The sequence below is a fragment of the Populus trichocarpa genome, chromosome 15 (genome assembly GCF_000002775.5).
Source record: "Populus trichocarpa isolate Nisqually-1 chromosome 15, P.trichocarpa_v4.1, whole genome shotgun sequence".
In the NCBI taxonomy this organism is placed as follows: Eukaryota; Viridiplantae; Streptophyta; class Magnoliopsida; order Malpighiales; family Salicaceae; genus Populus; species Populus trichocarpa.
Window position 1 is genome coordinate 2,128,198 of NC_037299.2, and position 70,033 is coordinate 2,198,230.

General features: G+C 32.5%; 9 protein-coding genes and 1 non-coding gene across 12 annotated transcripts in view; 8 read left to right on the forward strand and 2 right to left on the reverse strand.

Annotated features, from left to right (window-relative positions):
* The window catches only part of LOC18105631 (cytochrome P450 726A27), a 2,751-nt gene extending 699 nt beyond the window's left edge, over positions 1-2,052 (forward strand). The window contains exons 1-2 of the mRNA XM_006374218.3: positions 1-320; positions 1,233-2,052. The exon at positions 1-320 is cut by the window's left edge and continues 699 nt beyond it. Coding sequence (XP_006374280.2) covers positions 1-320; positions 1,233-1,856 — 944 coding nt within the window. The 3' untranslated portion in view covers positions 1,857-2,052. The remainder of the gene's footprint in view (positions 321-1,232) is intronic.
* A 4,518-nt stretch (positions 2,053-6,570) lies between these two features.
* On the forward strand, positions 6,571-13,713 carry LOC18105630 (plastid division protein CDP1, chloroplastic-like). Of its 2 annotated transcripts, XM_052447362.1 has the most exons (12): positions 6,571-7,092; positions 7,930-8,043; positions 8,152-8,289; positions 8,567-8,671; positions 8,763-8,885; positions 9,208-9,576; positions 9,663-9,758; positions 9,938-10,057; positions 11,280-11,345; positions 11,431-12,216; positions 12,817-13,007; positions 13,235-13,713. In XM_052447362.1, exons 1-12 carry the CDS (start codon positions 6,811-6,813, stop codon positions 13,317-13,319), a joined length of 2,475 nt encoding a protein of 824 aa, XP_052303322.1. In that variant the 5' UTR covers positions 6,571-6,810; the 3' UTR covers positions 13,320-13,713. The 2 variants fall into 2 exon arrangements, with proteins under 2 accessions (XP_052303322.1, XP_052303323.1); XM_052447363.1 differs by lacking the exon at positions 6,571-7,092 and having other exon boundaries at positions 7,927-8,066.
* Positions 13,714-17,697: 3,984 nt separating this feature from the next.
* Positions 17,698-22,319, forward strand: LOC7454042 (succinate--CoA ligase [ADP-forming] subunit alpha-2, mitochondrial). The gene is made up of 7 exons (XM_024586179.2): positions 17,698-18,006; positions 18,113-18,322; positions 18,622-18,792; positions 19,122-19,245; positions 19,965-20,026; positions 20,931-21,012; positions 21,950-22,319. Exons 1-7 carry the CDS (start codon positions 17,767-17,769, stop codon positions 22,087-22,089), a joined length of 1,029 nt encoding a protein of 342 aa, XP_024441947.1. The 5' UTR covers positions 17,698-17,766; the 3' UTR covers positions 22,090-22,319.
* Positions 20,412-20,543, forward strand: LOC112324401 (small nucleolar RNA snoR111). The gene has a single exon (XR_002978258.1). It is a non-coding gene; the product is annotated as a small nucleolar RNA snoR111 (small nucleolar RNA).
* Positions 22,320-25,963: 3,644 nt separating the features above from the next.
* On the forward strand, positions 25,964-31,686 carry LOC18105627 (dolichyl-diphosphooligosaccharide--protein glycosyltransferase subunit STT3B). The gene is made up of 6 exons (XM_024586566.2): positions 25,964-27,184; positions 27,701-28,237; positions 28,998-29,452; positions 29,890-30,012; positions 30,972-31,031; positions 31,229-31,686. Exons 1-6 carry the CDS (start codon positions 26,273-26,275, stop codon positions 31,356-31,358), a joined length of 2,217 nt encoding a protein of 738 aa, XP_024442334.1. The 5' UTR covers positions 25,964-26,272; the 3' UTR covers positions 31,359-31,686.
* A 138-nt stretch (positions 31,687-31,824) lies between these two features.
* LOC112324369 (spore wall protein 2-like) lies at positions 31,825-33,488 on the forward strand. The gene is made up of 2 exons (XM_024586795.1): positions 31,825-31,884; positions 33,093-33,488. The coding sequence occupies exons 1-2, from the start codon at positions 31,825-31,827 to the stop codon at positions 33,486-33,488; spliced, it is 456 nt and encodes a 151-aa protein (XP_024442563.1).
* A 12,615-nt stretch (positions 33,489-46,103) lies between these two features.
* Positions 46,104-47,478, reverse strand: LOC18105626 (E3 ubiquitin-protein ligase RING1). Its single transcript, XM_006374213.3, has one exon. The coding sequence runs from the start codon at positions 47,355-47,357 to the stop codon at positions 46,320-46,322; it is 1,038 nt and encodes a 345-aa protein (XP_006374275.1). The 5' UTR covers positions 47,358-47,478; the 3' UTR covers positions 46,104-46,319.
* Positions 47,479-48,156: 678 nt separating this feature from the next.
* LOC18105625 (putative F-box protein At3g16210) lies at positions 48,157-51,507 on the reverse strand. 2 transcript variants are annotated; one of them, XM_024586533.2, is made up of 2 exons: positions 51,386-51,507; positions 48,157-49,503 (listed from the first exon to the last, which is right to left on the reverse strand). In XM_024586533.2, the coding sequence occupies exon 2, from the start codon at positions 49,498-49,500 to the stop codon at positions 48,346-48,348; it is 1,155 nt and encodes a 384-aa protein (XP_024442301.1). In that variant the 5' UTR covers positions 49,501-49,503; positions 51,386-51,507; the 3' UTR covers positions 48,157-48,345. The 2 variants fall into 2 exon arrangements, with proteins under 2 accessions (XP_024442301.1, XP_006374273.1); XM_006374211.3 differs by having other exon boundaries at positions 51,308-51,507.
* A 2,854-nt stretch (positions 51,508-54,361) lies between these two features.
* LOC112324371 (receptor-like protein EIX2) lies at positions 54,362-56,636 on the forward strand. Its single transcript, XM_024586798.2, has 3 exons — positions 54,362-54,419; positions 54,711-56,486; positions 56,608-56,636. Exons 1-3 carry the CDS (start codon positions 54,362-54,364, stop codon positions 56,634-56,636), a joined length of 1,863 nt encoding a protein of 620 aa, XP_024442566.2.
* Positions 56,637-56,776: 140 nt separating this feature from the next.
* On the forward strand, positions 56,777-57,884 carry LOC18105624 (receptor-like protein EIX2). The gene has a single exon (XM_024586018.2). The coding sequence runs from the start codon at positions 56,931-56,933 to the stop codon at positions 57,678-57,680; it is 750 nt and encodes a 249-aa protein (XP_024441786.2). The 5' UTR covers positions 56,777-56,930; the 3' UTR covers positions 57,681-57,884.
* The last annotated feature ends 12,149 nt before the right edge of the window (positions 57,885-70,033 follow it).

Here is a 70,033-nt window from a genome sequence, read left to right on the forward strand (position 1 = left end):
AATTCGCAACCATCGTCAAAGATTTCTCAACAATTTCCAAAGAATTGTCCCTAGCAGCAGGAGGTGCCAATGTGGTTGATCTGTACCCATCCCAAAAGCTCCTTCACATGTTTAGTTGGAGGAAGTTTAGGCTCGGGAGGGAGCATAAAAAAGCAAATAAAATTCTTGAAAGGCTGATAAAGGAGCGCAAAGCCAGCAAGAGAGACAAAGAGATTGCTGAAAATGAAGTGGAGGATCTTCTTGATGTTCTCTTAAATCTCCAACTCACTGTAGGCTTGGACTCCCCCTTAACTGATGAATGCGTCAAAGCACTCCTCCTGGTTAGTACGCTGACATTTCTAAGCACAAATCCTTGCATGTCTTTTTTGCCCCCCGGATATGAACACACACATGAAGTTTCTCAAATCAATATCTAGTACTGCAAAATTCGAATTTTGTTTTTTACTAGAAGAGCCAACACATAATGTCTAAGCTAAGAGGATAAATTTAGGCACTATCCAAGAAGAAAAAAATAACAATGAAAATATTTAAATATAATCAAATCATGAACCGACTACATTCATCCTATGGTCATGTCTGCGTGCAGCTATTTATTTGTTCATAAAGAAAAACTCATATTTATGTATAAAGTAAATTTCTTATTGTATTTAAAAACAAAAGCTGAGATATAAAAGTTTTGTAATTAGTGTAGACAGTAAATCTTTAATTATATTTAAGTATTTTTTTCATTTTGAATAACACTAGGACAAACCATGTTAATTTTACTTCCCAAGTTGGTTATATTATTATGTTAAACATTAAATTGAAAAAAAAAATCTAAATAGAGACTAAATCTTGATTTTTTTTTTAATTTGACTACTAAAAATAGTTTTATATTAATTTACGCATTAACCAAGATTAACTTATTAATTTTTTATATTTTTTCTTTTTTAATTTGAAGGGCCACTCAATAGGAGATAAGATAATTATGAATATTTAAAATGGATTTAAAAGTTATATATATACTATACTTTAATTGGTAAGTTAAAACATCAAGACTTTTTCATAGCCATCTATCACTAAATTTGAGATACGTTTTTGAACATAAAACGGCATGCATCCCTTCCCGAGAGAAATAATTTTCCGTGTATGCATTCAAGGTCTCAATATCTTACTAACACTTTTACGTGTCTCAAACTACTATGAAAATCAAACAAAATAAGCATTGCATGTTATTGTGCGTGTGTTTTCAGGATATGTTCGCTGGTGGAGGTGATACAACGTTAACAGTTCTAGAATGGGCAATGTCAGAACTCATGAAAAATCCAAGAGTCAGGGAAAAAGCACAAAAAGAAGTGAGAGCACTTTTCAATGATGTCGGGTACATTGATGAATCAAACGTTCATGAATTACAGTTCTTGAACTTAACGCTCAAGGAAACTCTAAGATTACACCCACCCTTGTGCGTATATCCAAGAGAATGTAAGGTGAACTGCAAGGTTGCTGGATATGACTTAGAAGCTAAAACTAGAGTTCTCATCAATGCCTGGATGATAGGGAGGGATCCCAAGTACTGGACTGAACCTGAGAAATTCTACCCAGAGAGATTCTTAGATTGTTCAACTGATTACAAAGGTGCTAATTTCGAGTTTCTCCCATTTGGTTCTGGAAAAAGGATTTGCCCAGGAATGGCGTTTGGTATTGCTACTGTCGAGTTGCCGCTAGCAAGATTGTTATTACATTTTGACTGGAAAATTCCTAATGGAATCAAGCCTGAAGATTTTGACATGAGCGAGATTGTTAGTGCGTCAGTCACAAGAAAAAACGATATTGTCTTAATTCCAGTTACATGCTATGATCCTCCCGTCAAGGGTTAAAAGGGTTAATTTTAGCCTTCATTCTATCATGAATAAAGAAAGTGTGGCAAGGATTCATCTGCTGAACACTTGTTCTTGAATTAATTTATTCTCCGTACCATTAGGAATGGGGAATATATCCAGAATTGAGAATTTCATGGAAAAATGTTTTACATAAATTTTACATTTGTTATAAATGAAACTCTTCTCCTTGTTTTATTCGTGTGTAATATTCTTATGATTATGCAAATGTTTTTTTTTTTTTTTACTGGTTGTTTAGCTACATATATGGTATGAACATACGGGTCTCAAAAGTCAAAACAACGACATCGTATTATATAGCTAATTTCTCATTATTACAATGAGATTTTGTATAAAAAAGAAGAAGAAGAATCATCATTGATGGAAAACTCTAAAAGAATAATTATATCCAATGAATATTTATTTATTCATTGAAGTTGAACTATTCATTTCGTCTAAAAATTATATAAATAAGATTGATACAAAAAGAACATGCATAGTGATGAGCCTACAAAAATCATAAAAAATATTCTGGAATGAATTATTTTTAAAAACCCTTGTAAATTATTTACAGTGTGTTTTATGATTTTTATTTTCAGACAGTATCAGCCTTTTTCTTAATGGATGTCTTCAGAGGTTGTAAATCTTTTTTTGAACGAATACCTGCACAAAGTCTTTTAGAGATCCCTTGAAGGTGTTGTTGGGGGACCATCCGAAGATCAAGTCAGTACGATGTATTTTATATAATAAAAAAACATTAAAGAGTTGATTTTGGAGAAATCAAATGATTTTTTTGGAGGTTATCTAGGCGAGATATGTGGTATTTAATATGTTAAGGATCTTCTTTTTCGGGTTAAGTTTTGTATTAATCTTTTGATTTTGATTTAGTTATATAATTGTTTCGTGCTATGTCGTTGGTTAGATTAATTTTTTTAACATAAAAAATAAATATACATACCTTACTAAAGTGTTTTCCAACATAACTTTTTTTAATTATTAACTCAAAATCTTAAAAAAAATTCTTAATGCTAACTAAAAATAAAATCATGAAGTTAAGAAATAGATGCAAATAAAAATAATACAATTAGTGTGTCCAAGAAGCCTTTTAATTTCTTTATCTTAATTATTTGGCTATAATATTTTTTATAAAAAGACTAATAATTTAAATTTTATTGAAATAAAATAATTTGCTAGTAGAGGTCTTTTTTTTCCTTGTCAAAATCTTTAATTGAAAAAATATAATATTTTCTATGTCGTTTATTTAATGAAAACCAAAAACATTAAGAAGACATACCAGAAAAAGCCACAACAATTAAAAATAAGGATAAAAAATATTCATTTCTAACAAAAACCTCTGTCTCTTTAACATGCTCCTTTTCTTGTTCCAAAAACTATCACCATATCATTTGTTTCTTGTACAATATTTTATTATTATTCCAAAAGCAAGTTTAATCTCTAAGAAAAAATAACACCCTAGTAATTAATTTTAATGGGATTGTATTAAAAATATAACAATGATAAAATGCTTGTGCGTTGTTTTGGGAATCTCTTTGAAAATATCATTAAACCCTTATCGATTGGTCATTTTTGAAACCTTCCAACCAGAATCTTTGTCTTGTCTATATTTCAAATTAAACCTTGAAGTGATCAATTTGACGGGTCTAAAAACAACCCAAAAATTTGATAAATAAATTGATAAAAATAAGGTTTGATTTTAAAAAAAAATTAAACATGATATTTTTTTAATATTGAGGTGAAAAACATATCAAATCAATTTAGGTCAACCTATGACTAGGGTCATGGAACCGACTAAGTTTAATAAATTCTTTTTTCTGAAACTATTTTTTATTTAATTATGTAATACAAAAAAATAAAAGATTGTAGTAAAAGAATTTAATAAATAAAACTTTTTTTTTATTATGATGGGTTGTACAAAAAAAAATGTTTGCTCAAGAAATAAGGGTGAATGGTAAATACTTCAAGTGTCAAAAATAAAAAATAATAATTTTTTTCAAAAAAAGTTTAAGAAAAAAAAAGACAGTAAAAAAAAAATATAAGAACAAGAAAAATGATGATAAATATAGCAAGTGTAAAGTCATAAATGTTACTAAATGTAGAGAAAAAATAAAATAATATTTTTTTAAAATAAAAAATATAAATTTACCATCGTTACAGTACCGATATAGTAAAAAAAAATTATAATTTTATGGTTGCTATGATAAAAAATTAAAAAGATTATTTTTTTATAGTATTCTATCAACTCTTTTTAATATATTATATAATTTATTTGTTTATATATTAATTATTAACAATACTCTAAAAGGCGTGGGGAAAGCACTGTAGCTTCCCCACGCCTTTTATTTTCATTCACTTATTATTATAATAATAATATAATAATAATAATTATTATCATATAATAATTATTATATTATATTATAATTATAAACTGCTCTTTTTTTTGTTTTTATTTATTTTTCGTTCTTTTTCCTTTTTTTATGCCATTTGGCTTTTTTTTTCTTTTTTCTTTGTGTTTTTTTATTTTAATGAATTTTTTTTGTTTAATTTAGTTTATTAATTTTAAATTTTATTTTATTTAGTTATTTATGATACGAATCTCGAGTTTAACGGGTTAACCTGGATTGACAAGTTAACCCGAAATTTTTTTTTTCTCTTTTTAATTAATTTTTTTGTTTAGTTTAGTTTGTTAATGTTAAATTTTTTTCTATTTAATTATTAGACTTTCATGACACGTCTCCCGGACTTGACAAGTTAACTCAGTTAATTCTGGGTTAACCCGTAAATTTTTTTTTCTATTTAGTCATCAAACTTTCATGACGCGAATCTCAGGTTTGACAAGTTAACCTGGTTTGAAGGGTTAACCCAGTTAATTCAGATTTTTTCTTTTTCTTCATTAGTTTTTTCTTCATGTTGGTTTTTTTCTTTGTTATTTTCTTTTTAATTAATCTATTTAATTATCACACTTTTATGACACGACCTTGCAGTCAAACCCACATCCAAGGCTCTTGAGTCCGCTGTTGCAACTAGACTCAATTAAACTTGAGTCATGTAAGTTTAATATTATTATTAATATTATAAATATTACTCTTGGGTCAAACGTTGCAGCTAGACCAAAGACTCTTGGGTATATCTTTGCTGAAAGACCTAACACTCTTAGATCTTAGCATTTTTGATGTTTTTTATGCAAGGAAAAAAAATAACCCGTGGCTTATGTCTTTGTTTTTTTTTCCTTTTCTTTTTTAAGCCTTTTACTGTGGAGTCCACAGCGAAAAAGCTGATGCCTTTAGTTTTTTTTGTCCTTTTGAATTATTTTTTTAATTTAGTTTATTAATATTAAATTTTTTCTGTTTAATTATCAGACTTTCATGACATGAATCTCAGGTTTGACGGGTTAACCCAGTTGATTCAGATTTTTTTTCTTTTTCTTCATTAGTTTTTTTTTCCCCGTAGGTTTTTTTTCTCTTTGCTTTGTCCTTTTTAATTAATCTTTTTTTTACTTATATATAATAATAATAATAATAATAATAATAATAATTACAGTGAAATGCTGAGCTGTTTTTTTTTTTGTTTTTTCTTGTCAATACTCTAAAAGTCGTGGAAAAGTACTACAACTTTCCCACAACTTTCCACGTCTTTTAACTTTCCCCATTATTATATTATATTATATTATTATTGTTATTATTATATTATAACATATCCTAAAAAGTATTGTAGTTGTCTTTTGTTTTTGTTTTTTTTGTTATTTTTTTTCTAATGAATTTTTTTTTAATTTAGTTTGTTAATGTTAAATTTTTTTTATTTAGTTATCAAACTTTCATGATACGGATCCCGGGTTTGATGGGTTAACCTGATTTGACGAGTTAACCCAAAATTGTTTTTCTTTTTAATTAATTTTTTTCATTTAGTTTAGTTTGTTAATGTTAAATTTCTTTCTATTTAATTATCAGATTTTTATGACACGTATCTCGGGTTTGACGGGTTAACCCAGTTAATTATGGGTAAACCCGTCAAATTTTTTTTCTATTTAGTTATCAAACTTTCATGACGCGGATCTCAGGTTTGACGGGTTAACCTGGTTTGAAGGGTTAACCCAGTTAATTCAGATTTTTTTCTTTTTCTTCATTAGTTTTTTTCTTCCTATTGGTTTTTTTTCTTTGGTTTTTTTTTAATTAATCTATTTAATTATCACACTTTTATGGCACAACCTTATAGCCAGACCCATATCCAATGCTCTTGGGTCCGATGTTGCAGCCAGACTCACTTAAACTTAAGTCATGTAAGTTTAATATTATTATTGATATTATAAATATTACTCTTGGGTTAAGCGTTGCAGCTAAACCCAAAATTTTTGGGTATGACTTTGCAGAAAGATCTAAAACTTTTAAATCTTAATTTTTTTTTAATTTTTTATGTTAAAAAAATTAACCCGTGACATCGCGTGTTATGTAACTAGGATATATATATATATAATGTGCTCGTTAAAAATGAGAGAGAGAGAGATTTGTTTTTCTTTCTTTAATGGGTGATCTAGAAAACCGTTGCTTTTGTTAAAGTTTTTGAGGCTTTTTGTGCAATTTTGTCCTCTTTCTATAAATCTAGTGTACCCAGATATAAAGTAGAGAAGCAAAATACTAGCAAGGACTTGTATGAATTAAGATTAATAGAAAGAGGACAAAATTGCACAAGCCTCAAAAACTTTAACAAAATCAACGGTTCTCTAGATCACCCCCTTAAAGAAAGAAAAACAAATCTCTCTCTAATTTTTATCGAGCAAATTATTTTTCATTTTTGAAATTGACAAAAATCTAAGTCCATAATCTCTCCACCCCTTCAATAAATAAGTAAATAACTAAAAAAACCCTCACAATTCAAGCATTTTTATCATCATCTCCAATGTAGAAGCCTTTTTTCATGATTTAACAAAAAAAAAAGAAAAATGGCAGTGTCGAATTTGAATCTGACGCCGACCATTCTTTCATCTTCTTCGTGTCGTTGCTGTTATTGTCATTTTAACCAGAAAAGTGATTGCTCTCTTCTTTGTTTAGGTTTTGTTAGAAAAACAATTTCTGTTTCTAGGGTTTTGAGGAAGCCTGATTTTGAATCTAGCAACAAGTTGATTTTCAATGCCACTACTGATACTCGCATCGTTCACAATGTCGCCGCTACGACGAAGGCCACATCCACCGCCACTGTTGAAATCCCCGTCACTTGTTATCAGGTTACATAAACACACTAACACTCTCTCTTTATATATAGCAGAGATTTCATACACTAGATATTGAAAATAGCTGAGAAATCATGGTCTTAATAACAATCCAATATTAAATTAGCAGAAGTTATATTAATCAATTTATTGACTTGTTAATCCGAGAACGACACGGTATTAAATTTTGGGTTTAGTGAGCTCTTAGATCTTGAAAATAACAGAAATGAGAAAGAAGACGGCGTATTAAGTTAGTTGATTTCAGTCTTTCTCTGTAGCGGTTGTTTTGGTGTGTATATATCAAGCAGGAAAGTTTGCACTGTCTGCTTAGTGGTGTAAATAATGTTTGTCTTTGAAGTATTTCTGCCTTCTTTTTCTTAGTAGAAAAGGTGTATAGCAATGCTTGTGAACATGGGTACAAGAGATGTTTTAGAATTAAGTTTTCGAGTAAATTATAAAGCTGACATTTTAGATGTTTATTTGTGTGTTTTGGAGTGGAGGTTCTTGCTCTTTGCTAGATGGATATTTAGTCAAGATACTTGTATACTTGTTGTGCTGATAAGTACAGAGAATAACATATGTTCGCTACTACCCATATTGATTGAATGCGGTGTAATTACCGACTTGATAAATTTTCCTGCTTTTCCCACCATTTTTCTAACTTTTATTCAAGAATTTTACATTTGCATATCAATAATAGATTTTTTTAGCCCCATTTCTAGGGTCTAGAGTGTGTTTCCCTCTTCTCCTTGGGCATTTTCTTCAATGCCCTGTTTCAGCTTTTACCTAGTTGATTTGGTTCCTAGTTTCTTTTTTTAGTTATTCACGTTCTGCAGTTGAATAATTTTGCAGCTTGTTGGTGTTCCTGATAAAGCAGAGAAAGATGAGATTGTTAGGTCAGTGATGCAATTGAAAAATGCTGAAGTAGAAGAGGGTTATACCATGGATGCTGTTATGTCTCGGCAGGTGGAGACTCAAGATTGAAACTTGTAGTTTTTCTGACTTGCAAAAAAATGTTATGACATGGAAAGACAATTTTGGATTTTGTATTATCTTATGCTGTTTTGATCCCAGGATCTTCTAATGGATGTAAGGGATAAGCTTCTTTTTGAACCAGAATATGCTGGGAATGTGAGGGACAAGATCCCTCCTAAATCCTCTCTACGTATTCCATTGGCTTGGTTGCCTGGTGCTCTTTGCTTACTTCAAGAGGTATGAGTCAGTAATGTCTTACTTAAATCCTTTCTAGTAATTATTCCAGATTCCATGAGCTTGTAGTTCTTATTGCCATTTTTCATACACTTTCCATTCACTAATAGTTGCACTTGTTTCTCTTCATCATTTTCTGCTGCATGTTATCATCCTTTGAACAATCTTGTTATTGAACGATTGGTGTCTTTTTGTTGGCAGTGGTTGAATGTGGAAGATTTTCTAGCAGAAGGATTTGGTCTTAAGCTAACATTGTGGGATCTTCATTTCTCTGATACAGGTTGGAGAAGAGAAGTTGGTGCTGGATATTGGCCAAGCAGCGCTCCAGCATCCAGATGCCAAGCCATATGTTCACGATGTGCTTCTATCCATGGCATTGGCCGAGGTAAGGAAATCAATGAGGGGGTCAAATTAGAGTAATTTTGTAGTAGCAGGCTTGTTATGCCCCCTTTTCTTATCATGCACTTTTCTTGAAGTGTGCAATTGCAAAGATTGGTTTTGAGAGGAACAAAGTGTCATTTGGATTTGAAGCTCTTGCTCGTGCTCAGTGTCTTCTGAGGAGTAAAATCTCACTTGGCAAGATGGCATTACTATCTCAGGTAATTGTGATTCAGTTGCTCTTGCCCCCCCCTGCCATTTAAGGATCTATATGATGATTTTTTTATCATTTCTGCTTAATATGGTACCTCCTATTGCTTGTGCTTGCAATTAAGTCAATCTGAATTTTCTCATTCTTCATGAAGCAGAGCAAATAAATATTTACACGTGAATAGAAGTTTTAGAAGGACACGTTATCAACACATGATGGTGCTTGAAATTTTACAAAGTGCATCAGACACAATTTTTATTTCCCACATTTCTCATGTTCTGTATGTTTCCATATACACTGTCTGATGTAAACTTGTTGCATTTTGTTTTTAGATAGAAGAATCCCTGGAGGAGCTTGCACCTGCTTGCACATTGGAATTATTAGGCACGCCTCACTCTCCTGAAAATGCAGAACGGAGACGAGGAGCAATTGCAGCCTTGCGTGAATTGCTCAGGCAGGGCCTTGATTTGGAAACATCATGCAGAGTCCAAGACTGGCCATGTTTTCTGAGCCAAGCACTTAACAGACTCATGGCTACAGAAATAGTTGATCTTCTTCCTTGGGATGATTTAGTCCTCATTCGCAAGAATAAGAAATCACTTGAGTCACAGAATCAAAGGGTTGTGATCGATTTCAATTGTTTTTACGTGGTGCTTTTAGCTCATATTGCTCTTGGTTTTTCTAGCAAGCAAACAGAATTGGTATAAATACTAAATTGCACCATTTATTGTGGTCAAACAGCTGTGGGTTCTGTCTTGCTTATCTCGATTTTTCTGCTGTTTGCTAGATCAACAAAGCAAAAACTATATGTGAGTGTTTGATAGCATCGGAGAGTATTGATCTAAAATTTGAAGAAGCTTTCTGCTTGTTTCTGCTTGGACAGGTGTATTTTTGAGCTCCCATTTTTCTCAGATACAGTTCCATTAGCATGTTTGGATTGCATATCTTGGTTTTTACTGGTCAATTTATATCCATACTCCTTTTTTGATCCCCAGTCCAATGCCTTTCTCTCTGGCACTTCTTTTTTTAACTCTTTGGGAACTTTTCATCTTTGATTTTCAGGGCAATCAAGACCAGGCAGTTGAAAAGCTTCAGCAGCTACAATCAATTTCAAATCCTGCTGCACAGAATTTAGTCCCAGGAAAGGAGATAAAAGATGTCTCTGGTGTAAAACCATCATTGGTATGCCTTTTTATTCTGGCCTTGTGAGTTGAACATCACCACATGCATGCATCTGAAAAAACAAGTGGAGAGCACGGTTAGGAAGGCTCCAAGTGAAGTATAGACTTAGGCGTCGTCATATTTTTACTGCTATGGGCCTTACTTATTTCAAATCAATTTATTGGATGTTAAGATGGTATGGTATTTTTTACCATCTGTATTTGCTCATGCTCTGGTTGCTCAATGATAGAGCGGAGAAGAGGGCTTTTGAGTCCCTCATTCACAATGGCCTTCCTGTTCTATATGGGATATTGAGCACCTCCAACCTATTGCATATGCTTTAACACGGTATCACAGCTTGCCTATTATGTTCTGCTTTTTTTTTATTATTATTATTGTTGTTGCCCTACATGCTGCTCTTTTAAATAACCACCATCTTCTAATTTATTTTATTCATGTTGTTTACATTCAGGAAATTTCTCAATGACCTGATATTGGGCACGTATGAGATTTCTTGTATCCTCATGTAGTGCCCCTCTCCATGTAACAATGTTGAAGCTTTTAGGTTGGATGTTCTTATATGATATTAGACACACTTTGGTTGTGCTTCAGCCTCTACAATATATGCCTGTTGTCTTTTTGTTATTTTGGCTGCTTAGCGGCCAATTAAGTCTGTTCGTGTTGCACTTATGCATGGGAGGGGGTATTAGAGGACAAGTTACATGGGGTGAGGAAGGGACCTTAATGTTAGCTCCTGAGTTAATGAGCCTCTTCCAGTAGCCTATACTTTTATTTTGGATGCTGTACAATTTAGTTGCTAATGTTTCATCTTGAAGTTACTTGTTCTAGTAAAAGTTTCTTTCACTATGATTGAACTAGATACGTGCAAGCTCACTTTCAATATCCACACAATCTTGTTGAATAGATCCTGCTTGATTTTTCTTCCACTAACGGTCGTTTCCAAACTAGAATGAGTATTGATGAATAAATTCAGGGAGAGTACAGTGTCAAGCAAAGTTGATATATTAAAGTCCCTATTAGTGGGCCATGTTATCCTTTTTATGTTTATCTTCATTATAGAAAATCCCACTATTGAAGACATTTCTCTTGTATGTTCATTCCCTTTGTGGTCTTTCCCCTTCATGGTTTCAGGGCAAGTGACATGATTTATTAAGTTCATGCACTAGACGATTCTTAAGTGTTGATACTTTCTCATGTCAGAATGCCTGCTGAACTTTGCCAGGAAACATGGCTGAAGGATTCTGTGCTTCTTGTCTTTTCGGATACTAGAGACTGCTCTCCTTCTTTGGTGAGAATCATATCTATGAACCATAAAAAGAATGATAATCTCTAGCATTAGCAGGAACTTCTGTTACAAATGTACGTTTCTACAGGTGAATTTTTTTGGTGGTGAAAAGAGAGTTATTGGAAGCAAGAAAAGTAGAGTACCTGCACAAGCCACTCCTACTATGTCCCATCGACCACTGTCTGATATTGCTATGAAACGAATGGATTCTGGGGAATCACGTCGATATATGAACTCTTCCCAACATTTCAGGTCTGCTGTAAAGCAGTTGTCTCCAACTGATTTGCAAAGCTCATTGATCTTGACCGAGAATGGCAGTGGAAGCAACAGTAATGAGCCATCAGTTCAATTGAAGAGAGAGATTGGTGCTCACAATAGAAGAACTTGGGAAAGTTGGTTACAACATGCAGATGTAGTTAGAAAGATAAGTTTTGTTGCGGTATTGGGGTGCATTGTGTTTATTACTTTTAAAATGTCAGGCATGGGTTTAAGAAGGATAAGAGTTGCATCTAATCTGATGTCTGATAGAACTAGTATTGGCACAAGTTCCCTTGCCTGGAAAACAGATTCTTTTCTTGATCGCAATGTTCACCCTGTTTATATTAGAGGAAGCGGTATTACTGGAAGAATGAGAAAGCTGTTGTCCATGCTTAAAATGCAGTATGGAAACCAGCTCGATACTAAAAAATTGCAAAGTTCAAGGCTTGCTGCTAGTATATCACCTTCTATGGAAACTGTATCTAGGAAGCAAATGCCTGTGGAAGAAGCTGAAGCTCTTGTTAATCATTGGCAGGCAATTAAAGCTGAAGCTCTGGGTCCTTGGTACCAAGTTCACAGCCTCTCTGAAGTCCTTGACGAGTCCATGCTTGCCCAGGTAAAATATATTTTTTGTGATAAGATATTCAACCATTGAGCTGCCAATCTAATGATATTGTAAAGTTGAACAAGTGACTTTGAAGATGCAATGAATTTTTTGGGTCATCGGATTGCAGTAAGTTACCCAATCATAAATGACAATTTAAATCATGAAAATATAATTCACTTGTTCTATAGGAGTCTAATTAGTCCACTTATACACTATTGTGGTGGATTGTGATATGGATATTCTATTACATTCTTGTGGTCCAAATCACATATTTCAAATTTGGTTTGAACATTAATTCCAGTGCAGAATGAAAACTATTGAAATTTAGTCATTGTTCTTGGATATAATTTCTTTTTTTTTAGGATTCTGGGGATATCATTTGCAAAACAGTTTATTGATGAGTTTGAGAAAATTTAATTTGGATTTAATGAATTAGGCCACTAATAACTTTTCTTAGTTCAAATGACATTTTTACAGCCCCTGTATATTTTTAGGTGCGTGAATGGATGGAAATACATTTTAACAACAAATACAAATTATCAAATTCTGTTCCTTTCTAAAGATTTAAAGTGTTGTGATTGCTTGCTTTGTTGCATTTTTTATTTACAGTGGCAAGATTTAGCTGAAGCAGCGAAAGCACAGTCTTGTTATTGGAGATTTGTTTTGCTGCAACTGTCCATTCTGCGAGCTGACATTTTCTCAGATGGATATGGCTTGGAGATTGCTGAAATTGAAGTTCTCCTTGAGGAAGCAGCAGAGCTTGTTGATGAATCTCAGCAGAAAAACCCAAACTATTACAGGTCAGTATATCCAGATTTTTTCTTGTTACTATATTATTTGTTTCATCGAACCTTGTCCCACATCAGCTGTGAAGTACTTATGAATCACAACTTCGATGAATTGACTTTCTCATAAAAAAATAACAACAAAAAAAAAAAAAATAGTGAAGAGCATGTAAAAACCTGAATCCAGAAGCGTATTGTTCTGATAATTTCTGTTTTATACATGTGTCTCTGATGTATTGCAGCACCTATAAAACCCTTTATGTTCTAAAAAGGCAAGATGATGGTTCATGGAGGTTCTGCGAAAGTGATATTCAAACATCATCTTGATATCTAGTCAGGTTGTGGAAAGCGTGAGTTGACAATAATTTACCAGTGTCCTAACCTATTTTCTCCATCATCTACCTTTAACTCGTGGAGGATGTCTGCAAAATTGTAAATGAATAGGGTGGCAATAACATTTTCAATAGAGTGCGACATACAGCATTGGGAGTGGAATAGTTGTACCGCATGCTTTGATAGGAAATTAAATTAATTTTTTTACATAGTTCCATTTTTCCAACATAGTAGAGCTCCGGCGGTATCCATAACCTCCTTGAGAAATTACTTTCAAAATTTTACTGTCGCAGATTTGCAATGTTTGATCAGGAATTAGATTGTGATCTGATTATATGATGTAATGGGAGATGGTGATCTCAAGAAATGGCAGAAGTTTGGAATGGAATTTCTTGCAATATTTAGCTGCATTAATGCTGTAAGCATGCAGAAAATTAGGTGCATGTTTGAAGGTTCTTTTTTCAATGTGTTTTTTATTTGGAATGTATTAAATTTTTTTTTATTTTTTTTAAATTTATTTTTCACATCAATCTAAAAATAAAAAATTCAAAATTTAAAGTTAAAAAAAATCAAAAATTTTCAAAATCTTAGGCCATCCGCAATCAGAAACACCTTTAAAGTTGGTGTTTCTAAAAAAAAATTAATTATTTTTGTTTAAAATTATATTTTTTTTTGTATGTTTTTGAAGTGTTTTTAATGTGTTGATATTAAAAATATTTTTAAAAATAAAATATATTATCTTGTTATATTTATAAGAAAAAAAATATTTTAAAAAACAATTATTTTCACACAGTCAAATCCTCTCCAAAGCAGCCGGCTGGTTTCTATTTGTGTAGTCTAATTACTTTCTTTAGCACAATCTATGTTTTTTAATAGCTTTAATTTTGTAAATAATACTAGATATATAATTAACTGCTTATGCATGGAGCCTAGAAATCCCTGTACTGATTGATCAGGGCATAAAGACACAACTGTTAGTATAGAGAATAATGGCAATCTGATTGAAAAATTCCTTCTTTTTCTCCAAAATCAATAACGAGTTTCATCGGTGGGTTGCACTATTTCAATAGTATGATTTTAGGGATAATGCCTTTAGAAAAGATTTTTTAAATAAAAGGAAGCGTTTCACTAATTATATTTGGACTCAATTATTATTTTACCATTGTTTTTCTAATGAAATAATTAGTTAAACCGTTTATTTTAAAAAACCTAATATTAATACCCATGTTGTATATTTGATTATAACTTGTTGCTTGGTGTTGGTTTTCATTATAATTAAATTACTTGTCTAAAATGTGCTTCATTTGCAATTAAGATTTTTAATTTTACTTACTAGGTAGAAGATTTATATGCAAGATTAAACTGGCATTTGAAAAGGGTAATTTAGGGATTTTAAAGGGTTGAAAGCATTTTGACATGTTGAGAAAGTTGAGCTGGAAGAGCTCTTTAACTAAAAAGCTGCTACAACTAGTCATGTTCTAGATTTATTTTTTAGAAATCACCGGTTCGAGTTTTATAAATTTTAGGATCATTGAAGACTTATATAATTATTAATTTCAGGACTCATGAAAAAAAAAAACCAACAAAAAGATAAAATTGATAGTCATGGCGAAAGAAAGCTTCTTCTTCATGATAAAAGTGTAGTTATTCTATCTTCTTTTGTCAAGAGGATTTTGTAATATAAAATGCTAAAGCAAATTTGGTGTGAGAAAGTAGAAAAAGCGAGGGAAAAAAAAATTATCCATAGGTTGTATGGTCTATAAAACCAGCAACATAATTTGCATTTACATCTTAAATCTATGAAAACTTCAAGTTCTTAACTCTTATATAGTCAAATATTTCTTTCCAGTAATATTGTGAATTGTTTAATTATATAAAGCTGCAAACTAAGACTTCATTTGGGAACGCGGTGCAAACCGCGTTCCTAAAAAATTTAATTTGTTTTTACTAAAATTTAATTTATTTTTGTGTTTTGAATCGTTTCGTTACGCTGATCTAAAAAATAATTTTTTTAAAAAAATATATATATTATTTTGATGCATTTAAATACGAAAAACACTTTAAAAAACAACCACAACTACACTCTCAAACAGCTCTAAATCTTCAAGGTAGCATAGGTGGCAAATGGTTAGTAATTTTGCTTTCCCTATTAGAATCCAAGTAAAGTTTGCTAGAACATGTTTTCCTATTGATGGATATTACCTCACCTAACAAAGCTGAGACATTCAGTTTGTTTAAGTAAGCCAAAATTTAGGGTTCTACAAATAATTTGGAGACACGGTTCATTCAGAGATCATAAACAATAAAAAATTATGCATTTTTTCCTTAATTTTATAAACATGTTAACGTTAATAATGAATAAAATGTGATTTTTTGCCATAGTTTAGTTATTGGGCGTATCAACCATATTATACCAAAAAAAAAAAAAAACCTTGTCCTCATCATTACTATTCAAACCATGTAAGCTTGCAAGAATATAAAAATTCTTGCAAAATATCAAAATATTTTCATGTAAACACACAGAACAAGGAATTCTATCTCATGTTAGCTTGCAAGAAAAAAAAAGGGTTAAAATTAAACAATTAAAATCTCTCTAAAAACACCTCGTATTTGCATTAAATTAACCATGCACTAACTATTAAAATGGAATAAAATCCTAGACAATTATTTCTTGTGTGTGTGGTTTAACGATAAGGGTATTTTTGAAGTAGTTTGGATTTTACGTGTTTTATAAAAATACGAGATGACATGCCCGCGTGCTGCCGCGGGCTTATAAAACAAATGTATTTGATAGTGTTATAATTGTGAACCAGCGCTAGATAAGTAATAGAAATTAAAGGTATGATGGAGCAAATATTTCATGACGAAAAAAAAAGTTGTATTGGTGATCCAAAACTTAGAGACTGAACAAAATGATTTGTAGTAATTTACAGTGTTTTGTGAGGAAAGATACAGTGCTTTCACCACGTGATTTAGCTTTTCAGTTAATAAAAAAAATAAAATTATAAAGCTAAATTATCTACCAACTTAATATTAAAAAAAAACTAACGAAGATAATTTTGGAAGGAAAAAAACCCATGAGAAAAAACGTTGTAGCAATTGACAATGTTTTGTGAGGGAAACTATAACGTTTTTCCCAATAAAATAAAATAAAAAACCATTTAGAGAAATATTGTAGCAATCCACAGTGTTTTGTGAGAAAAACTACAACGCTTTCCTTATATGATTTAGTTTTATTGTAATTATAATTCTTAACCAACTCAATATTAAAAAAAAAAATCGACAAAGATAATTTTGGAAAAAATCATTAAAAAATCACACGGAAAAATACTGCAACAATTCACAGTGTTTTAAAGAAAAAAATTATAAAGCTAAATTCTTAATCAGCTCAATATTAAAAAAAAAATTCAACAAAGATAATTTTAGAAAAAAAAAAAAACACCAAAAAAAGGAAAAACAAATCATGTTGGAAACACTGTAGCAATTCACAGTGTTTTGTGATGAAAGCTACAGTGCTTCCCCACATGATTTAACCTTATTTGTAATGACTTGTAATTGTAATTCACAAACAACTTAGTATTAAAAAAATAAAATTAAAAAGGATAATTTGAAAAAAATTATAAAAAAAACCATGTGGGAAAAAACACTGTAGCAATGAACAATAATTTTCAAAAAACATTACAGTGCTTTCCTCACATATTGTAACTGTAATTTTTAACCAGCTCAATATTAAAAAATAAAATAAAAAAAAGATAATTTTGGAGAAAAAAAACCATGCGGAGAAACACTGTAGCAATCAACAATGTTTTAAAGAAAAAAAAATACAAAACCAAATTCTCAATCAGCTCAATATTAAAAAAAATCGACAAATATAATTTTGAAAAATAAAAAAATAAAATAGAAAAACTAAGTGAAAAACATCACAGTAATCCACGGTATTTTAAAGAAAAAAAATTAAAAAGCAAAAATTTTAACCAGGTCAATATTTAAAAGGTAAAATCAACAAAAATAATTTTGGAAAAAAATAAATAAATAAAAAATAAAATAAGAAAGTTGAAAAAAAAAAGAAAAAAAAACCCGAAAAAAAAGGGAAAGTAAAAAAAAAAAAAACATTAGAAGAATCACTTGGATTATTGTTGTAATCCACGGTGAAATGTGTGGGGGGACAGTGATTCCCCACACCATTTAGAGTATGTTTTAATTTTTTAATTTAAAATATATTAAAATAATATATTTTTTAAATATTAGCATATTAAAATTATAAATTTTTTTTTATATATATGAAATTAATTATTAATTACATGATTATTTTTTTAACAGAGAAATAAAATAATTCTAAAAACAATAAAATAAGAGAAGCGGAACCAACTTTTCTTATTTGCTTTCCAACTTTCTTTCTACAGCAAAACCAACTTTCTTTCTTCAAGGAAAAAGTAACTAGATGGCTCGTCAAGCCGTCGCAAAACTACTCGGCTCGATCGCATCACGCAAGCCTTCCTCCATCAATTCTCTCCTCAACCTCTCGCCGACCTCGGCGGCTCAGACTCGCCATTATGCAGCGGCTCCACCACCACCTCCGGCGGTTTTCGTCGACAAAAACACTCGAGTGATTTGCCAAGGCATCACTGGCAAAAACGGCACTTTCCACACCGAACAAGCTATCGAATACGGCACTAAAATGGTATAACAAATTTTATTTTTGTTAATTTTTATGTTTCCTAAAAAATTCAAAATTTGTTAGGGTGTGATTCTTAAAGTGCGGTTTGTTTGATTGTTCGCTGAAGTAGGTAGGAGGTGTGACGCCGAAGAAGGGAGGGACGGAGCACTTAGGGCTTCCAGTTTTCAACACAGTGGCGGAAGCAAAGGCTGAAACGAAGGCTAATGCTTCGGTTATCTATGTTCCCCCGCCATTTGCTGCCGCAGCGATTATGGAGGCAATGGAAGCTGAGTTGAATCTTGTTGTGTGCATTACTGAAGGAATCCCTCAACATGATATGGTAAAATTTATTATTCTTTTTTTTTAAATGTTGTCTATTTTTAAAATTGATTGAATTTGGAAGTGAAATTGCATTATGTTCAGTGGTATGATATTATTTGTCATTTGGAAATTTGATATTTTGGTATTGTTGGTTTATTAGTGGTTTCCTGATGAATTAAATTTTGGTAAATATACTGCCTTGTGGTTGGAGTTCCGATCGATATGTAGTTGATTACTGGCTGGCTCGGTTATTATGTTTGCTTTGTTTTTTCTTTGTTCTTCTGAAAGTGATTTTGAGATGATGTTTATTAATTTCAGGTACGTGTGAAGGCTGCTCTGAACAGGCAAACTAAAACTCGGTTGATTGGGCCAAACTGTCCTGGAATTATTAAACCGGGAGAATGTAAAATAGGTATAATGCCTGCCTACATCCATAAACCTGGTCGTATTGGAATAGTTTCTCGATCCGGAACTTTGACCTATGAAGCGGTAAGGCCTGATTTGATCTGCTGATAATGTGTTGATAAGATGCTATTGAATTGATTGTTTGAAGAGCAAGGCCTAATTTTACTGTTAAAAAAGGTCTCTCTCTCTGTGTTCCCCAGGTAAGCTTTGAAATACACAAATTGCTTCCTTGAATATGCAAGGAAAAGTAGAGTTTTATATGTCCATCTGCTTCATGCTTTAATTGATATCATTGAGTGTTTTGTGACTTTAGCAGGAGGGTTTTTTTTGTTTTTTTTGTTTTTTTTTTTTTACATCTTAATTTATTTGTTTTCAGCCCTATTGGTACAATATTTTTTTTATTTACTTTTCAGGTTTTCCAAACAACTGCTGTTGGCCTTGGACAATCCACTTGTGTTGGTATAGGAGGAGATCCATTCAATGGAACAAACTTTGTTGATTGCATAGAGAAGTTTCTTGTTGATCCTCAAACAGAAGGTAAATTGCTCTCAGAAATATTTGCCTGCTTGTTTTAATTATTTGTTAAAAAAGAATGTCGCAGAATTTGTTGCTAGGAATTTTCACACATAAAGAAACATACACAAACTCATGTATGTTCAATGTTCATATCAACTTTGTCATTGGGTATGCTTTACTATTGATGGTTTAGAATTAGTTCTTTCAGAGCTGAAGATACATACATTCATCTCAGTATGCATTTTCTCTATCTCCCCTGTTTCTGTGAAGCTTTTTCTCATTACCCATGTCTCTAGGAGCTGTTTGTGTGAAGAGAGACCTGAAGCACATGGTCTGGATGTGTAACAATTTAGTCGTTGGTTAACCTTGCTGATGCACTACATGGATACTTGGAATTGTCCATGTTGTCAGTCTGTTTGTGGCTTCAAATTCTTACATACAGTATTAGGATAAAATTATGTGGTAGCTGTATTTTGCCTTTCGTTTTCTTAGAAGATTGAGTTATCTCATCATTGATAAATGAGTTTCTCCAAAACCACCTTTCATTTTACTTAATCTGGACTTTTTTTTGGATGGGGGTGGTTAATAAATATTTTCTTCACTTCTTTTTATTTTCTTCATTGTATTGCTCTGTTTTTCCTTTATTTCTGTTGATATCAATAGATGTTTCAGGAAGAATTGCAGTAGATATTGGACAAACAGGATACACACGTGAACTATAATTGCATTATGCATTTCAGGTATCATTCTTATAGGGGAGATAGGTGGAACTGCAGAAGAGGATGCTGCTGCATTAATAAAGGTAATGGCTGCCCATCTGTCAGTGGATTCGGTTTGAACTCAAAATTTTGTATATATAGTCAATTTCATAATTGTTTTACAGTAAATCCCGGTAAATTATGGGTTGTATATTTTTTTTAAGTATTGGTGGGAATATGGGATCTAATGGGGGCATGAAATGCAATGAGTTCTTCTATGTGGCTGACTTAAATTTAATATATAAATAAGCTTTCAGATTTACTATTCTGATTATGTCTATTGTCATTTATGCACTTTTAGTGGATGCTCTAAACTCAGATTCTTATGGGTGCTTAGACTTGAGTCTTCTGGTCTGTAATTTAATGGCTGCCGTTCTTATTTAAAGAAATGTTTTCTTTTTTATTACTACAGCAAAACCTCAGTTCTGTTAAGGGGGAGGAGAGACAAATCTCTTAGTGTTGTTTCGTTTTGAAAGAACCGAGGTAGAACAAATCTAATGGCCGAGATATTGTTTCAGTCCTCATTCTTTGTTTGATGATTTGATTGTCGCTTGTTTCTTTTTAGTTTGATTTCATTTGTATTTTTTAATTCAATTGGGTTGTTGATAATTTGTTTTAGAGAATGCTAGTGATTTGTGTAAGTAATCTTTAAATCAAGGTTATAATAGTTAACAATTCAGTTTCTGTTCAAATGTGCTTGTGTTGAATCTTTGAAGTTTTTGGCAGCTCTAATTTCACAAAACCTCATGGGGGGTTTGCTTCATTATCCGAAAAAAAATCTATTGAGGATATTGGATAAGTCAGCGTTTGATTAAAAATTGTAGGGTATTAAGATGTTATTTCTTTGTCTCTTGTTTCTCATGAGATTCTTGCTGCATTATTGCTCTCATTGCTGGAGCATTTCTTTGTTGTCTGTTTATATGTGATCAAATGAATCCATTCTAACAGGAAAGTGGAACTGAGAAGCCTGTTGTGGCCTTCATTGCTGGACTTACTGCACCACCAGGCCGTCGTATGGGACATGCTGGAGGTATATTGTTTTGGGTTGTGCACTTTATATAATTTTATGCTTTTTTGTGTGTGCATGCATGTGGATATGCACATTCATATAGATTGAAGTAGGAGCAGGGCTGCCTAAAATATCCAAGATAAATGGCTCATCTTGCTGGGGATGGAAGGACCATGTAAATTTTAAATGAAAGAAATTTTGCTGGAGGGTGGATGAGTGCTGAGTGGAATGTTAAGTGTTTAATTGTGTGTGGAATCATATTAGAAATACAGATTATTTGCATGAACACTTACAAATTGAGTGTGGGGTGAATGAAAAGTGGCCCTGGCAACTATATATCGATAGAAGGAAATCAGGATTTTGGCTTTGGGGTGGAGGGTGCTTGCACAGATGACTTTCAAGTAACTCAGAAATACTCTGCATGTTAATTATCTTTATAGTATCAAGCCTTTGTTTCGGTGAAGGTGGTCTGAAATCAGCCTTGAATCTACTAGTCAAGCATGTTTTTGTCCCCATACCTTCTGGGAGAAAATGTATCCCCAATGTCATCCACATCAACCCTAGAACCCAAGGCGATTATTCGCTGTAAGTTTTCAAGTTTCTGGGACTGCCCTACATGACTTGTGAGCGCGAAGTCCAGCTCAAACACCTCTTGATTATTACTATTGTATTTTGAACGAGTTAAATTTCCAGTATGGTGCATGAGCTCAACATTGTGCTTCTGAAATCACTGCTTCCTGGCTGTATGCTGCTAAGGTTTAGTAGCTGGAGAATATTTCTAGATTGCTTTTCTACTTGTTTTGAACCTGTGTGTCCTTGTATTGATTACCCTCACTATATGTGGTCGTGTTGCTGTAGAATTTAACAGTCCTTGAGAGCGGTTGCAATTTGGTATAGGAATCCCTGAAACGTCTTTAAGGTGTTAAAACATCTTCATGTTTGGTCTCTTTTTGTGCAGCTATTGTCTCAGGTGGAAAAGGGACTGCCCAAGACAAAATCAAGACCCTAAGGGAAGCTGGAGTTACTGTTGTAGAGTCCCCTGCAAAAATTGGTGTTGCAATGCTTGATGTTTTTAAGCAGAGGGGTCTCGCAAATTAATTTGGACAAGTTAAGTTTGCTGTCTACTTTTAAAGAAGTAAATGCTCTAATTAAATTCTTGATAATCAGGTGCAACCAAAAAAAGAAAAATCTTGATAGTTTCCTTTCTCTCAGCCAAACCCACGCAGGTTTATAATGAATAAAGGAAGATTTTTGTTCCTCCCTTTAATAAATATAATTGTATGTTATTACTTCTATAATTGAAGTTGATGTGCTCTGTTTTTTATTCATTTCCCTCTCCCATAGAAATCTGCAAAAGTTTTGCCTATTATTGGTTGACCTGGCTATTTTTTATTTTTTTTTGTCTAAATTCCAGTATCTAGAAATTTATCGAATCTCGACTAATCCGGTCAAGATTGGTCGAGTTGGGTTGTCTAGAGGTGCTGCATCCTTTTGCTTGCAAAGGCTAGCATAGAGATTTAGACCCAGATTTAACCAACAATGTACCACCCTATCTGTTTTGATTTACATCATCAATATTTTTTTCTAATTTTAATTTAGGTTTTTGGATTAGGATTTTTTTTTTATTAAGATCATATTCTTACTGTTGCTAAAAATGTTATTATTCCAAGCTCATCTATACAAATCTTGTACCCAATTCTTGTTAGATTCGAAAATTTGCAATTTAAAAAATAAAATAAAAAATTGTGTTCTTGACTTGAGCTTTAAAATAACTTTTTATCTTGAAATATTGTTTGCAAGATAAAAATATTGTTTAGGTGTTTTTTTAGAATAATTTGGTAGGGTAGAAAGACGGAAGGAGTTGTAAATCATACAATCATTCTTTCATTCACATAAACCTTATCCTTCTTGTGTAAATTACTAGGAATCTTGTTTTCATATAAACTTGCTCATCTATCATTAGCTGTGGAGCCAAGCCTTCATGCACCCTATACCATCATTACTTTCTTTCTAGCTTTTTACATGTTATTTGCATAGTTATCATTTTTTGATTAGGTAAGTACTTACTGCAAATTTAACATATACTTACATTATAATGTACAAGGATGGTTGTGAAACCTATGCCTTTCCATTTCCTGCTACTACTTCCTTCTCCTCAGAACACATGCTATTTATACTAGAATTAATCCATCCACATAGTAATCAATCATAATTCTTGAGAGATTTTGGAGAGTTGAGGTTTCTCATACTATTTCTACTATTTAATAGGTCTTTTCAGTGTTACATTCTTGTTTTTTTTTTTTTTTATCTTTGTAAATAGCAAAAACTCTTTCAATTTCCTCCAAAATCTCAATTAGAATGATTGATTTAGAACTTATTAAGAAACTCATTTAATACTACCTTGACAAATAAAAATCATTGCTCTATTAATGTTTCCAATTACTAATGCATGAATTTGATGCGAAAGAAGCTCATGCGAAATTGACATGACGGATAGCAGACAACTAAGCTAGTTAATTCCCAAAAACCCTCGAAATAAAAATCACGATTATTGCCGTTGGGAAATATTTAATGCAGTGTAATATATTAAAAAAAATTGCTTATGATTTTTTACAAAGTTATGATGTTATCTTGTTACGAGTCTGATATTATCACTCGAGTTACGAGTCTGACATGTTAATTCAGTTGACTCAAGGTTTTTTTGTTTAATTTTTAATTGGTATTTTTTTTAATTTTATCCTTTAATATTGAATTGATTATTAATTAGGCTTCATGATTGACTTGTTTTATATGAGGTTATCATGATCTTATGACTCTGGTCACATGTTTTGTGGGTTAACTCAAGTAGACTTATGTTGTTTTATTGTGTTATGTTTTTAGATTTTGTTTTTCATTTTCAACATTTAACAATGATTTATTGAAATTTCGACCTCATAATTTGTTTTTATTTACTTTTTATAGAGTTATCACAATCTCATGACGTTGATTATGAGTTTGGCAGATTAATATGATTTGATTCAGGTCATTTTTTTTGTTTATTTTTAATGAGGTTATCCCAATCTTATAACTCTTGGTCACGAGTTTAACAGGTTAACTCGTGTTAATTTTTTTTGTTATTTTTCTATTAATTTTTTTTTTCAATTCCATTCTTCAATATTGGGTTGATAAAAAATTGAGTTTCATAATTTGTTTTGATTTGCTTTATATTGGGTTATCATGGTCTCATGATTAGGGTCGTAAACTTGATAAGTTAACTCAGATTGATCTAATATATTGTTGTTTCAATATTATTTTTTAAAAAAGATGTTTTGAATTTTTATATGTTCTTACCGGTTGTCTGGATTGTATTTGGACCTATCAAGTTGATTAGGTCATATCGGTTCAATTTCCATATAATTTTTACTAGAAAAATAATAGCAATACCTGAATATTTGTTTTGTATATTAAAAAAAATTTAATTCCTCTGTAACATAACATATAACATAACATGAATAATCAATTTAGTAAATCTTTATGTTCAGATAGGGTTTTTCTTTTCTTTTCTTGGTTGCTTTCACGTTCTCTCCGAGAGAATAATAAAAACCTTAAAATAGTACTTTCCAAGTTCATCGAGTACTTCAAAATCTAATCCGAGATCATCAATCCATTGTTTGTCGAATTCAGCTCACTGTCTGGTATCGATCATTTTATGTTCAGCTCTTCTTGTATTCATGCAACTAGAATCTATAACTAAATCCAGAATAAGTAATTTAGAAGAAAACAGGATATTTTTAAGAAAATCCAGACATGTTAAGATTCATGGCCCTAGCATGGATCATCACTTTTTAGATCAAATTATTCAAGATGTTTTTATGTCAAGAATCCAACAATGAAGACTGAGTTAATTTTCTTCAATCTCCAATTCCGAGCTTGTTGTACACTTCAGCCTTTTATCATGGTTTTATTTCCATAATGCCTTTGGGACAATCATCAATAAATCTAATGCCACCTTAATTTTAAGAAGATTGTCTCATTTACTTTTTTTTTTTTTTTACCGTAGATATCCGAGTTAGTTTATGCACATTTCGATTAATTTTTTAAAGCTTTAAAGTTATCGACCATGTAAATCTTTAATAACCCTGAGATTTGTAACATTTAAATTAATAAGTTTTAGAAAGCAAATTCAAAATCTGATCAATTAAATTATACTTTTCAGAACTGATTATTTCATTTATCCAGCTTGTCTTACCCAAAGAATTCTCTCAGTAATTAACCGGGCTGGTCCTGCTCCAACACTTGGTCATGAGCTCAGGAGTGTTTCTTCAAGCAAAAATGGTTGTTTTTCAAAGAACAAACGTTTAACTAAATTAATTTCTTTTGAAAATTTACAATGAAAAGGCTAATCTGAAAATTTATTAGTTCCTTGCATCAGTTTTACAAGCACACATATGATAAAATTTAAAAACTATGAATTTGCATATATTATAGGCTCCAGTCCTTTATTACATACTCATTGCAAAAACAAATTTTGAAATTAGGGTGATAATTTTCTTATTATATGATGATAGATTAAAGAATTATTTTATTATATAAGGACATATTAAGTTATTAATCCTATAAAAATACCAAGAATTACATGTAAAAATAAAATTTTATTTTTCAAATAAAAGTGTCTTATTATTTTGGGTTTCAATAACAATTGAAGGAAGGATATGTTTAATAAACTAAAATATGAGTTAAGGGATTACTATATAGTCTTCAAAACCAATAGGACTAGTTTGTTTGTTCTTCATAAATATAGGGACTAAGGTATAATTTTACATTTTCCTTTCCATCTCAACTAGGAAAAGCTAGTCATGGGCTTTTTCTATGCAAGGCCATCCACTCACTAACCCTTTAATAATTTATTTATTTTTCTTTTTTAATCCTAATCCAATTTCTAGCAAATAAGATGCCAATTGCCAAATTCCCAACTCAAGACTAGTCTTGAATCTTGATCTCTCTCCTCTTGTGATTGATCAAAGTATATCCTATCACAAACTGACATGTCATCCATACCATCTCTAATCCTCTTAAAACCATAATTAACCTCCGCTTTAATCACTCTCTCTAGGGATTAGGGCTTTAACCCAAAAAAAGAAAAAAACCCCTCCACGAGTCCATATCTGATATCACATCTCCTTGAAACCCCAAAGCTCAAGCTCCACTCTGTCTTCTTTCTCCATCAACATGAAACCTTAAAAATGCTAAAACCATAAAAGTCGCAAAAACACACTTCAATTTCTCTCAAAAAGACCAAACTATGGAAGTCACCAAAACAGAACCCATAACGAACAAATCATCGTCATCATCAGTGTCTGTGAAATCAGATCTGATGTCAACTCTTTCACTCAAATCATTCAAACTCAAAACCAAACAACAAGAGCTTCTGATCCGTGTCTCAATCCTCTGTTTGGTCTATATTTTAGCTTTCATTACTCGTTTGTTTAGTGTCTTACGTTATGAGTCAATGATCCATGAATTTGATCCATATTTTAATTATCGAACTACCCTCTTCTTAACTCAAAAAGGTTTTTATGAATTTTGGAATTGGTTCGATTCCGAGAGTTGGTACCCTCTTGGACGTATCATTGGAGGAACCCTTTATCCTGGATTAATGGTTACTGCAGCCATTATGTACTGGGGTCTCCGATTCTTACGTTTCGCTGTTCATATTCGTGAAGTTTGTGTGTTAACGGCACCATTTTTCGCGTCGAATACTACACTTGTTGCGTATTTTTTCGGTAAAGAGATATGGGATACTGGTGCTGGGTTGGTTGCTGCTGTATTGATTGCGATTTGTCCTGGTTATATATCGCGATCTGTTGCAGGGTCTTATGATAATGAGGGGGTTGCGATTTTCGCATTGTTGTTGACTTTTTATTTGTTTGTCAAGGCAGTGAATACGGGGTCTTTAGCGTGGGGAGTGGCGTCGGCTTTTGGGTATTTTTATATGGTTTCGGCTTGGGGAGGTTATGTTTTTATTATTAATTTGGTTCCACTTTATGTGTTGGTGTTGTTGATTACTGGGAGGTATTCGATGAGGTTGTATGTTGCCTATAATTCCATGTATGTGTTGGGAATGTTGCTTGCTATGCAGATTCGGTTTGTTGGGTTTCAACATGTGCAATCTGGGGAGCACATGGCAGCTATGGGTGTGTTCTTCTTGATGCAGGTTTGATGTTTAATCTCTTCTTTTACTTATTACTTGCTGTAATGGATTTGAAATTGAATTGTGTAGTTTGCTTGAATTGCTTGTCTTATGTTTGGTTTCTTATGGACAAGTTTGAGGCTAAGTAACAGAAGTTTTACTTAAATGCAGTATTACGAATTGACAGTCCTTTAATTGATACCGCTGCTGTCTTTCTTAAGTTAAAAAATGACGTTTTGCACGAGTGTTTAAACTTTTGAAATTTGAATATGTTGTTTGTTTTGAAATCATCACATTTTAAACATGTTATTTATGTTGCTTTAGTCTCTCTACCAGGTCCATTCACTTGATTTTGCCAAATACTCACAAAAACTGCTAAAGTTCGATACTTGTTGAGTCTTCATATATATTCTTACATGCCTATAACTGCGAATGATATTAAGATAGTTTATACTACCATTACAAGTTATAACTATTTTAGTCAGAGTAGAAAATGCTTATTTTCTTTGGATATGCACTGACCCTGAACTGTTTGTACAGGTGTTTTACTTCTTAGGTTGGGTTAAGCACCTGCTAGGTGACAAAAAGAAGTTTGAAGCCTTTTTGAGGATCACTGTGACATGTGCAGTAGGTGTAGGCGCTATTGCTCTCGGAGTTGGCACAGCATCTGGGTATATTTCACCGTGGACTGGCAGATTTTACTCTCTGTTGGATCCAACATATGCCAAGGATCACATTCCCATCATTGCATCTGTTTCTGAGCATCAGCCAACAGCTTGGTCATCTTTCATGTTTGATTTCCATATCCTGCTTTTCCTTTTCCCTGCTGGTCTGTATTTCTGCTTCAAGCGGCTGTCAGATGCCACAATATTCATAGTTATGTATGGTCTTACAAGCATGTATTTTGCTGGTGTCATGGTGCGGTTAATTCTTGTTGCTACGCCTGCGGTATGCCTCATTAGTGCCATTGCTGTTTCTGCCACAATAAAGAATTTGACTACACTGTTAAGGACTAAGAGCAAGGTTTCCCAAACTGGTTCTACTAAAGGAACAAGCGGTGGGAAGGGTTCTTCTAAGGTGAGTTCTTTACACTTGATTTGGACTGTGTCGTCTCTATTCTTTTGACTATTTATGAAGACAACTGGTAGTCTTGTGGCTGAAATGAATCTCTCTATTCTCTTGGTTTGTGTCAACTGTCCTTAAGATGGTGAACAAAATCAAGGTTCCAATAAGCTTGTTAAATATTTTAGAAAACCAGCTGATCTAAGTAACATTTCTATGCTGCTTCACTTGTGGGATAATGTTTAAATTTGGTTTTGGCACACCTTTCATTATTATTCAGCCATGCTAAACTCTGCTTTAAGAGTCTGAAAAGGATGTGTTTTACTCATGCCAAGACCTGCTACTGATCTTAAGACAACTCATCCATTTAGTATGAAAGATTTTTTTGTTAATGATGTTTTCTAAGGAAACTATTGGCTCACATTGCTGTTCTTATCTCTTTGTAGTTTTGATGATATTAATTACTGTATATTTAAGAGTTTGGAGTTGTATTTATTTAATAATTTCAATGTTCTTGTCTACTCCTTTACATAGAATAGGTAAGAAAGTAGTTTTTGTTGAGCTGCTTTACAACATTGAATAAATTATGAATCTCTAATTTCAGTAATGCTGCTATTATTTGGTGTCTGGTCATCGCTCCTTCCAGTACATCTGTACTATTACAACTTTTGAATAATACTCCTATCAAGTGCTATTGCATTGGAGCAAGTTTTCCCTTTGCTTTATTCTGGTTGTTGCCATAAAATAATGCAAGTTGTATTTGATGTGCAAGCAGGCTTTGCCTGATCAGTCTCAGCCTTTTCAAAGAAATGGTGCTATTGCATTGCTTTTCGGTGCATTTTACTTGCTCAGTAGGTATGCTATACATTGTACCTGGGTGACCTCAGAGGCCTACTCATCTCCCTCAATTGTCTTGGCTGCAAGGGGTGCCCATGGTAACAGGGTCATCTTTGATGATTACCGTGAGGCATACTATTGGCTTCGACAGAATACTCCTCCAGATGCTAAGGTGATGTCATGGTGGGATTATGGGTATCAGATCACTGCCATGGGGAACAGAACAGTTATTGTTGACAATAATACCTGGAACAATACTCACATTGCCACTGTTGGCCGTGCAATGTCATCTTATGAAGATGAGGCATATGAGATAATGAGATCACTTGATGTGGATTATGTACTAGTTGTCTTTGGTGGTGTTACAGGGTATTCTTCTGATGATATCAACAAGTAAGGCTCTAGTTTATGTTTTTAATTGAACGTGATCTGCATTTTATAAGATCCCAAATCAGTTAACAGTCTATAGTTTGCTTTCTTCTAAATAATTTGAATTTGAATAGTTTAGCATATGCCACTGACATTACCTGCCCAGTCAGGGAGTGCTGGAGTGGTTTAATGTAATCTTAAATTCAGATGTTGATGCCATTCAGTTGTTGAAGACTGGAGAAGTGGTTTTATGCCATCCTAAATTCATTTGTTTCCCCTTTGAAACCGTAGACTATATGTAACATTTCTTTTGTTGGACAATCGCAGAAGCTTTCAAATATGGTCCTCCTTAGCTTTTCTCATTCATGGCTTATGAGCTTCTCTTTGATAGCACCAATCTTCTTAATGTTTGTGGGTAATGTAATTTTCGTGTGTCTAATAAAGCTATTCATTTGCACTAGGTTTTTGTGGATGGTGAGAATTGGAGGTGGAGTATTCCCAGTAATTAAGGAACCTGACTATCTTGTCAATGGGGAATATCGTGTTGACAAAGGTGCAGCTCCCAAGATGTTGAACTGTCTCATGTAAGTTTACGCATCTTAGTCATTTTCATCTTAAAGAAAATTGCAAGATGAGAACGATGTGAACTCCACAATCGATCTTGTTTTATCTTTAGTATTTGTTATTTATTTATTTTTTATTTTTCATAATATAACCTGAAACATGGTTCTTTGGAAGTTCTGCCTAGAGAGACTGCAAAAATTGTCAGATATCTTGTAGAGTGAGGAGTTTGAGGGTTCCTTTCATCTGTTTGAGGGCATTGCATCCATCATTTAAGATAGGACAAAGAATCTGATTTGAGCGTCGCGTACCCACACCAAAATCTTAAAGATTTACAATCATATAAGTTTATCTAGATAACTTTCTCTTGCAAATGCTATAGTTACATATGGGCTGTCAGGCCAACAAATCTCAATAGTAGTGCCAAAACAGCCTTTCTTTTCTGTGTGAGAACATGCCTTCTAATAAAAGATGTGTGCGTGGTGTACTTTTTTTTCTCTTATTGCTTCCTATACTTATTTGTTCTGCACTTTTGCTTTCTCTGTTAGCTTGGATTCTGTAATATTTAATAAAAATTACTTGCCAATATTTTGGTTTTGAATCTTTCTTTTTTCAAAGTCACGTAAGTTTTCCTTTTCCTAAAAAATTGCATGCCTTAGTCATTTCCAATGTCTTTGGCTATTCCTATGCCTTTCTTGATTATTTTATTGCACTACTTTATCAAGGAAATTTCCCAGTTTTTTTACAGGCCTGATTCCCTTAAGCAAGGGTCTTTGTTATAGTTGATCTGATATTTTGACCTTTGACATTATTGTGAACTAAAGAACAATAATTTTCCTCGAGGAAATTTTTGGCATTCCAACATTGAGAAAGTATAACTTCAATGAATTGAAGATCATATATTAATCATGTGTTACCCAGTGTGGTGCAATTTTTGTAGTTAAGAGAAGTTATATATTGTTTATTGATTGTTGGTGAATAGGTACAAGCTATCCTACTATCGATTTGGAGAGCTGGTAACAGAATATGGGAAACCTCCAGGGTAAGTTAAAACATTTCTTGTCTTTTCTTTCGCAAGTTGTTTAGCATTTGCACTTGTTGGGTGGCAATGAGTATTTCTGGAAGGTACTACCTGGTGATTACTCCGCATGGACTCGCATCCTTTTGAAATTGACCATACTGGGGGCTTTAGCACGCTTCATTTTTGTTACCTTTTGTAATTGCTCTCTGTTGTGGTAGGTATGATCGAGCAAGGGGGGTTGAAATTGGAAATAAGGACATTAAACTTGAACACTTGGAAGAGGCATTCACGACATCTAATTGGATTGTTCGCATCTACAAGGTCAAGCCACCAAATAATAGGTGGTGAAATCTCTCATTCCATGTAGGCGAGAAGGAAATTGGTAGTTGGACTGCAATCGAGTCTTGAGAGGGAGGGAGAGAGAGAGAGTTGGCCATAGAGGTAGAGTACTAGTAAGAGGTTGAGCTTGTAGTATTCAAGGCTTTTTAAATTTTCTGAACCTGAATTTTGGTCTCTGGAACAGCCCTTCACGTCATCCATTTTGAACTATTTGTCATGTTATATTGCAGACAGATAAGCCATCTTAGATCCTCGACTAGTTAGTATCAAATGTAACTTGCTGACTTTTTTGAGCAATTTATAGATCTTAATTGGAAGAAAGATTTTATCACTTCAATTATTATGCACGGCAAGCCATGGGGCCAAAAACATAATCAGCAAGTGAAGTAGTTGTATGTTCTGAATTTTGTCAAAGGCATTGTGATTGTGGTAAAGCTTCCTTGCTTGTAGACAATGCTGATTTAGAGTTGTATCTATGGAGTTGATCTATTGCCTGGACCAGGGTTCAGATTCCAGAACTGTGCAATGGATTCAGGTTCTGGATTTTGTTTCCTTTACAATCTCAGGTTGTTTCTTTCTCGATGGATTTTGAAGGACACTGCGAATCTAACCTGGGCTGCTTTGACATGGCTGAAGAAATTTTTACCGTCTCTTAATTATTGTCTAATTTCATCACAATCTAAATTACCCTCCAGGTTTACATATTCCCTTTTTAATGCATAGTTTTGGTGTAATTTGCCTTTTATTTTTTCACGATAGTTAATATTGTTTGGTCATTAGAACACCAAAACTGGCATCAGAAAAAACCCAGACAATCGGGCACATAACAAGCAACGATTTCTGAGTAAATTCTCTATTAGTCCCTAGTTTTTTAATGCATTTACAAGTTAGTCTCTAAATGTTGAAAACCAGTAACTTTGTCCCTTGACTCTCCTTGACAGTTGTTTTCTTAAACCATATGTTGTTTTTTTTCCTAATCTCAGACGTGCCATTTGACAGTCTTTCGGAGAAAAACTAAGATATCTTGATAGGAAAACTATCAGTAAAGGGACTAACATTTAACTCTTTAAAAAAGTACTAAATTTTCATATGATTTAAAAAATAGGGACTGAAGAATAATTTACTCAAGGGTATTTTTATCCTGTTTCCATCGTACGTGAACAAAGTGCAGGCATGCAGTTGTAAAGGGCTCCTGGTTACTGCTTGATGCGCCCATCTTATAGTAGCTAACAGGAGATGGAAGCTCCCACCCAACTCCACCTCTTTCACACCCAAACACGTGTCTTCAACATCAAAAGCTCAAACTTGACCATATCCAACAAAGCTGCAACTAGGGGTGTTCACGGTCCGGTTCGGTCTGATTTTAACCCAAAAATACAACCAAACCGGAAAATGATATTCTTTATTAATACAACCCGGACCGAACCGAGAACCGGTTCAAACCAAACCGGTTTTGTTCGGTTCGGGTTAGTTTTTTAGCCAAAAAAACCAGGAAAACCGGATTGTTCTATGGTAACAGTGATAACCATTGTTCACTCTCTTCTCTTTCCCCTTTCAGATGATGTTAAGAAATATTTGTATATTAATAATCAAACTACACAATTTTGACACAATAAAATAACTCCTAGAAGCCCTCCTTGCCTCTGGGTTACGATCTGCAGGGAGAGCTTGGATAACCATTGAAGCAAAATACTGCTTTTGGATAACCTTTGGGCTTACGATCTGCTTTTGGGGGTGGGGGAGGGGGGAGGGGAAGGGGAAAGGGAAGAAGGTGGGGCGGCTGGGAAGGGGGAAAGGGAAGGGGAAGAGGGTGGGGCGGCTGAGAAGGGTGAAGGGGAAAAGAGGAAGGAGAAGGCTGGGAAGGGGGAAGGGGAAGGGGAAGGGGGTGGGGCGGCTGAGAAGGGTGAAGGGGAAAAGAGGAAGGAGAAGGCTGGGAAGGGGGAAGGGGAAGGGGGTGGGGCGGCTGAGAAGGGTGAAGGGAAAAAGGGGAAGGAGAAGGCTGGGAAGGGGAAGGGGAAGGGGGTGGGGCGGCTGAGAATGGAGAAGGGGGAAAGGGGAAGGGCAAGGGCAAGGGAAGGGAAGGCTGGAAAGGGAGAGGTGAGGGGGGGTGGCGGCTGCCGCTGGAAAGGAGTAAATTGATTTAGGGTTAGGGATGGATGCTTTTATACCTTGTTTTAAACTGGTCCGGTTTGGTCCGGTTCAATTGGTTTAAGCTTTTTAAAACCGGAACCGAACCGAACCGGGTGGTTTTTTTTATTTTTTAATCGGTTTATTCGGTTTTTTTTATCGGTTCTGTTTTTTCGGTTAATTTTTTCTCGGTTTTTTCGGTTTAATCGGTTGGTCGGTTTTTTTGAACACCCCTAGCTGCAACAACATCACTACTACTGCTGGGGTAATTTATTATGGAGGTGGGCTTCTAGAGTCATCTCCATTTACTTGTTCTGTTGCCTCAATTTTGTTGCACTTGCTCAAGATTATCTATATTCTTCTTCTTCTTCTTCTTCATATGGATGTGAGGATGTTAGCAGTTACTATGCTAGCGTGAAAGGCGAGCACCACTCACCGTCTTACACAGAGGTTTGGGATGACCTCAAGTTTCTTGATGCTGCAAATGTTGATAGGCCTCAAGCTTCGTCTGGGGTGTATGTACTTTTGTCTTTCTGTTTTTGGTTTTGTGATGATGGTGCTAAGAATCTTGTTTATGGTAATAATTGAGGTGGGTTTTGTATGTGCAGAATTTAAATTTACTCACTGAGAGCTGTTTCGAAGAACTAAGCAGGAAAACCTGAAGCATGGAATAGATAAGAGAAGTGGTTCGTTTGTTTTTTTTTCTTGTGGTAGTAATTTTGCCAAAAACCACTTCGCCTAAGTTGTTAGAGCATCTCCAACACGCAGCAGTTAAAAAAATTTACAAAATAAAAAAATTATACTTTAAACCGGTCAACCATATAAATAGCTAAAATAACTATTTTTATTTTGAAGTGATATTTCTATATTTAATTTTTTGTAGAAAAGAAAAAAGTAAATGAAAGTATGCTTTCTCTGTTGGCCAACGTTTTTTTTATTTGTTTTATATCCGTTGGCCAACATCTATTTTTCTCTTTAAAAGCATAACAGAAGGAAGAAAAGTTACCTGTAAATTTCAAAACCTGCATTATGCCTCACCATTCTCTCTAATTTAGAAAAACAAGAATCAATTGTCCTTCGGTTAACTAATAACATCGGTTGTGTTAATTAGCTGAAATCAAAAGGTATACTTGCTTAAAGACTTTTTCAATTTTTTCTTTTGCATCTCTTGATTCTTAAGACCTTTTGTTGTTAATTTGCTATTTGTGATGATTTTTATTTCTTTGTTATTTATATTTTTGATATGGGTTAAGGAAGACAATTTTTATTTATGTTGTTATCTTTGACAAAATTGAGAGGAAGTAATGATAGTAGCTGATATTGATAAAAACATGGAGTGACATATCTTAAATTTATTTTTGATTGCCTATTTTAATTTGAGGTCAATTATATTTTATCTTATTGAAAATGCAACTAAACCAGTATATCAATCCTCTTTTAGTTCCTAAAAATGATCAAATTATAATGGTTGTATGATTAGATTAATGTTAGAACAAGTAGGAGGCAATGCTTATTATTAATTCACATGTATGGAAACACAAAATTGCTAGACATTGAATGTGAGCTTCCTTTACACCCTCTTATAAGGTTTTAACTTGAGTTTTTTTTTTTTTTTTTTTAATGTAGATGGATTCAAATTTTCCAAGCTCTTTTACCAACTTTCTTATGAGCAAGTCAGAAAATATTATCTCTCAACCAAGTGATTCTAATCAATTAATTGATGACTTAACATACTCGAATTTAAATGTACATACAATAAAAAAATCACAAAGAAGTAAAAACTTCTCACAAGAGGAAGATTGTTTACTTGTCTCTACATGGTTAAATACAAGCAAGGATCCAATTACAGGAGTTGAACAACAAATAAAACAATTCTGGGCTCGAGTACATGCTTACTTTATAGAGATTGGAGGAAACTTGAATAATCGTTCCCAAATAAGCATCTCAAGTAGATGACAAGAAATAAATAGAGAAGTTGATAAATTTGTTGGATTTGTTACTCAAATTTAAAATCGTCAGCAAAGTGGAATGACCGAAAAATCAAGGGTGATTTTAATATTCATTTCCATGTTAAATTTTTTAACACATATTTTAATAATCGTTCCCAAATAAGCTTGGTAAATGTATGCTTCTTGCGTTGGCAAACGATTTCAACTAGAACATTGTTGGGTTATCTTAAGAAAAGAACCCAAATGGCAATTTGAGCATGCAAGTCAACATCAAAGGTCAAACAAGAAACAAGAAAGTCATGTCAATGCAAGTCCAACTTCATTAGCTCCATCTACCCCTGATTCTGTTAGTTTAGAAGAAGATAGTGAACCGTTGATTTATCAAGATAGACCAATTGGTCAGAAGGCTGTAAAGAAACGACTTAAACGTAGACAAGGTAAAGATAAAGTTGGGGAGGTAACTGTAACAAATCTCTTACAATAATTCAGGGATACTTTAGTTGAAATTGAGGATCAGAAGAAACAAGACAGAAAAATTATGTTAGAGCAACAAGCTATGATGATTCAACAAAGTCAAGAGAAACAAGAATTAGACAGGATTGAGAAAGAAGAACAAATTATGAAAATGAATATTTTTAATTTGGATCCAATTTCTGCAGCGCATTTTCAAAATAGAAAGTTAGAAATTATGTAAAAGAGGGTTTTAAATTTTTAATTAACTTGATTTATTTATTGTTTAATGTAATGTATTTTTAATTAAATATGTAGAAATTTCTTGGTTATTTTAAATATATTGTTATAAAATTGATATCAATTCATAATACTTTTTTGAAGTTCTTCTAACACTTAACAACAATAAGTAGGATTAATTAACTTAAAAGTTAACAACCATAATGAAAAAAAAAGCATAAAAAACTTGAAAATTATGATAACATAAGAAGTTCAAATCTAATGATTTTACTCGTTGTCATATTGTTCCCACAAATGTTCAATCAAATCTTATTGTAGTTGAAAGCTAATTGTTTTATCCCTGATTCGATTATGAGTTTGAAGAAAATCATGTAGTTCTAGTATTTCACCATGTGACACTGATATAAAGGAATTGACTTCACGTTCATGGTCAAATCCAAGGTTCATTACTCCTTCATCCTCAATAATCATATTATGCATTATTATGCAAGCTTTCATAATATTTGCAAGCGTTTCTTCGTCCCAGTATCGAACAGGTCCACGTACAATTGCGAAACGAGATTGGAGCACCCCAAATGCCCACTCCACATCCTTTCTTGCAGACTCTTACTTACTTGCAAAATATTTTCTCTTTGCTCCTACTGGTCTTGGGATTGTCTTAACAAAAGTTGACCAATTAGGATAAATCTCATATGCTAAATAGCACTCCATTGTATATTCATTCCCATTAATTGTATAATTAATAGGAGCAGTACGACCTTTAACAAGTGCAACGAAGATAGGTGATCAAGAACATTAACATCATTTAGTGATCCAGACATCCCAAAAAAGGCATGCTATATCCAAAGATCTTGTGAAGCCATAACCTTTAGAATTATAGTTGGTTCACGACAATGACCAATATACATCCCATGTCATGCAATTGGGCATTTCTCTCATTTCCAATGCATACAGTTAATGCTCCCCAACATCCCTGGAAATCCACGTTGCTCTCGAATTGATAATAATCGACAAATATCGGCCTCGTTTGGTGCCCTTAGATACCAATCACCAAAAACTTCTACGATTGCTTTAACGAAAGCTCTAAGACTTTCTATCGTAATGGTTTTTCCAATTCGAAGATATTCATCAGTAAGATCTGCAGGAATACCATATGCAAGTATCATGTGAGTTGCAGTTACTTTTTGAAGGCAAGATAAACCAAGAACACTAAGAGCATTTGTCCTTTGTTTGAAATATGGATTGTGAGCTTCCACTGTATTTGCGATCTGAAGAAAAAGACAACGACTCATCCTAAATCTTCTTTGAAATTGACTTTTAGTGAATTTAGGATTTTCAGCAAAATAATCATTATATAGCCTTAACTCACCTTCCTTTCTATTACGATTGACAATATTATGACCAAGAATATAGCCACAATACTATGTTCTCTGCCCTTGATTATTCGATTCTTCTTCAGCAACCACTGCGGCAGCAACTTGAAAGGCGAACATGGGAGTGTCATCATCAAAATCAAAAGCATCATAAAAATTAAAATTAGAATGATTCATGATGAATTTTAATGAAATATAATAAAGATTGGAGAGAAGAAAATGATGAGAAAAAATATTTAAGTATATGAGAATATTTATAAATGGATTATTTTTTTAAAATTTTGAAATCTTAGAACGTTGCGGTTATTTTTTCAAAATTTAAAATTTTAAAATTTAAAATGTTGGCGGTCATTTTTTCAAAGTTTGAATTTTAAAAAAATTGAAAATCAAAATTTAAAATGTTGGCGATTTTTTTCAAAATTTGAATTTACTTTTAAAAAATTAAAATTTTAACAATAACATATAAAACTGAAAATTAAAAATATTCATATAAATAAATTTAAAATTTAAAAGTTTTAAATTTAACTTAAAATTATATCTTTTAACTTTCATATTACTTCATTAATTTTATATTTACTTTTATAAATTACTCATATTAATTATATAATTAATAACATCATAATTATATTATATAAAAAATATCTAAATTAGTTATATAATTATATTAAAATTAATTTAATATAAAATATATTAAAATATAATTAGCTTTTCTAAATATCCTTTTATCATTGGAATGTTTATAAATAAAAAAGTTATATTTATATTATTTAAAAAATTATTTTATCAATTTGGCTTTTCTAAATAGGATTCGGAGATGCTCTTACTATGCTCTTACTCTGTCTTTCAATGCATTTTTTTTTGTTGATCTTCTGAATGGTGAGTTGACTGAAATTTTCTTTTGGTAGGTTTTTCTTGTGTGCGCTCTTCGTGTACAATTGAGAATTCGGTGATCTCATGAACTTACTATCCATCCTTAACTGATATATAGTTGAAGTGCTGTTCCGTAAATTCATATCAGGGAAACAAATACTGTGGAGAATGCCATGAGAAATCAATCGCAAACAAAGAAGCTTCTCTTGACATGGAAATGGACAAGGAGAGATGGGCACCACCTACACAGGTTTTGTGCATGTCTTGAACCTACAGGCTACATGTTCCTTCTTAGTATTTTAAGTTGATTTCTTGGTATTAAGTTGATTATTATCACATGCTCTCGAAACTGTAGACATGGGAATTAACAAGTTGTGCTTAGGCAGGGTTATGCTTTAGGTTGTTTCAAAGTGTTCTTGGCAAGATGTGCAAAGATCATTCCACACTCATCGATCAAGAGCCCCATTTGGTCTGGACGATAGAAAAATTGGCTTGTACAACCAAACACAGCACCGGCGGATTGCTCCACCACAAGCCACACCAGTTTCAGCAAGATCTTCACCATCTCAATCCAGTGGCAGCTGCAAGATCTTTACCTTCTCAGTCCAGTGACAGCTCCTTAAGGTTCCAGCCTCCATTCAATGAGAAGTTTCTCAGACCAGCAATGTGAACTCCAGCAGCAGCCCCTGACAGCAAGCTCATCCATTTTCCAAGGACAACGTCTATCATCTTCTCGGCCGTGAGTAGCAGCGGTTGTGTTCCTCAGCCACTCCAATAGCTCCAACCATGAGCAGCTTTAGCAGCAAGACTTTCTTCTCAGTCATGGTGGTTTGTCGAGAGCATTCTTGAAGGATTTTCTTCAGCTTTCATCTCATTTTCAACTGTTCCAGCAACAGAGAAGGATCTTCCAACAGCAGCCATGACAGCTCCTCCTTCCAGCGGTGTTACCTTCTCTGCACCTCCAGCAGAATCATATCCCGTGATTCCCATCGCCAGTAGAGGTTCAGTTTCACTCCAGCTCCAAGCAACTTCCAGTAACTCTTCATCTCCACAGAACCGTGATCTCCCCCTTCAGCTCACATCCAGAAAATAGCAACTTCCATCCTCTCCATCAGCAACATCGTGCGCCTCATTGTCCCGGCCATAACAGAAGTTTCAGCTGATTGTTCTCCAGCAACAGTAGCGATTGTCTCTCCTTTTTGCTTCTAAGGCAGTGTGAGTCCTTTTGTTCTGCTTTAAATGCAATGGCGTAATGTTCTTGTTGTATGATAAGACCCTTGGGTGTGTTTTAAAATTAAAGAAAAAAAAAAAAAACCGAGATGCTGGTTGAAGTTCATAAAAGCGTTGGTTTAGAATCTTTAGATCTTTGAAATGTGAGAAGCTTTTTTTGTTTTTTTTTTTAAGGCTCATTCAGACTTAGTTCGGTCCTGTATCAAGGAGTCCAGCCCGTGGGCTTTGGATTGAGCCCATAACAAACCATAACATAATAAACTTTCTTTTATTTATATATTTTATATTATAACGGTTAAGTTTTAACGATAAAGATTTCCTTATCGAGAAAGACTATTCTTAAATTTTAGACAGATTAACGATTAAAAAACACAACAATACTTTAATTTATATCAGACAAACAAATAATACAACTTATATTAGTCATGATGTGCTAGGGGTAATATGTTCCCCTATACACAACTAATCTTCTTACTCAGATTCCAAGATCATTTAAGGTTTTTTATTATCAAAATACTAAGCGACGACTCTTATTTTTTGTATTAATAAAAAACAATAATTTCTTATCCTTTCCATCCATATTATTTTTGATAATTCTAATATAGGAATTTACACAACAAGTAGCAATACCAATATTGCTATTTGAAGGAGACATTGGGTTTTTTTCTCATAAGACTCAGATCAATTGCTGCTCTTTTTTAAAAAAAATCTTCTAAGAAAGTGTTTGTTTACGCGGTAGCTTTAGCTTTTAAAGCAAACCGCGTAAACTAAGCGTTTGGTAATATGAAAAAAGCAATTTACTGTTTGGTGGGACCCATAATTTTTTTTTTCTCAAACCACCGTTTCGCACACAGCAGCTAAGAGCTGCTTCTCATGTAATTCACCTGGCAACACGAGAAGTAACAGTGCCAGTTGAATTTCACTTGGCACTGTTCACGTGAACAGTGTTCATTGGACCGCGTCTAACCCGGTAAATTATTATTTTTTAAATTTTGTTTTATTCGAAAAACTAGTGTTTAATATTATTTAATAACACTACATAAATTAGAAGAACATCGCATGATGACGTAATATTTGTAAAATTTAATCGCAATTCCAATTTTGTTTCTGATGATATTTTACCTGATTTTGTTACACGCTCAAAAAACAATGGAAAATATAGTCTTTATCAGATGGATTTCATATATGATGAAATTGTAGATAAGTTAATGGAATAATAAAAAATATTTGATATATATAAAATATTATTTATTTAATGATGTAATAATAGTAGTTAAATTTACAATATTTATATTAAAAACCATCAATATTAATAAATATCTTTTTTAGTTATTTTATAACCTCAAATTGAAAAGCATGTTTAACCAAACATATTAAACTATTTTTTATTCAACCTCAATTTTAACCATAGTTTTAACCAAATATATATAAATACTAAACCAACCTCAACTAAAAGTACTTTTTATAAAACAATTTTTTTCAAATTATAATCACAAAAGCTACTATAATACTAAAGAGACTAAGATGAAAAGAAAAAGAAAAGAAAAGAACCCAATTTGGGTTTTCTTCACCAGTGTTAATAGAATTATGTGCTTAGCTCATTAAAAAAAAACTAAAAAAATTATATGGAAAAATAATTAAATATATTGACAAATGTTAGGCAAAGGAGAAAGGGAGAAGGAGGAGGCGTAGATATTTTAAAGTGTTTTTTATTAAAAGTATATTAAAATAATATATATATATATATATATATATATATTATTTTTTATAATATAACATCAAAATATCCATAAAATCTAAAAAAAAATTAATTTAAAACTAGAAAAAATCAAAGAATTTCAAAAATATAGTACAGCTGCGCGAACAATCACTATCTAAATTTACCCATCTAGTTTCAATTTTTTCTTTTGACTTACAATTGAGGTTTTGTCTTGTTAGGAAGAAAATGGTAGGATTGCTTTGTTTGTAGCATGATTTTTTTTGTTTGTATAATAATAAAAACACTAGTAGAATAATATTATCCTGAAATATATTAAGGGTTAAACTTCAATTTCATCCCTGTAGATTTATTGTTGTTCCAATTCTATATCTATAGTATGAGTTTCTGGGTATTATCCCTATAATCACAAGTTTCTGACGCAAGCGGTTTTAGTTTAATACAGAGCCACCGACAAGAAGATGCAGCCAGATTATGTCCTTTTATCCGAAATTCAATTCATCATGTGGACCTTTTAAAGGGTCCACCTTTTTTTTTCCCTTCTTTGTTTAGATGGTGGTTGGTTACGCGGTACCTTCTGCTTTTAAAGCTTATCGTGTAAACATCAAGTTTGATAATATTGTTTTTTATGTGGATCCCATGTATATTTTTGATGAAACACCGTTTCGTGAAAAGTAGCTGAGAGCTGCTTCTCATGTCTGCAACCAGGTGAATACCTACTTACATTAAAAAAAATTATTATTTTTAAAATTATATTTTACTCAAAAAACTAGTGTTTAATATTATTTAATAACACTACATAAATTAGAAAGAGATCGATTGATAACGTAGCATTTACAGAATTTGATTGCAAGCCCAATTATGTTCTTGCCGGGTCCAACCCAGTTAAAAAAATTCAGTTTTTATTTTTATTTGTAATTGTGTTTTATTAAAAAAAATTAAAAGGAGATCGTTTAATGACGTAACAAAAAAATTTAGTTTTTGTTGTTGCGTACTTAAGAAACCATGGAAAATATAGTCCTTGTTAGATAGATTTCGTACGTGATGAAATTGCACATAGTTTAATGGAATAATAAAAAATATTTGATATCAATATTATTTATTTAATAATATAATAACAATAGTTAAATCTACAATATTTAAATTAAAAACCATCAATATATATATAACCTCAATTTGAAAAACATTCTTTTAACCAAACACATTAAACTACTTTTTGTTCAACCTTAATTTCAATCACAGTTTTAACCAAACATATGTTTTTTAAACCAAACTCAACTAAAAGTACTTTCTATAAAACAACTTTTTTCAAACCACAATCACAATAACTACCGCAATACCAAATGCACTCTTAAGATTATATTTATATATACACACATATTGCGTTGTAAGTCTTTTTTTTTAATATTGTTTTTAATGTGAGAAGGTTAAGCAAAAATAATCAACCTCTTTGGCTTTAAAGTTAATTATCATAGTTGCTAAGGTTATTTTGATAAAGTTAATTGAGAAATTTATGATTCAAAACTGAATTTAAATCAAGTTTTAAATTAAATTATAAAACCTAGTTAACTTCAATGAATTGATCTAGTAAAATTTAATTGGATTATTTTTTTAAATTTCTTTAAATAAATTAAATAGCTTTATTTTAATAAAAATAATTAATTTGAATTAATCTATAATATAATAATTTAGATCAATTTTCAAACTATATCTGATATCTATACTAATTACTGATTGCTGCTATTCTTAAGAACAAAAAGGTTAATTACTACAATTAATTGCATCATTATGAACATACTTGGTAGTGTGGCATCAGTTGCTTTTCAAATAAGTTTTTGTGCTGAAATACATGTCAATAATTTTTTTTATTTTTTAAAAATTATTTTTGATATCAAAACGATCTAAAACATTTAAATTATATTAAATTTTAATAAAAAAAATAAATAAAATTTAAAATTTTTAAAAACACAATTTATACCGAATTCCAAACAGTTTATAAATCTATCGAGTTCTTTGGAAAGAAGTGCAATTCAGGCTCCAATCGAAGATTTTAACCTAAAAATAATTAAGATGGTGATTGACGTGACAAAAACCAAAATTACAGCTAAGAGCATGCCATCTCTTACTAATGAACTTTTTTAGTTCTAAAGTCTACAGGAACCAGCTGTCCTTTTAGGGAGATGATTGAATTAAAACTTGCTTTTCTATTAAGAGCTAATTCAGTAATTTGGCTTTGTGGTCAAATTCATTTGACGAAAACAATTATTTTTTCGAGTTGTTTTGATGGGATAATGATAAAAATAAATTTTCAAAAATAAAAAATAAAATTATTTTAATATATTAACTACTGCAACAACAAACACGCTCTAAGATACATTCCCGGAATCTCAATTACCTAGAACCAAAATTTTAAACGTATGAACTGAAGTTGAACCAGATGATTTCTAAGCTTTTTCTAAAACGATGGAGTTCTAAGATTTTTCTGGCATACGAAGGAAGGTATGGTGATGCCATGTAAGTAACTGTAACATCCCTTTCAAAGAAGGAAAGAGAAAAGGAGACGAAAAGCAGAAAAGAACGAGAAGAAGCGGGGCTCTTTCAATTTCTATACCTCCATTAAAGGGGATACGAGCCAAAAAGGAAACCCTGGCGCCCAAAGTGTGATCCTAAAACATCCATAGAACTTGCCAAAATTAGACAAATTGATGCAACACTTTCAACTCAATGGAACTATATCTAACTCAGGCCTGGAGCTGGTACACTATAAGAGCATACCGCCTAAAACAAATCATACTTGCTAGCAATCACTCCACCTGCTATTAAGCCTATTATTGACATTAGAATTGAGTTCATCCACTGCTGAACCTGTCTAATATGTTCACTCGACTACCAAAAAGGATTGACATGCACTTCTAATGCTTAAAAACACATTACAATAGTTTTTGGGAGCTTAACACGAACCAAAAAAAAACCCACACAAAAGGCTACAGAAAGAGGTATTTTGGGGGTCTAAAATGATGCTCAAACAAAGAACTTGCAGAACCAAGCGAATTTGAGCATGAATTTGTCCTAAGAAGGTGAAGCTAGCAACAATTGTGACAATAATTTAAAAACCAGCATTTACAGAACATGCATGAAGCAAGAAAAGGAGAAGAGAATGTGCATAAGTTCTTTCTACGTTCAACAACCCTTCCAGATATCATCCTGCAGGAAGAGAAGAGAATAAATAACTATGCGTGCTGAGATTCACTGCATCACATGCTTAGTCATGAAACAGGTATGACAACATGCGTGACTGTGTGTGCATAAATAAAATTTCATGGATAAGCTTGTATGCAGCTCCGAGCACAAAAAAAATCACCGAACAAGATATCCAAAAAGACACCAACATCCCTTCTCCTTTCTTATTTTGCTACTGAAGCCTTCAAAACAATGAACCTAAGGAAATGCCTCATTTAGCTAGGACATGATAGAGTGGCATGGCTTCATTACAAGAAAACAAGGGTATACAAGCAATGATTTTGGCAAGAGAACTATAGCTGATGTATCTAAACCAATGAATCTATCATCCATTTAACTTGATGCACAAAAACACCAAAATAATACAGCCTACTTTGAAGATATTGTTATCACGTGATGCTTCGTTCATTGATTCAAAAGGACACAAAAACTAGATGTGGCAGGAAGTAATAGACAACGTGAAAAAGGTTGAAAGGGGCCAATCTAGATGAATGTCTTATAGGATGTGCAATTAAGAATAAAATATTATCCTCGTAGAAAAAAACCACAATTCAGATACAACGACATCAAAACTAATCCACATTCACTAGTCACATGCACGTGTGTGCGCACAGAAATTTGAAGGAATCCGTCAGATTACTGCTACAAAAGCAGGACTTTTTTTTATCCAATCTAACTTGTTACTGCTAAGAGGCCCCAGAATATGACCTACAGCACTAGCTAATTACGATATCCTATATTATTAACCATCCCAGATACAAGTAATCAAATCCTGATTGTTTCAAGGAGTTTGCACTTGAGTACTGCTTCATTGATGTAAAAATCACTTGTGAATTTCTCACACTTCCTCATCAGGTTGTTGGTCTACCATGGTCTTCTCAACATGAGAGAGTAGCAAGGAATATAGATATTCTAGACATTCAAATGAATACCTAATCTTTATATATATAAAAAAGACATAACTGAAAGTACAAAATCAAGCTCTTAAATCTCCAAGTCAAACCCACTGCGATGACACCAAACTCTTCAACTAATCCAAAATCTGTAGCATAAGCATCATATTCCTATTATAGTATGGAGGGCTAAGCAACAAAGACATGTACTCTGAATGTGCACCCCAGTACCTTTCACGTGTTCTGTTCATAGGCAAACATGATAATCCTGCTTGCAATTGAGAGCTCCCAAGAAACCAGAGTCAGAAGCATGCAATTGATTGTTGTGCTCATGTTTGTCATGCCACATTTTAACGCCAAGCATCTGTAAATCTCATCAATCCTACTTTCATCTTGACATTTTGTGAGCAAATGTAAACGAGAATGCAAAGGATGGACATAAAAACAAAATAACAAGATCCATACACTACAGCAACCATGCCAGAACACCAAGGCAATTTTAAATACACAGTATGTAAACATCAAAACTTCAAAATCCTATTTTCTATGTAAGAACCCTATAACCATACAGGCAAAAGAATTCTATCTTCACCAAACAAAATAACGTGGCTCTAGAGATACTCTGTCAATCACAATTGCTTCACAATCAGCAGAACACAGAAAACTCATAACTCACAGTTGTGTCGTCAATTCATTGCACACCCATCTAGATCACAGATATTCAATTGTACCATCAATAAGACCAAACTATTATTGACAAGCATTAACAAAAACAGCCACTTATTACTAAATGAAAACAAAAGGAGAAACAAAAACAATAAGAAACTAAATTAAGTAAAAAAAGTTGTATGTTTACAAGAAACAGTACCCAGCAGCAATAATCAATCAAGATCCTCTTCTCTAGTATCAGATCCAAAGTTGGTATTCCCTCTTGAATCCCCATCATTGTTGTTCCCACTCCGGCTATTGCTGGCCTCTGCCGACGACCCAGCTGACCTACCAGTACCACTACTAAACGGCCATGGAAATGGAATCCTAAACCTCCTCTCTCTCGGTGTCTGAGCATTACCATCGCTATTATCACCATCACTAATCGACCCACCACTATTAATTCCACCACCCACATTTTGATTAACCCCATTACTCCCATTCCCTTTCCTCTGCTCATAATCCTGATCATCGGTAGGCAACTCATATCTACAAACCGGACACGAATTATGCAATTCAAGCCAGGGCATGATACAATCCTTATGATAGATATGCTTACAAGGAATTTGTTTAGCTACCTCCCCTAGCTCAAAACTATCCTTACAAACTGCACACTGTGAAGAATCCGATTGCATTAATTCCTCTGTTACCTTGACATCAGGAAGATTTTCAACCGCAGATTTGGCGGCCGGCGGAGTTCCATACCTATTAGGATCATTCTCCGCAAGCTGTTGAATTAGTTGTTCTAACCCTGGTCCGATAAAGTAATCTCCGAGATTCGCCGGAACACGAAATCCGGTGGGGTCCATTCCGCCCATACCAGGATTATTTTCAATCACAAACTGAATATTCGCTCCGCCGGCCCTCATGGTTTGCAGGTAATTTTGCAGGAACACGAAGGGATTGAAACCGTCGGGATCTTGAAATAGTGGCGACGCAGAGGAGGAGTTTGTTGCTGTTGTTGAGGTGGTCGATGATCGAGGAGTGGGGTTCATGCCGCCAAAAATGGAGGCGAAGTCGTCGAGTAAGAGGGCGGGGCCGAGACCAGCATCGAAAGGGTTAGGGCTAGGGTTTGGAGAATCGAGTTCTTCGAGGAAACCTTCGTGACAGTTAGGGCATGAGAGAGCGGTGGTTGGTGGAGTTATTGTTACCGTTCGGTTGCACTGGTAGCAGAAGTAGAGTTGCGAGACGCCGCCGGTGGTGGAAGACATGACGCCTTTTTTTATTGAAGAATTAAAATGGGACTTTTCTGAGTTTTGATTTTTTTGGGTGTATTTTTTAGAAAGAGATTTTTTGGGTGAATTTATTTGTGTTTACGGAGAAATGAAAACGATGACGTATCTACGTAGAATTCTATGTTCAGGTTATGGTTGACCATTAATATTCATGGATTGGTTTTTAGTATTATCCTTCCCATCCAAAATTATGATCAATTCTTTTCATTATCTTGTAGCTACATATTTCGGATATCCTAACCCGAGCTGGTTAGACTTTGAGTATTAATTAGGATATTGCTACCCGAACATACATAAATTATAATTAATGATAAAAATGTATTTTTTTATATCAATTTCTTTTTTATATAATTAATGAATTCTATTTTATTTCAGCTAAGCTTTATTTGAAATCAACTTAAAGGGATGAGCTCGGTTAGCTAACCAATCAGCACGTTATTTTGCTTGCCTCGGCTGCGCCGCCTGCCAAGGACGGCTCAAGAGGAGATGAATGGTTCGAACCCACCGCAAACAAGACCAGCGGTTACTGCAGTGCAGGGAATGAGATCAACAGCAAGCTCGGAGTCAAGTTCCACTGCAATGCGCTTCTGTATCCCTCGTCCCCGAGCAATGTTTAAACCTACAACACCACCCCAGAGTTCAGCGTTGAGAACTGAACGGAATTCTGTGGAATGGCTCCGGATTTCCATGGCAGGGGAGCATGAAAATCAACCGAGGAAGACCGATTACAATTAACTTACAAGAATTACAAAAGATTATTAAAAATATCAACAAATGACAACTAGTAAAGCTGAAACTATATAGTAAATCAAAAGTCAAGTCATCATGGACAAAAGAGGATTCCTTTTAACAGTGTGAAGATCCATAAGAGCTCAGATTCAAAACTGGTCTCTACTAATTTGAGAATCCTGTCAGGCACTACTTTCCTAAGCTATATAAGCTCACAGTCAGCAGAGGATGAAAATTAAGGTGACCCCAATTGACGACCTAAAGGAACCAGGCTCATGGTATAGGGAAGCACTATGGGGGAAACCCAGGACATTGCACCAAACTTTGAAGTCTCGCCAACTTCCTCCATCTTGCTGGTGTCAACATGATATAAGTAGATGGTATTAGATATCCTTACTACCAAGACCCCATCTTTGAAGGCCAAGGGATCCATCCATGGGCGATCATCAATTCTCTGCCAGAGCATCACTCTGTTGTATAAATTGATCATGATGTCCGAGTGTTCCTTTTCTATCTGCGCAAGAGTTTTCGAGTACTTGAGAGACCAAGTAGAATCAAAGTAGTCCTCAAGAACCCATACATGAAGTCCTTCTTCAGAGATCAGTACATAATACAGTTGACCTTCAGATTCTCCAATGCAAGCGTGAGGCCTGGTGTTAAACTCTCCAGCTGGGAGTGGCGTTGAAATCAGCAAAGCTAGTTCATTCTCTACATTAAAAGTCAGGATTTGGTCACCATCAGTGAGCCAGTGTAAGATCCCTCCACTAAAAATGCCTTCATTCTTGGATAAACTGTTGTCACACCAGCAAACCTCTTTTGATAGCTTCCAATTCCTTGTCCTTGAGGCATATATTTCAAATGAGAAGTATGCTTCCTCCTGCTCAGTCTCAAATTGCCTCGGTCTAACAACCTTGAAATTTGTCAAATTGACAGAGATATCCTGGAAGGGATTGAACGCCAGAGCAATGAAGCTTTCTTTGCCAGGTTCCTTCCAATCCAGTTTCCACCATTCACTGTTCAAGGGGTTGCAGACATAGATAGCTGGATCTTCAAAAGGGTAGCAACTTCGACAACAAACAAGCCCATTGCACAATGCCAACACCACAACATCCTGAGGGAGGAAAGCGAAGACATCCTGCTGCAATCTATTCCTTTCAACAGGAAAATAGGTAATAGTTTTTATGTCATCAGGACAGTACCGATGCCTCTGCTGGAAGAAGAATCCTGACAGTGGCTCTTTCTTTTGTGACTGAGCCTGGATGAAAGAGCGATCAGATATAAGGTCCTTCCATCCTTTAGAGACACACTTCAATCCCAGCAAATCTTTCGTTTGCAAGCGGGAGAGCACATCAAAGGGAATGTCTGTGTCCAAGCACCCAAAATCTGACATATCCTAAATCACAGAAAAAATGAATGCAGTCATTGAATCTTGAATGTCAACAAGACGTACAGGAGTAATATAATAGAACATGTTTCTATCTTTTTTCAGGTAAATAAAGAGTCATTGCACAAATAATGATTTATCAACACAATAGTTAATGAGAAATGAGCATCCCCGCTACCCAGCTACCACCACTATTTTAACTCATACAAAGCAACACAAACATCTAAATACCAAAAAAAAAAGAACGAAAGAAAATTAATAACTAAAAATACAAATGTTGCTAATTAGCAGGATGGCATGAAACATTTCGCGAGCTCTTAATTAAACAAACAACAGTAAGGCACAGTAGTTTATGTTTCCTGGCGCATCATGCCAAACAATTCATTACATGTTCAAGAAAGCACGTGAAAGATTAAAGCGTGAAGCTTCTTACATACATATATCTAGCTAGTATCTCAATGATTGTCACTGCTTAAAAACTTATGTTTCTTGTTTTGTATAAACCCTTATTATAAAATTAAAGTTAAGATATTTCTCCCAAAATAAAATACAGTGAAGATGGAAACAAGTACGATAAGAGTATATACACGATAGGCAAAGATAAGGTAAGATAGAAACAGGAAAGAAAAATGACATGAAATTAGCTAATCCATCAAAAATAGCATCCCAAGAAAAAAGAGCCTAAGTTAATCACAAATCCTCTTTGCTTACCTTAGATCTCATCTATCAAGCATAAAAAGTGGATGAAAATCAGTAGGAGTTAATGTAAAACACTACAAGTGTTAGCTAGCAACACATTAAACGTAAGAACAGGTATCTCAATGCCACTTGGTCAATCAAGAACAATGAACCCTGAGAATAAGCAAATTTGTCAGAAAAAATCACATCCTTTCTTAATTCATGATTGCAGCCCTGGGATTAATTTTAGTGTGTTCTTGGGAAACAAACAAACAAACATAAAGGCCTCTAGCTAGTACAACATGCATATCATAATTCCTAATTAAACGCATTTTTTCTTAATAAGAAGCAAATAAGCATCAAAGCAGAAGTGTTTACAGCTTACAATAAAATTTCAACATCCTCTGTTTGGTAGCCAAGAAACCTTAAAAAAAAAAAAAACTCACTGTATTCCTTGTTTTACATGTTTATACTAAAATTGCAGTTTTTTTTATATATTTTTTTTAAATCACTCCAATCCCCAACACTTTGTAGGATTCTCAAGAATTGAATGGCCTTTTTTCTCGTATTTTCTCATCATTCAAACAGAATCTGACTTTACTTTTTTACCATTCGTCCCAAAAAAACATACAAAAAGAGGGTAACAAAAGAAACAACAAAATATACTGATAAAAATAAAGCCAGGGGTAATCAGATTTCGTAAACATCAAAACCCATTTTCCAAACACGGTCGTTCGGTTTCCCAACAAATAGACTTGAAAGGTTTTTGTTAAAGTTTTCACTTTTTTAGTTTCTTTCCACGCAAACACACAGACCCTTAAAGGCTTCGTCACAACAAATTAGAGGACAAACAACCAAAATAACCTCCTCTGTTTTCTACAATAAAACACCATCAAAACTCAAAAGATTAATGGTTTTTGGGAGAAAACCCGGAAAAAAAAAATCAACGAAAGCAAAAACCTTTTAACCCCATTTTAGAAACGCTCAACAAAATGTTTTCTCGCGGTTTCTTGGCAACCAAACAAAGACTAGCACACAGAAAGCTACAAGTACCAGTTAAACAAATATGAGCAATGAGAGAAAGATTATAAAACAAATAACATAAAAGTAAAAAGTTTTGAATTTTTTTAGTTACCAACAATAAAAATGTCTCCTTCTTTATTTCTTAAACTCAAAACCCTCAAGAAAGCTCAGAGACTCCCAGAAAACCCACCACAAGAAACCCTTTCTTTCTCTCTACACCTCTATTTCCTTCCTCCAAAAATGAAATGAGTGTCTCTTTTTTTTTCTTTCTCTTTATGCTTTCTGTAGAGTACTGATGGCAGCTAGCAAATAGCTATATTTTCAGACAAATTTCCTGTGATTGACACCTAGAAATTATAGCTCTGGACTTCTTTTGCACGGTGGGTAGAAACAATAGAATTACTATTTTACTCTTCCCAGGAAAAAAAAAAAAAAAACCCTTAGCAGTAAAGGTAATGAGGTAGTTTCTTTTTCCTTTTTCCTTTTTACATCACTATATTGCTTTTAAATTCAAATTATCATAAGTTTACTCAGTTTTTTTAATCTTTTCATTAAGTTTTTTTTCAATTATGAGTTAGATGATGAATAATTTGATATTTTAATAGAAATAAAATGTTATTTAATACGTGGATGAGTGTAGTTACATCCATGTTTTTCGGACGCCATAAGTGAGCATCATTTTTTGCTGGCCAGATGTCAGTTTTCACGATGGCATTTGAGTCTTCAAAGCGTCAGTGGTACGTATGATCAACGTGCTTCTGATTATTATTTTTTTCTTTTCTATTTTTTCTTTAACTTTTGTGTATGTCCCTGTGAAGTTTCAAAGTAATTTTTTAATTTATTCTTTTAAAAAAAATTTATCATTATTTTTTTATATAATTTATTTTATTTTAAATAATTCATTGAATTAAATATTTTTTTAATTTCATTATTTTTTTATTTTCTTATTTGTTAGTTTTGTTTTTTATTTTTTTAATTATAATTTTTTTTAATTAAATTTGTTTTTCAACTATCTATCTCAACATTTTGAGCGTGTTTGGTAGTGTGGTTGCGGGTGCTTTTCAAATAACATTTTGTGCCAAAATGCATGTCAATTATTTTTTTCATTTTTTAAAAATTATTTTTGACATCAGCACATCAAAACGATCCAAAACGTACAAACCATATTAAATTTTAGCAAAAAAAAAATTTCTAATTTTTTGGGAACGCGGGTTGAACCGCGTTCCCAAACGCTTCCTTTATTTCATTTTATTTTTATTTGATATTTATTCTTTTAATTTTTATTTGTTTTATTTTAGATATTTTTTATCAAACATTTATTTTTTATTTCATCTCTTAACATTTTATTTATTAAAATTTTGTTAATTTAAAATTTTATTTTTTTAAATTTGCTTTTAATAGGATAGTTTTGACTTCAGGATCTAAGTCAAAGGTTTGAAAAATTAGCCCGTGTTGACCTAAGGTTTTTTTATATCTTTTTTTATAATTATTTTTTTTTCTAATTCTATCCTTTCATAAAGTTATCATAATCTTATATGTCGAGTTATAAGTTTTGCGGTTTAACCTAAGTTGACTCAGACCAAGTTTTTTTTGTTTAATTTATTTTTTTTCTCGGGTCAAATTTGTTTTATTTGAGATGGATTTTAAAATATAATTATTATTTTTTACAATTTCATCATCTTTTAGTTTTTTTTATTTCTTATTAGATACTTTGAAAAAAATTTCTAATTGATTTTTTTTCTTAATATTAAATTGGTTGGGAATTGAGCTTTTTTAATGGATCTGGGTCTAGGATTTCACTGGTTACAAATTGATTCTCATTCTTTTGATTGTTATTTTTTTTTTAACTTTAGAAAATTTCTTAAAATTTTTTTTTCTATTTCATCATTCAACATTAAATTGATTGATAGTCGAACTTTTTAATTGAGTCCAGGTCTAGAATTTCACGGGTTGTAAATTTTAGAGATTAATCATGATTTAGGAGGTTGCCCTGAGTTTACTTGGTTTTTTTTCTCTTTTTGTAAGCTCATGTTTTTTAAGTTTTATCCTTCATTATTAATTCAATTGGAAATTAGGCTTAATTATTTTTATTTATTTACTTTTTATAAATGACTCAGGTTATCTCATTGTTTTTATTTGTCGTTCTTTGTTGAATTTACTTTAACAAGTTTTTTAGACTGATATTTTTTTTTAATTTTATTCTTCAACAATAGATTAGTTGATAGTTGATTTTCTTTTTCAATTTCATCCTTCAAGGTTAGAGTTTTTTTATATTAGGTTTTATTTTCGTTAATTTTTTTATTTGTTTATCTCAGTCTCATCACTTAGATCACGGGTTAACCTAGATTGGCTTAGGTTTTTTAGAATTATTTTTTAAAAAAATAATATTTTTTATATTTTATCCTTCAATATTTTGGGTTGTTTTAGAATTAAGTTTTACAATTTTGTTGGCATGTTTATTTAAGTTGGCTCAAATCATTTATTTTTTTTTCTAATTTATTATTATTATTATTTTTTTGCATTTGATTAATTGAAATCTCAACTTCGTTGTCTTTTAAAAAAAGGTATACTGTTATATAATTTTATCCTGTATGTCTTGCACATACTCTAAATTATATAATTTTTCTTTTTTTAATTTCTTGGACTTTGGGCCTCTGCTATATGATGATATACTGTTTTGATCATGTTGGGGTGGTTTTTCTAAATTGACACTATAAATTACTGTTAACATTTTTTTTAAAGTTTTTTTTTATGAAGAATTAGTGTTGGTTTACATGATAATTTGTTTTTAATTAATCACAAATTAATCAATTTAATCTAAGCATAAATAACGATCCAGAATAAGAAAAAAAATAATTTTGAAAAATATAAGCTGGGCTTTCACTGTTAAAACAATTTTTTTATATAAATTAACATTAATATGTTTGAAGCAAAAATGGCATTTTTTGTTCTGGGAATTTTAACAGTCAAATTTAGAATACCTTGTGACACCGAACCCGTAAAAAAAAATTAAAAAGAAGAAGAAGCACGGAAGAGTCTTCTGTTCATTCATCATCCTCGACTGATAGACCAGAGTGTTTTGAAGGCCAAACTTAGAACACTTTTTTTTTAATAAGGAAAATGAACAGGATAGGTATGCTAATCTTCAAACTTAAACCTTGAGATCATGGAGTCTACAAGTAGTGGACTTGTTGCGTCTACGAAGGAAAAATTGCATCAGCTCCGTAATAGAAGGGGGCGGAGTCAAGAATTCATACCACACGGATGAAACAAGAAGGGTTGTTTTCAAAAGAATTGAATGAAATTTGTTAGTTCTTTCGGATTAGAAACCTTAACGCGGATTCATAATTTATAAGGACCTCATGAATTTCCATTACAGTGGACCTTGACTCGAATTGGAAAAGAGTTCGCAGAAATTAAAGTAAACTGAAAATTCTCATTGCTCTTGTTGCTGCCATAACCATTCCATCTTCGTTGTAACCATGCTGATAATGCATAGATTGTCCAGTGTTCAGCTTCTTTATATCCTAATATTGTGCTACTCTTGTACGTGAAACCAGGTCCTAGATTCATTTCAGCAGCGGAAAGGGCAGAATTCAGGTGCATAGAAAGGGAAAGACAAGCACTCCTCAGTTTTAAACAAGAACTTGAGTATCCCTCTGGTCTTCTTTCTTCTTGGGGAAGTGAAGAAGGACAGAAGAGTGATTGCTGTAAATGGGTAGGAGTTGGTTGCAACAACAGAACTGATCGCATCACCATGCTTGATCTTCATGGTTTGGCTGTGGGAGGTAACATTACCGATTCATTACTTGAGTTGCAGCATTTGAATTATTTAGACCTTAGTGATAATAGTTTCTATGGGAATCCTTTCCCAAGTTTCGTTGGCTCCCTCAGGAAATTAAGATACCTGAGTCTCTCCAACAATGGTTTAATCGGAAGGCTGTCATATCAGCTTGGGAACCTCTCTAGCCTGCAATCTCTTGATCTCAGCTATAATTTTGATGTTAGTTTTGAAAGCCTTGATTGGCTTTCTCGTCTTTCTTTTTTGGAGCATCTTCACCTGACTGGAAATCACCTTACCCAAGCCAGTGATTGGATTCAAGTCGTTAACAAGCTCCCTCGCCTAAAAGACTTGCAGTTAAGTGATTGTAGCCTTTTAAGCATCGTTCCTCCAGCTCTTTCTTTCGTCAATTCTTCAAGATCTCTTGCTATCCTTGATCTTTCATTCAACCATCTTGCTTCATCAATAGTCCCCTGGTTGTCCAACTCCAGTGATAGCCTTGTTGATCTTGACCTATCTGCCAACCAGTTACAAGGTTCTATTCCAGATGCTTTCGGGAAAATGACTTCTCTCACGAATCTTCATCTTGCCGATAATCAACTTGAAGGAGGAATTCCAAGATCCTTTGGAGGAATGTGCAGCTTACGTGAGCTAGATTTGTCCTCCAACAACCTCAGTGGACCCCTTCCCAGGTCTATTCGAAATATGCATGGATGCGTAGAGAACTCGCTGAAGAGTTTGCAATTACGTGATAACCAACTTCATGGTTCTTTGCCTGATTTTACAAGATTCTCTTCCGTTACTGAATTGGACCTCTCTCATAACAAATTGAATGGATCTTTACCAAAAAGATTTAGACAACGTTCTGAACTTGTTTCCTTGAACTTGAGTGACAACCAACTCACTGGATCACTGCCAGATGTTACGATGCTTTCATCATTGAGAGAGTTCCTTATATATAACAATCGATTAGATGGGAATGCTTCTGAAAGTATTGGAAGCTTATCTCAGCTCGAGAAATTGAATGTTGGGAGGAATTCTCTGCAAGGTGTGATGTCTGAAGCTCATTTCTCAAATCTATCCAAATTACAGGAATTGGATTTATCTCATAACTCTCTGGTTTTGAAATTTACGTACGACTGGGCTCCCCCTTTTCTATTGAATTACCTTTATCTTTCATCTTGCAATTTGGGCCCTCATTTCCCACAATGGCTGCGAAATCAAAATAATTTATGGGTGCTAGATATCTCTGGTACTGGAATTTCTGATACAATCCCCAATTGGTTTTGGGATCTGTCTAATTCCAGCTTGACCCTCTTAAACTTTTCCCACAACAACATGCGAGGTATGTTGCCTGATTTGTCATCAAAATATGCTGAAATTGTTGGGGTAGATTTGAGTTCCAACCAGTTTGAGGGCCCGTTACCAACTTTTCCTTTACAAACAATTGCCTTAGATCTCTCTAACAATATGTTTTCAGGGCCAAATTCTGCTATATGTAAGATTGCAGGTCCGCAATTGATCTCTCTTGACCTCTCGAAGAATCTATTGTCAGGAAATCTTCCTAATTCCTTAATCCCTTTCGATGGATTAGCATTTCTGGACTTGGCCCACAACAATTGTTCTGGTAGAATTCCTAGGTCCTTGGGATCACTATTGATGCTTCGAACATTGAATTTACGTAATAATATCTTCTCTCGGAGGACTACCTTTGTCTTTAAAAAAATGCACTTATTTGATGTTTTTAGACCTAAGTATAAATAAATTGCGTAGCAAAATACCAGCTTGGATGGGAGAAAGCCTTTTGTCTCTGAAATTCCTCTTCCTACAATCTAATGAGTTTTATGGAAGCATACCATCTCATTTTTGTCGGCAAAGACATATTAAGATATTGAACCTCTCTCTGAACAACATCTCTGGAATCATTCCAAGATGCCTCGACAATTATACTGCTATGATTCAGAAAGGGGAATTAACTGATATTAATTCTGGTGAACTTGGTTTGGGACAACCAGGCCAACATGTTAACAAAGCAGTGGTTGATTGGAAAGGAAGACAGTATGAATACGTACGGAGTCTGGGACTTTTCAGGATTATTGATTTTGCAGGAAACAAACTAACCGGAGAAATTCCAGAAGAGATAACAAGTCTCTTACAATTGGTTGCACTGAACTTGTCAGGAAACAATTTGACCGGAGGTATCCCTCTCAAGATTGGGCAGCTGAAACAGTTAGAATCTCTTGATTTGTCAGGAAATCAGTTGTCAGGAGTGATTCCATCCAGCACAGCTTCTCTAAGTTTTTTGAGTTACTTGAATCTCTCCTACAATAACCTGTCCGGGAAAATTCCATCAGGCACCCAGCTGCAAAGCTTTAATGCTTCAGCATTTGCCGGTAATCTTGCCTTGTGCGGGCTGCCGGTCACACATAAATGTCCTGGAGATGAGGCGACTCCAAGACCACTGGCTAATGATGACAACCAAGGCAATGAAACAGTTGTTGATGAATTCAGGAGATGGTTTTATACTGCTTTGGGAATCGGTTTCGGTGTGTTCTTTTGGGGAGTTTCAGGTGCTTTACTGCTAAAGCGTTCTTGGAGACATGCCTATTTCCGGTTCTTGGACGAAGCATGGGACTGGATCTACGTGAAAATAGCTGTGCAGAAGGCAAGACTGCAGCAGATATATCTGAGGCTCCTGTCTTAGAAGGATGGCAACATGCTCTACTTAAGATATGGTGTTTGGTGTGCCATTGTAATTTGAATGAACCGTGTGCCATTGTGTCTTTGTTTCTTGGGAGTTTGTGTTGTTAGTGTTTCTGTATTGCAGAAACTTCATTGTTGTCTCTGCTACTTCAAGATTAAAATAAGGTTCCAGGGACTCTCTTGGCTAACTATTTGTAAAACTGCTGGTTTTTTTGTGTTGAAATGTGAGAATAATTATGAATTCCATCGTAGAATCTCAAGATTAAAAATTTGTAGAACATTGGATTTGAATTTGTTGCTTTAGGAGACTTGTTGCTACAAGTTAAGGTGTAGGGTAGTTTTCCTCAGTAACTGGCATTCTTGGTTGGTTTCAACGCTAAGCTCAAGTGGTTATGCCCACATAAGCCTCAAACCAAAAGACAAAAATTTTATTCCATATAGGATAATTTTGTTAATGGTAAAGCCTTGGAATTCTCTTCCAAAGAATTCTTTTATGCTGTTGTTCTTCTGCGTTGCATGGAGTCCATGAGATTGCCAATATAGAACATCTGCTTTTAAACATGTTAGATATATATGATCACTTCTTTTAAGTTGATACTTGATAGCTACGTAGTCATAAAAATACCTTGTTGGCTGATTCTTTCATTTTGTCTTGCCTGCGGATAGTTTTCGAGGACAAAGGTTAGCTGATGATTCTGTAATCCCAATTTGTGATTTTCCCTGCGCCGGCTTCCACTATAGAATCAGATAAAGGTCAGACTACCAACTTATAACCAGTAGAACCTCTTCTTAGCTACCCATAAGTCTTGTACTTTGGATATTTCATTTTCTATTCTGGATATTGAGCTGGTAGTTATGTCCTTTTATTATCCTAGGAGGTATTTGGTCATGGATATTCTTATTATTGATGTTTTGTTATATCGTTTCTTTGTAGAGTAGTTTGCAATGATGGATGGTTTAAGCATTTATTTGGAGGTTCAGCATCTGGAAATCTGTCCAAAAACTCATAGGTGTAACTTTAGAATAAAATTCAAGGTTAGGCTGGCTGGTTTTGTTTTTGGCAGTACCAAATGATAGTGTACACTTAATCTGAATAATTTGGATGAGCTTTTTCCCCATTCAATATGTGGCTGCAGCTTCCTGAAGTTCCAGGAACTCAACTAGAAATTTTCTGAATTTTCTGCAAGCTATGTCTACGAGGAGAGAAGTCATGCTTCGGAGATAGAAGTTGAAGCTAGCTTGTTAAGAGTGGAGAAACATGGCTTTATAATTATCCATATCAGCAAGCATGCCTCATCAGTAATGGGTTGAATAATGATTATTTTATATTTTAATTTGGGCTGCTGTTTTTGTCTACTGAAAAGAACTTCAGGGGAGGACCTTCTGTGGTCGGAGCATAGAATGTTTATCATTAGATAGAATTTTGTGGTCGATTGGCCTTCATTACGCATTACTTTTACCGAACTGTTACTGCAGTAAACTACTTGAAGAGCAGGGGAGGAACTGCCACTGTGGTCACTCTCCTCACCATCATCTGCTTGTGATATAGGTGAATCGAATATCAGACTAGAAACCAAGTGAAAATTTCCTGATAGGCTTTAAGTTATTTCCCATGAATATGATGATGAGCGTGCTCGTCTCTAGAGACAAGCTGAAACTTTCAATGAGTCTCCGAACTTGGAGAGTTCCTCTTAATGAATTAATTTTTTCTTCAACTGATCCTGTTGCAAAGTCCTAGCATGAACATATGGGACATGCCATGAAGCGCATTTAAAATCCAAAAGTAGCTTCAAACTTTATTCTTTCGAGACTATCAAGGCCAAGTCACTAAAATTCACAGGTTCAGAAAATCATTCAAAATCATTAACATTTGAGATATATGCCTGCCAAGAAAAGTTTAGTGTCATAAACAGGTTACAGAAAACAGAAGTATGGCAAACCAGAATTCAATCTGTGATACTGTTTTCAAGCAAGGACAAGAAGATAGACAATTTCGACTTCTTTTTGTGATGAGCTCTTTCATTTTTTTGCTGCTAGACATTATTTTGTTGACTCCTCCCTTCATTGCCTATACTGAAGCATGAAGCAATGATCAGGAACTGATACAATTCCTTTATTCAAACACAAGTTATTGCATAACAACTACTGCTTTCTCTGGTTAAGAACGTCAAGTTGATAGTTTTGAAGTTTAGTGCTTGAAATGGTTTCTGGTCTCTGATTAATTTTGAGTTTATTTAATGACCATAATTGTTTTGTTAATCATTCTAATTTTCATCTGCATGTGAAATAGCCATGGGTAACAGAGAATCCAAGAGTTACTGGGGAGCAGAACTTCCTCCAAATTATGACAAATCTGTATCTGAAAACAAGATTTTCATCTTTATCCCAATTAAATAAAGATTTTCAATCTGAAGTTTATCTCAAATCATTGTTTTTGTGTAACTAGATGCCAAATTCCTTTAGTAACTGAAGAAAATAAAGTTATCATACAAGGGAGAGCTTACTGGATTGGGACCCTCTAATCTAAATCATCATTAAAATGTTCATATATAATTTAGTATATAATAAAAAAAATTTGTTATTTTCTTTTTTTTTTGTCTGATCAAAATAATTAAATTCAAAATTAATTGTTAAATTTGAAATAGAAACGGTTTAAAATAGTGGTAACGGTAGCTTTTCAAAGTGTTTTTTTGTTTAAAAAAATGTTAAAATATTTTTTTATTTTTTAAAATTTATTTTTAACATAAACACATTAAAATAATATAAAAAATTAAAAAAATTAAAATTTCATGAAACTCTAATTTTACCGTGGCAAAAAAGGATACAAATTCAAATTATATTGACATGCATTTTGAATTGTTAAAGAGATGTTTGAGACTGTGGTAGGAATTGTTTTTTAAAATGTTTTTTTTTTAGAAATATTTTAAAATAATATTTTTTTATTTTTAAAATTTTATTTTTTATATCAACACATTAAAATAATCTCAAAATATCAAAATAATATTAATTTAAAATATAAAAAAAAATTAAACCTTTTTAAAAATATTTTTAAAATATAAAAACAAACATCCCTCAAAGTGATTGAGGAATGTTCTTGGTCAATGATGCTTTAGTTTTAAAAAACAAGCCCGTAATAGTTTATTTTCAAACCACCAGAGAGAGAATGATGAGCTTAGTGTTACCTTTTTCAACTCTTTCGTATGAGACAAAAGAATTAATTTAAATTTCTCCCTAAAATATGGATCCAGTTTCGTATACAGTTACCGTCTAGCTAGTGATAAACGGCGTATCGGATTAAATTTTTAATATAAAAAAATTATTTAGAAGTTATTAATGTTTTTTAATAAAAAAAATAAAAATATATGGGGATTGATTTAATATGATTTGTTTGACTTGATAGATTCAAAAACAAATTAAATAATTAATAAAAACATAATTTAACTCAAAATAAATATTCAATATGAGATTTTTTATATAAATATTAAGACGAAAACATATTAGATCGATTCGGATCAACCCGGGTTAACCTGTCAATCCACATGTTAGGTCATGAGAACATAATAACCTTATAAAAAATAAATCAAAACAAATTATGAAACTCAATTTTCAATAAATTTAATGTTGAAAGATGAAATTAAAAAAAAATCAATTAAAAAAGGACAAAAAAAGACCTAAGTTAACTTGTTAAATCTGTGACCTGGATTATGAGACTGAGACAACCCAATATAAAATAAACTGAAACAAGTTATAAAGTCTAGTTCTCAATCAATTCATTATTGAAAGATAAAACTGAAAAAAATTAATTAAAAAATTAATATAAAAAGATTTGATATTGTTTTCTCCTACAAAACAAATTGTATATATACACAAGCTTTTTTTATGTGTTTTTGCAATTAAAAAAAATCTAAGTGAAAATAAAAAAGTGTATACATACATGTAATAAAATAAATAGAAAATCATGTGTGTTAATAAACGAAAAAAAATCATAAACAATAAAAAAATTAAAAGACATGTATAGATCAAGATATTTAATCTCGCAAAACGAACATTTACCAAGTTGTATTTTGCTAAATTGTTTTATTTAAACAAACATTAATAAAAATATAAATATTATGCAAGACTACACATATTAGAAATATTATTCAAAAATAAATATTTTTTATTTTCAAAAATAAAATCCATCTGTTCAAAAAATATTATAAATAAATCAGAAAAAATTCTTAAAAAAAGAAAAAAAGAAATAGACACAAAGCAATATCCTTACAGTTCTTCTTCTAACAATCCAGTATAGCTTACAACTTCGGGTTATCTCAAATATGGGCTACAAATTATAACCGAAAAAATTATACATAAACGTTGATTTTAAGAAGTTTTTTTTACTTCAATTTTCATAAGAACCATAATTTTTTATTATCGTGCCATTTAAAAAAGATTTTGTTTTTTTTTTAAATATCGGTTCAATTAATTATGGCAGCAATTCAATAAATAACCTGCTCATTCCATTTGCTAAGGCATAACCTAGCAGAAATTCTTGCATTTGCCGTACCTTTGGTTCGAATTTAGCAATCTTGTCAGAGTAATTTAAGCAATATATGCTAACCAAGAACACAATGATTAATTAATGCTTTATCTCTTCAACGTATTAATTCTCTAGGAGCGTTTTTATTTTGTGTTTTAAAAATATTTAAAAATAAATTATTTTTTTTTATTTTAGAAACATGTTAATATATTAATATAAAAAAAAACTTTTAAAAAATAACCGTTACACCCAAAAAAAAAAAAAAAAACTAGCTATAAGCGAAACGAGGTGAAAGACCACATTTTTGTAGTTGTGATATATGCCAGTGCTTCCCTGCTCATAAAAAACAACCCTAGATGCCATTCTTATTCTGCTTACTCTATATTTTGTTTGCGTGCGGCTTCAAGCCTTCAAGCACAGAACCTGAGATTCTCTTCGCTTTGTGTTGAAAAGTTGTCAAAGAAGCTATTGGCCATGCAAGGACAGCTTCAAGAATGGAATCTGTTCTTTTGCTTAAAGCTGTCTACTTTGAAATTGTGCTTAGGGCACTACGTACAGCACAAGAGCCATGTCCATGGATTGTCTCCTACTGCTTCTTGCATTTTGGCTTTGGGCATAAACAAGGATTTCTTGAAAAAAGACAAGCCAACTAAGAGGGCACTCGTGTTATCTAAAGTTTAGATCATTTGTTTATGATCTACAGGAGGAATTTGCTCCATTGAGATGGTTTTGCCCTTCTCTCTATTTAAGAATGAAAGCTGGGATTCCGGCACATTGATTAATTATGCCTCATTATCATTCAAGGAGATGACATCTCAACTGTTCTCCTCCTTCCTTTCCCCCTCTTATTTTTTTATTTTTTTTATAAAATAATTCATGATTAATCCTCAGAATCATTCCAATTTGATCCTAATCTCCGTAGTTTGCTTTGGTTTTTCAGGAGCGCATATATATGTGTGTGTGTGTGTGTGTGTGTGTGTGAGAGAGAGAGAGAGAGGGAGAGAGAGAGATAAAAGAGATTCTTCTATATATATATTATTGTTAAATGAAAAAAAATAAAAAAGTTAGAAAGAAAGAATTTAATATTACACAAAATGCATGTTATATTATGGAAAGCGATGAAACACGTATGTACAGAGGTATTATTCAATATATTTGGATTTATATTTTCTCCTTTAAAATGTGCAAAAGTGAAATTCATTAATAAAATAATTTGATGTCAAATGAGAAAATACAACTTAATTATTATATATTCAATAATTTTTTAGGATGATTACCGTAAATGTATGTTTAATAATGCGGTGAAGTGAGGTTGAAATTGTATTTTCTTTTAAAATTTTGAAAATATATATTTAGTTAATCAACACAACAATTCAACTAAAAACTCTTTTAAAAATCTTGGTTATGAAAAAACTATAATTTATAGCTTTTTTTAAATTTATTTTTTTAAATTTCAATAATAAAAATTACCATAATACCAAAACACATTAAGCTTCTATTTAGAATTGGAGCCCAAATAGAGATCGATTAAAATTTAATTTCTTACTTAAAATTAATTTTTTTAATGTTTTCGAATCAATTTGATGTACCGATATCAAAATGAAATTTTTAAAAAAAATTATTTTAATATATTTCTAATCACAAAATATTTTAAAAAACCGCACTAGTAAACAGCTCTATTTACCACCAAATGAGCATTATTAAATCCCGTATTGCAGTGCCGAAGATCATCAATTACTTTATTTTCTAAAACATTCGAATGGCCACCTGCTAGGTGTTACAAATTAACCTGTTCTTTATTGTCTCTTTAACAATAGCATTCCCTTTCCATTAATTCGTCCCATGGCACCCACTCTGCTCCCTTCCCATTGATTTTGCAAACTATAAAAAACGACCAAACCATCATTTGTTTGACCTAACCGAGAACCATTCCTACCTCAATTATTGTTTAGTCTAATGATTCCCTCTTATGGATTAAGGGAAGAAGATAAAACTTGAGTTCAACTCCTACGTACGATCTTAAGAAAAACAGAAAATTGTAATAGATCATTGCTAAGCAGGCCTACATATGATTGAGGAGCCCTAGCTAGATCCTTTTAATGCATTTTCTTTTCATTAAACCAACTATCTGTATTAGTTATGTTCCTCACCATCCTTTTTGCACTTTTAGTACCTCTTCCTGTAGTTATTCAGGCTCGACAATGGAACCTTTGATTCTCTTATCACCACTCTAGAAGAACTCATCTACACAAAAATAGCTAATAGCTAGTGCCTTTATTATTTCTTACTCTTAACAAAAATGTAGATTTCTAAGGAAATTTACTCATAATGTGAGAATTTATTTATTTTTATCTTTGAATCAATTACACTAGTGTCATTTTAATTACTAGAATCAAAATGATAATTTACAATACGATTGTCTTTGTAAATCTTGTCAAGTTAATACAGAAAGTCCAAGATAAAAAAAGAAAAAAAAACTATATTCTTTAAATAATAAAAACTTATCACTTCATATGAGTTATTTGCGTATATATATAAGTAGAGAAGGTGATTATTATTTTTTAGTAACTCCTTTAAATATTTGCACCAGATTCATCCTTTATGGGTTGACTCGGCCTAACCCATTAACTAACAAAAAAATAAGAACTATAAGGAAATTTAAACGACGTTATTATAACTTTAAAAAATAAAAATGATGTTATTTGAAATAATCAGGTCATGTACCGAGCTGGATTTAATTACTATGACCCGGCTCAATTATTTTGTTACATGAACGATGGTTACTATTATTTGTGTATATATTTGCTTTGTTTACTAGAAGGCAGTTTATTGGTTTTAGGATGAAGTAAATGAAGGGGTTTTTTTCTTTTTTCTTTTAATTTCATGTGGGTAATATATATATAAGAGTTGCTTCTTCTTTTTTGGTGCAAGATAATGTATTATGCAACAGAAATTGGTATTTTGCCTTAACAATTTGCTCCTCTCCAACAATTCTCAAACTCTGTAGATGATGATAAGTTAAACCTAGCTAATTGCGCCCTTAAAACGCACAAATCATGCAATATCTAAAACATAGAGCTCGAGAGAGACTGGCAATAAAGGAATGGCACTACAAAAACCAGAAGGGCTGACAGTGCGTGGAGGTATGATAAAAAGGATAGGAGGGCCACAAGCATATGGTGGAAACTAAAGTGCTTGAATTAGCTTGGCAACAAAGCATATACCGCCCAGCAAATTGGTGACCAAACCTTCAAATCTAAGCAAATTCAAGCATGCTATTGCTCCAGGTGGATTACCCCATTGATATAGCTTATGGGACCCAGAGAGATCCTTCTTTCAGTAGCTACGACAACATACTACTTGATCAAAATTCAAATAACCCTTAATTTCCTGTATAAAGAAAAGAGTCCCATAAGAAAAGATAACCACTGCAAGGATAGGGCGCCGCCTGGTGGAGACCCACCACTACCTCTACTAACACCACCACCACTTTGGTGTTTAGTGGCAACTACTCTATAGCCTCTCACGTAGCTCCTACCATTGTGAGTGAGTGAGACCCCTTGTGTCCCATTCTATACGAAGTCAAAGAACGAGCCAGGACATTCTTGAATTGAAACAACTTGTGCTCATCTCCCTCGCCGGCAAAAGAGAGAGAACATCGCTGGAAGCTAAGAAGGGATGGTACATTGGCACTTATTTTTTATGTTATCACTTCAATTTATATTTTAGGAAAGACTGAAAAAGAAATCTTAAATACGTCAATCTGAATATAAATAATTCTTACAAACATGAAAATAATAATTTAATTGTGTGAAAATCAGTCTCAAAACAAATAATCTTTAAAGATAAATGGAGAAAGACATTTGCTAGTAGCTAATGATACAAGTTATCACTTTTTTTTTTTTTAGATTGATATAAATATTCGAGTCAGTTTGCGCGTACCTCAAATAATTTTATGAGCCCTGAAGAATCCAAGTTATCACTTAAACTATCAAGTGATAGCTAATACACGTTTATTAAGTCAATTAAGCTTAGGTAATGTTTATCATTCCAGTTTAATTGTGTTTTAAAAAAATTTAAAATTTTTTAACTTTAAATTTATTTATTTATTTATGTTTTTAAATTATTTTAACGTAATAATATCAAAAATATATTTTATAAAATAAAAAAATATATTTTAATATATTTTTAAATAAAAAATTTTTGAAAATAATTTCTACCGCACCTCAAAAACACTCATTAACCGACACTAAATATTATAGCTAGCTAGCTAGCTAACCCCAACAACTGACCTTACTTATTTGCTTGCAAACCCTATGACAACGAAAGATATTTTAATTCAATACGGACGTTGATAATAATGGAGTGTTTGTTTTTTCTTCGAATAAAAGGATATATATATATATATATATATATATATATATATATATATATATTATTTTATTTTACTATACGAGAAAAGTACCATGAACAAAAATAATCATACGTCCATCTACAGTGATATTAACTAGAATGTTCTACTATATATTGTGAGAAAAATACTAGAATGATAGTAAATGAATATGCTTTTTTATCCTCTTGAGGTTAGGAGAAAATTTCTTATCAATGCTAGAGATATAGATGGTTTGATTATTAAAAATTTCATTGGAAAATGATCGAGTATAGATAGTAAAATATCTTAATCATTAAAAAATACAATATGTTACAATTTATAGTTATTAAATCTATCCCGACTGGATAATTATCCAATAAATAATTAATTTAAAATTTAATTCAGGCTGAATTTTATTCTAAACTAGTTTTAATTCAGGCTGAATTTCATTCTTAACTCGAGTGAGAATCAATTGAGTCAACTCGAAGAATTTTTGTGAGAAAAATACTTGATAAAATTGGAGTATTAAGTATTCTATAAGAATTATTTTTTATAGAAGTATCTTAATCATTAAAAAAATACAATATGTTACAATTTATAGCAATTAAATCTAACCCAACTTAATAATTATCCAATAAATAATTAATTTGAAGTTTAGTTTAGATTGAATTTCATTTTAAACTAGTTTTGAGGTTGATTTTGTCAAAAATAAATCAACTTAATTGATTGATTTAGATTTAGATGATAACATATTAAGTCAACTCTAAAGATTTCTATGAGAAAATTACTTGATAAAATTAGAGTATTAAGGATTCGACAGTACTTTTTTAAATTAAAAAATACAACAAAATTAAAGTTTTTTAAATTTAGTCTTGTATGTAGTTGATTTGAAGCTTAATTTGAACCAAGTTTTATTTTAAATCAATTTTAAAATTGATTTGGTCAAAACTAAATGGTCTAATTGACTTAATTAAACCTGACAGAAAACTAGCTAAATTAACTCTATTTTTTTATATAAAAAATTTATTCAATATGATATTATTTTATTTTATAAAAATAAAATGATATTATTTGAGAGTTTATATGATAAATTCATAATTCAGATTTTAAATCTGATTAGACCTTAAACCGAGGCACAAGTATGATTTCAAAATCTACCACTAACAAGGCTTCCCATCGAATTAAACTAAAAAACAAGAAGTCTCGCCTCGCCCCTCCGCTCCAGAATAAAAAAGGAAACGGGAAGCAATAATTCAAATTCAAATAGAATAATAGCAGTAAACCATCCCAAATCAAAGTTCTTATTGTTTGACCTTCCTTTTCTCTCTTTGTTGAATTGTTTAAAAAATAATTTAGTTCTGATTAACGTATAAATTGTTTGAGATATTTATTATTAGGTTAATGATAAATTTAATTTATTGTTCTATTTACGGGGTGTTTAAGAGTATGTTAACTATTAAATTTAATTTATTGTTCTATTTACGGGGTGTTGAAGAGTGTGTTAACTATTGCTTTTCAAAGTATTTTTTACTTGAATAAACATTAAAATAATATATTTTTTATTAAAAAAAATTATTTTTCACATAATATTTCAAAATATCTAAAAATACTAAAAAAAAATTAAAATTTTAATAAAATTGTTACTGTTATTAATGTGTAGGACTGCCCATCTGTCTTGCACAAATTTAGGGGTCTTCCCCTTTCAAGTGGCAGGGCTAAGTTCAATGGATGGAAAGAGACGTTAGAGCAACTATCAACTTCACTGAAAATGAAAGAAAGGAATGAAGTGGTGCAGTGTTATTGGCTATGGAGAGGCAGTTGTAGGTTTGAAAGATAGGAAGGATGACAGGGGATCCCATCAATTAAGAGGCCGGGGGCTCGGGGAGGGTGGCTGTTTCCCAGGGCCAGACATGGAGACCCCATTGACAATTTGCCATCAGGCTATCGATGATGCCCTAAATATTCTTTTCAATCAATAAGATACTAATTGTACCATAACTTAGGTTAAAAACCTGATTTGATTTCTAGATTGGGCTTCCCTTTATACCATTTTGAATTTTGAACATTAATCTTTTCAAATTTAACGTCTTCATTGATAGATATAGGTGATCAACTCTAGATAATTATTTAAAAAAAATATATCATCATTTTAAATCCACGAGTTAAATTGAAAATTTAATAAAAAAAACTGTTTTTTTTACTTATATATTTAAAAGGATATAACTTATATAAAGATGTAAGTTTTATTTTGAAAGAAAATAGTTTTTTCTTTCTCTTCTCTCACATCTTTGACTCTCAGAATTAACTTGATAAAATTTACAAAAATATTTGCACTGTGTAATATCATTTTGATTTTAATAATCTAAGTGTCACTAAAATAATTGATCAAGAAACAAGAAAACAAATTCTCATATCACCAGTAACTTTCCATTCAATTCATACGAACTGTAGATCAGGTTTGATTCAATGATGTTTAATAATTACAGTAAAATCTAGGTTTTTTTTAATAAATTTATTTTTGGATTAGTTTTCTATCCTAATACTATATTGACTTTTGATTGGAAATTAGGTAGAACATGAAAAATTGATTGATGAATTAAAGAAAGAAATTATTTACTTGTAATCTGCTTTTAAATTTGAACACAACATGATGGATGAATCGGAGGCCAATTCATCCAATATTCGCATCAAGTACGGCGGATGTGCTAACAATTATTTGTTAATGTTACCTGCCATTGTTACTACAAAAAAAAAAAAAAAAAAAAGATATGAAATGAGTGGAAGAATAACAACAAAAGATTTGACTAGTTGCCCGACTGCTTTATTTTTCTAAACAAGAACAGTACACCTGTCAAGTGGGTTTTTTTTTTTTTTTTCTTTTTTCTCTCCACAGGATTTTTGAATAATATACGTGGTGATGGTAGTTGAGTTTCTTTCATTTCAATTTGACAATGAAGAGGGAAGTAATGGTATCCTATCAATTTCTAGATATCATTTGTGATGTTTTATTTTTATTTACAAGAATATGTTTATTTTTGTGTTTAAAAAATATTTTTTAATATTTTTTTATTTTTTAATTAAAATTAATTTCTTTTATGATCTTAAATCGTTTTAATGTTATGATATTAGAAATAAATTAAAAAAAATTAATTTAACACATTTTTAATTAAAAAAATTAAAAAACAACAATTAAAAATCCTTTAAATGACTTGATTTTTATGAACAAAAAGTCAAAGAAAAAGGAAAAAAGAAGAAGAAGAAGAAGCAACTATAGGGTTATATATATATATATATATATATATAACACAATTTAGAGAAACGTGAATTGACATGAAAAAGAACTTTTCCAACCTTTTTTTTTTGTTTTTTTTCTCCAAAAGATTTTTGAATACTATACGTGGTGATGGTAGTTGAGTTTCTTTCTTTTCAATTTGACAATGAAGAGGGAACTGATAGTAGCGTA

Excerpts from the sequence above, each read along its gene's own strand:
- LOC112324369 (XM_024586795.1), top strand. The coding sequence starts at position 31,825 with ATGGAGTTGATCTATTGCCTGGACCAGGGTTCAGATTCCAGAACTGTG. Across the intron at positions 31,885-33,092 it reads GAACTGTGCAATGGATTCAG|GGGGGAGGGGAAGGGGAAAG; the intron begins GTTCTGGATTTT and ends GGGGTGGGGGAG.
- LOC7454042 (XM_024586179.2), top strand. The coding sequence starts at position 17,767 with ATGGCTCGTCAAGCCGTCGCAAAACTACTCGGCTCGATCGCATCACGC. Across the intron at positions 19,246-19,964 it reads TGTTGATCCTCAAACAGAAG|GTATCATTCTTATAGGGGAG; the intron begins GTAAATTGCTCT and ends TATGCATTTCAG. Across the intron at positions 20,027-20,930 it reads ATGCTGCTGCATTAATAAAG|GAAAGTGGAACTGAGAAGCC; the intron begins GTAATGGCTGCC and ends CCATTCTAACAG.
- LOC112324371 (XM_024586798.2), top strand. The coding sequence starts at position 54,362 with ATGGAGTCTACAAGTAGTGGACTTGTTGCGTCTACGAAGGAAAAATTG. Across the intron at positions 54,420-54,710 it reads GGAAAAATTGCATCAGCTCC|CTTCTTTATATCCTAATATT; the intron begins GTAATAGAAGGG and ends TCCAGTGTTCAG. Across the intron at positions 56,487-56,607 it reads TGCTATATGTAAGATTGCAG|AATTCCTAGGTCCTTGGGAT; the intron begins GTCCGCAATTGA and ends TTGTTCTGGTAG.
- LOC18105630 (XM_052447362.1), top strand. The coding sequence starts at position 6,811 with ATGGCAGTGTCGAATTTGAATCTGACGCCGACCATTCTTTCATCTTCT. Across the intron at positions 10,058-11,279 it reads CTGGTGTAAAACCATCATTG|GAAACATGGCTGAAGGATTC; the intron begins GTATGCCTTTTT and ends GAACTTTGCCAG. Across the intron at positions 11,346-11,430 it reads GAGACTGCTCTCCTTCTTTG|GTGAATTTTTTTGGTGGTGA; the intron begins GTGAGAATCATA and ends ACGTTTCTACAG.
- LOC18105625 (XM_024586533.2), bottom strand. The coding sequence starts at position 49,500 with ATGTCAGATTTTGGGTGCTTGGACACAGACATTCCCTTTGATGTGCTC.
- LOC18105626 (XM_006374213.3), bottom strand. The coding sequence starts at position 47,357 with ATGTCTTCCACCACCGGCGGCGTCTCGCAACTCTACTTCTGCTACCAG.
- LOC18105627 (XM_024586566.2), top strand. The coding sequence starts at position 26,273 with ATGGAAGTCACCAAAACAGAACCCATAACGAACAAATCATCGTCATCA. Across the intron at positions 27,185-27,700 it reads GTGTGTTCTTCTTGATGCAG|GTGTTTTACTTCTTAGGTTG; the intron begins GTTTGATGTTTA and ends CTGTTTGTACAG. Across the intron at positions 31,032-31,228 it reads GAATATGGGAAACCTCCAGG|GTATGATCGAGCAAGGGGGG; the intron begins GTAAGTTAAAAC and ends CTGTTGTGGTAG.
- LOC18105624 (XM_024586018.2), top strand. The coding sequence starts at position 56,931 with ATGATTCAGAAAGGGGAATTAACTGATATTAATTCTGGTGAACTTGGT.